Below are 58,840 nucleotides of genomic sequence, written 5' to 3'. Positions count from 1 at the left end.
CACTCTAGGATATCCTGCAATTGCAAAGGAAGCTCCAGAAGTACAAGACATTCTCTTGTGGGTTGTCACTTGAGTAGCAAATGTACAATTGCATTTTATTACTTCTGGGCAAGTATCTAAACCTTCTTCACCTTAGGCAGCTTGGACTCAAGAGTTATTGGTAGTGCAATTAATGAATCTGCCTTTAATACAACAGTTTCACTATTAAGGAATGCAAGACTAAAGGAGCAGTGATTCTGAATTTTAGTTGGTTGCTTCTTCTCTTAGGTACACATTCATATTTCCAATATCTGTAACGCTCTACTTTAAAAGGATCTGGAAACACATACAACTAATAACAGGTAAGGATCATATACGTTCAGTGGCCACTTTATCTGGCATCTGTCGCAGCTAGTAAAGTGGCCACTCAGTGTATATTCATGGTCTTCTGCTGCTGTAGCCCATCTGCTTCAAGGTTCAATGTGTTGTGAATTAAGCGATGCTCTTTCTGCACAAGACTATTGTAACATGTTATTACTTGAGTTACTGTCGCCGTCCCGTTAGCTTGAACCAGTCTGGCCATTCTCCACTGGGCTCTCGCATTAATGATAACTTTTGGCCGAAAGAACTGCCATTCTCTGGATGTTTTTCACACCGTTCTCTGTAAACTGTAGAGACTGTTGTGTGTGAAAATCCCAGTTTCTGAGATACCCAAACCACCCGTCTGGTACCAACAACCATTCCACGGACAAAGTCACTTAGAACTCATTTCTTCCCCATTCTGATGTTTGGTCTGGACAATAACTGAACAACAACCTCTTGACCATGTCTGCATGTTTTCATGCACTGAGTTGCTGCCACATGATTGGCTGATTAGATATTTGCATTAATGAGCAAGTATACAGGTGTACCTAATAAAGTGGCCATAGACCCTTTGGTAAACCAGTTTCATGGACAATTTGAGAACATTGAAGGCTTTATTGAGACACCTTGCTCAGATTTGTAAATACTTTTGCTCAACTTTTAGTCCAGATCTCCAGATTACAAGTCCAATGATGCAAGTACTTCCCCGAAGGAAGTAGAGGTTACTATGCCCAATGATACGTAGTAGCCTTTTCTTCCTCAGGAGACGAAAGAAATTTGGCATGCTCCTTTTGACCCTCACTAATTTTTAACTGACGCACCATAGAAAGCATCCTATCCAGATGCATCATGGCAACTGCTCTGCCCAAGATCACAAGGAACTACAGAGAGCGTGGACACAACTCAGCACGTCTTGGAAACAAGCTTCTGTTCCATGGACTCCGTCTACATTTCACACTACCTCAGTAAAACAGCCAATACAATCAAAGACCCATTCCACTTCAGGCATTCCCTCTTCTCCCTCCTCCAGCCAGGCAGAAGATACAAAACCCTAGAAGCCCTTATCACCAGCGAAAGCTTCTATCCCACTGCTAAAATACTATTGAACGGTGCCCAAGATAGACTCTTGACCTCACAATCTACCTCATACCTCTTATTGTCTGCCTGGATTGCATTTTCTCTGTTACTGTATCACTTCATTTTGCATTCTGTCCTTTTTGCCTTGTAGGACCTCAATACACTGTTGTAATGAATTGACCTGTATGGATTGCATGCAAAATAAAGTTTTTCACCATACCTTGCAACATCTAATAATAATTAACCAATTTACCATTTACCAATGGAGCAATTTTGCACAAGACTGTCACTCACTTACTGCGGATTGCTCCGTGGGCATTTAGGGCAGCAATGAAGGTCCTCCATCTCTGTATGTCCTTTGCCATCTTCTCTATAATGCCCCAGTGTGTTTCAGTGTCCTCATTCCTGCTTCTACAGTATGGCACCAAGTTATCTTTGGTCTCCTGCATTTCCTCCTCACTTCAGGGGTCCAATGAAGTGCTGTCTTGATGATGGCATTGGCCTCTCTTCTCATCACATGTCCAATCCATCTCCAACATTTCCTCATGATGATTGTGGCCATGTCCTCTTGATGACACTGAAGGAATAGGGCGTGGTTGGAGATCGTTCTTGTCCAGGTTGGAGTGTCATGGTATGGAATGATTGGCAAGGTCACTCTCAGTCACGTGCCAGCATGGCCTTCATAACAAGGGGAGTAGAGTATAGGAGCGAAGAGGTCCTTCTGCAGTTGTACAGGGCCCTGGTGAGACATTCTATGTTACATTGACTGTTCTATTTAGTGTAAATTATTATAAATTTCTATGATTACACATGGCACATTTAGATGGAGACATTACGTAAAGATTTTTACTCCTCATGTATGCGAAGGATGTAAGAAATAAAAGTCAATTCAATTCAGAAAAAAGCTCCCCTTCCGCTCTCACCTTGATGACTTCAGACTTCCTCAGTGCTTTAATCAGCCTGGTGTTGTCTCCTGATCTGATCTCACCTGCCCAGGACATCACCTGGTGTCTTGGGATGCGACTGGTGGAAGAGAGAACAGCAGCAGGCAGAACATCGGAGATCACAGGCCAAACTCTGCTCTACACCTGTGGTGCCAGAATGTGAGGAGACACCGGTGGGCACATCCTTGGGTGCGTTGGCATTTAGAACAGCATGTTGGCCTTCATAACAAGAGGAATTGAGTATAGGAGCAAAGAGGTCCTTCTGCAGTTGTACAGGGCCCTGGTGAGACCCCACATGGAGTATTGTGTTCAGTTTTGGTCTCCAAATTTGAGGAAGGACATTCTTGCTATTGAGGGAGTGCAGCATAGGTTCACAAGGTTAATTCCCAGGATGGCGGGACTGTCATATGTTGAAAGATTGGAGCGACTGGGCTTGTACACACTGGAATTTAGAAGGATGAGAGGGGATCTGATTGAAACATATAAGATTATTAAGGGATTGGACATGCTAGAGGCAGGAAACATGTTCCTGATGTTGGGTGAGTCCAGAACTAGAGGCCACAGTTTAAGAATAAGGGGTAAGCCGTTTAGAACGGCATTGAGGAAAAACTTTTTCACCCAGAGAGTGGTGGATATGTGGAATGCTCTGCCTCAGAAGGCAGTGGAGGCCAATTCTCTGGATGCTTTCAAGAAGGAGTTAGATAGAGCTCTTAAAGATAGCGGAGTCAAGGGATATGGGGAGAAGGCGGGAATGGGGTACTGATTGTGGATGATCAGCCATAATCATATTGAATGGCGGTGCTGGCTCGAAGGGCTGAATGGCCTACTCCTGCACCTATTGTCTATTGTCTATTCTGACCTGTACAGGAGTGTGGACAGAACACATCTCTGGAACAGTTTAGTATAAAACTGTTTCACCAATTGCTACCTTAAGTCTGCCAGACCTTGTCCATCTGCTTTCACTGATGCCCAGTATATGTAGGTTGTAATGACACTTTTCTGCAAATATTTGTTCTCAGTTGCCAGTGCTGTACATGGTTCGTAAGTTCCAAAATAGTTATCAAACAGCAATTGATACTAAGACTGAGACTGAAGCTGATTTGCGAAGTTAGGGATTCCTAGGGTACAAGTTTCTGAAGGTTGAAATGGAGATGATTGAACTCAGGATTAGAAATAGAGGAACAATGTGCATTATAGAACATGAGGAGGGCCGGGAGTGTGGAACAAGTTGCCAGTGTAAGTAGTGGATGCAGGTTCGATTTCAACATTTAAGGGAAATTTGGACAGGTACATGAATAGGAGGGGTATGGAGGGCTATGGTCTCAGTACAGGTCGATGGGTCTAGGTAGAATAATAGTTTGGCATGGACTAGATAGGCTGAAGGGCCTCTTTCTGTACTGTAGTTCTCCATGACTCTATGACTCTAATTGGAAGAGATCACAGAGATAAAGATGATTAAGACAATGGAGGCGTTTGAAAATGAACTGTTTCAAAATTGAAGTTTTGCTGTACCTGACGAATGCAGATCGCCAAGCACTGGGTGACAAATCATGCAAATATCGATAATACCAACCCAGGTAATAATTCTGTTGCTTGATGAATGAAGTAATGCTTTACTTATCTTTTGAAATTGACATGAATAATCTGAACTCTGCTTCTAGGTGCCTACGCATCTTGAAGCCAAGTTAACACGTCAGGTATTATGTGAAACTTTTTTCTTATCTCTGGACTCCATCCTCTGTACAGCAAAGACACACCCTGTCATTGGAAGGGTTGGTTTTATTGCAGATTATATAAAAGTCGCACCACAAATTTCTCATAGCTCACTGAGCTGCAGGAGGTAGACAGAGACAGAAGTGAAATGGGGAATTCTCAGGTAAGTAAATATACATTCTGGCCTGAGACAAAACCTATTGGTATGGGCGCTCTGTCTGAATTTCCCGATTCTGAGATTAGCTCAAGTGCTTGTTTCCTGTAAACCATTTAAATCAAGTTGGAAACTTCATGAAATATTCCAAAAAGATTGTTAAAGGTGTTATTGATTATCATTGATACTCGACTTGTCTTGTTTTTCATGAGTTGTATGTTTTATCTAGCTGTTAGGGGAGTGGATGAGTGTGGCAGTATCACAAAACGCTTTGCAGCCAGTGAGACTGGATAAGATTTTTAAAGGAAACTTGCCGCTACTTTGCCGTTGTTCCTTTCTGTGCCTTGTGGCACATCAGGTGGCACCCTTGGCATTCTGTCTGTTTTTTATGTGCAAGGAGCCAGCTAGATCTGAACCCAGGACCACTTGCCTCGAAGTCTGGCGCTGATGCCACTGGCTGACTTGTCTTTCCATGAACAACCTAGCACAGGCGACACGGTGGCCGAGGTAGTAGAGCTACGGCCTTGCAGGGTCAGATTCCGAGGTTCGATACCAACCACTGCTGGTGTCTGCGTGGAGTTTGCACATTCTCCCCGTCACCACCTGGGTTTTCTGTAGGTGACAAGCAAAAATGTTGAAGTGGATTTATTGGCATCTACTTGAAGAGGACAAAAGGTCCTCAATTTCCTGCCACTGTAAGTTCTCTGCTCCAGGAGCTCCAGTTTCCTCCCACAGTGCAAAGATGTACTGGTTGATAGGTTAATTGGTCATTGTAAATTGTCCCGTGATTCGGCTAGGGTTAAGTTGGGGTTGTTGGGGGGCACAGGTCAATGGGCCAGAAGAGTCTATTCCACGCTGCATCTCAATAAAAATATAAGTAAATAATCTCATGTGAAGTGTGGCCACTCTGACGATGTAGCTCCCCTTCATTACTGCACTGGATTGTCAACTCAGTAGTTTATGGAGTGAGACTTCAACTTGATCCAAAAGCAAAAGCACTGACTAGTGAATCACCATCAATGCGTAAAAATGAACAAGTTAAATATTATCTTGGAATGACTCAACAGCACTTGCATGTCCTGAGTTAATATATCTCCTCTTGTTTCCATATCCAAATTTCCATTTTTAAAACTACTTTTATTCATTCAAAGGTTGCCGGTTTTTTTTCAGTCGCAGACAGCATTCAATTGCCGGTCCCCACTTGAACCTTGAGGAGAGAGCGGTGAGCAGCTTTTACGAAGCGACGCCGTCCTTGAGGTGTGGGTGTACCCACAATGCTGCGAAGGAGTCCGTTTCAGGATTCTGAACCAGTGACGGTGAAGGAGCACTGATACATTTCCAAGTCAAGGTGGTGTGCAACTTCCAGCCAAGTGCTGTTTCCATGCTTGTATTTCAAGCTAGTAGAGGTCAGGGTTTGGAAGGTGATGGATAAGGCATCTTGTTGAGTTGCTGCAGCACATCTTGTAGATGTAGATGACACTATCAATCCCCACCATCATCTCCCTGGCGTCCCTGTTCCCCTCACATCAACGCATCTCCCCACAGCTGATAATAAGAGTAAGCCCGGCAAGGAGCATCCATACTAACACCATTTGACGTGCACCTGGCTGGACACAGTCCACGCATGGTCTTCCAGGTAGACCTGAGCTATTGTCACAACTCCAGATGGATGCCGGGTGTAGCCTCATCCAGGTTGGAGCCAGCACAAGGAGATCTTGGAGGACACCACACTCATACCAAAGCCTTGATCAGCAAGGATAGCAGGAGTATGGGTGAGGGGGAGGAGAGAGATGAAACACTAAATTATTTGTTTACTGTGTCTTTAACAACAATAATTTGTTTTTACAAAGCACTGAAGGGAGTAATCCTAGATAAGGCAGCTGAAGCAGAACTATTTTCATTGGTGATAAGCAGATTTACGGATTATTTAACAGTAATAAAATGACAAACTTTAATGAGGTAAAGTATAGAATGCTGATGGGGCTGCTTGATGGCTCATTTGGAAGGGGTGTGTTTCCAGGAAAGTTTGGGAACCTGGGATCCAATTGAATGGAGAAGCTGGTGCGAGGTTTCAGTTGTGGATATTGATACCATAACTTCAATGTCCAAAGTAAATATATTATCAATATATATGTCACCATATACAATGCTGAGATTTATTTTCTCGTGGGCATACTCAATAAATCTATGGAATAATAACCATAACAGAATCAATTGAAGACCAACCAACTAGGAGATCCAACCAGAGTGCAGAAGACAAGAAACTGTGCTAATACAAAAAGAAGAAATGATAATAATAAATAAATAAGCAATAAATATCTAGAACATATGAAGAGTCCTTGAAAGTGAGTCCATTGGTTGTGGGAACATTCAATGATGGGGCAAGTGAAGTTGAGTGAAGTTGTTCCCTTTTGTCCAAGAGACTAATGGTTGCGGAGTAGTAACTGTTCCTGAACCTGGTGGTGTGAGTCCTGAGGTTCTTGTACCTTATTCCTGATGGCAGCAGCGGAAAGAGGACATGTCCCGGGTGGTGGAGGATCCCTGATAATGGATGCTGCTTTCTTGCGACAGTGTTTCATGTAGATGTGCTCAGTGGTGGGAAGGACTGCCCCATGATGGACTCAGCTGTATCCACCACTTTTTGTCAGGTTTTCCATTCGAGGGAATTGGTATTTTCATACCAGGTTGTGATGCAGCCAGTCAGTATACTCTCCACTACACATCTACAGATTTGTCAAAATTTTAGAAGTCATGTCAAGTCTTCGCAAACTCCTAAGGAAGTGGAGGCACTGTCATGCTTTCCTTGTAACTGCACCTAGGTGCTGGGCCCAGGACACGGGTCCTCTGAAATAACAACATCTAGGCATTTAAAGTTGCCCACCCTCTCCACCTCTGATCCTCTGATGAGGATTGGCTCATGGACCTCTAGTTTCTTCCTCTTGAAGTCAATAATCAGCCCCTTGGTCTTGCTGACACAGAATAAGAGGTTGTTGTTGCTGGACTGTAGAACCCCAAAGCCACCCCTACTTCCCCCCCTCCAAGCATAAGCAGCAGTGAAGCGTTGACCCTCTCCCTCCTCCATTTAATTCAGCAAAAAGGAACAGCACCCTCCACCCACCAAGCAAGCAACAGCAAATCCCCCAAGAGAGACCGTCATCTGCAGTCCAACAAAAACTAATCGTTCAGCCGACAATTTGACTTACCACAGGCTCTCTCTCCCTCCAGGTATAGAGCCCTCCGATGTCCTGTTCTGATTTCTCCCGCAACCGGCATAGAATCAGCTCATCCCCAGGGCCGTGAAACCTCGGAATCCCAAAGGCTTGCTCATCGTCTAGGCTGCGCCCTTGAGATACCGGTTGGAGAGCCCCTGTTATCATTGTTCTCCTATTCCCTTCCAGCAGTCCATGATAGATGCATACTCAACCTTATGCCCTAGAAATGGAGGATATGCAACAAAAAATGCTCTAGTTAAGTGCCAGGAATAGACTGAGATGAAGTAATAACTTTCAACAATTGGATTCCTGACCCGAATTCCAGCAGGCCTTGTGCTGAAAGAAGATTCACCCCTACAGTATTATCAGCTGATAAAGTAACTTGTGGTATCTGAGTCAACAGAATATGATCAGTGTGTTTGACACTGCATGGTACAAAAGCATAAAGCAAGCTTTACAACCTAATTGCAGAAAAGCTCTCACAGAAGTGTTTACCAACCACAATGAACACTGTGGTGCAACAATAAAAATGAGTTGTCCAGGTTGCTTGTGATCAGTGGTTTTGAACCTATGGACCTTTATCAGAACGTAATGCCTCCTTGGAAATTTTTTTTTATGACACCCATGTAGTCTTGTTTAAACTTGGGCGTCCAGTCACGTAACAACATCTGCACTGTGTATAACCTGTGCTGTATAAAAGGATGCTATGCACGGTAGAAGATGCAAGAGATCATTTACAAGGATGTTGATGTGAGGAGGTATTCTGAATGCAAAGCTAGGCCACAAGTGGCCAACCAGGTTATAATGCCTCCTCCCGTTCCTATACTTGTTAAGGAGTAAAGAGCCTGTAGAACTTCTCTCTGGAAACGAGAGTATAAAGATATGCCACCTTATGGAGGTATGGAGGTTAAGTTACTGTACTAGTAACTAGAAGCCCTTAAGACAATGGAGCAGAATTAGGCCATTCAGCCCATCAAACCTTCTCAGCCATTTTCCCTCTCAACCCCATTCTCCAGGCTTCTTCCTGTAACCTCGCAGCTACCCTTACTAATTAGAAACCTATCAACCTCCACTTTAAATATACCCAATGACTTGGCCTCCACAGCCGCCTGTGGCATTGAATTCCACAGATTCACCACTCTCTGGCAAGAGGAATTCACCAGATAGGGAATATGTTCTATTCTGAAGCTCAGCCCTTTGGTCCTAAACTCACCAACTATTGAAAACACCCTCTCTATAGCCACTATGGGCCTTTCAATATTTAATAGGTTTCAATGAGATCCCTCCTTATTCTTCTAAACAAGAGCAAGTATAGGACCAGAGCTATCAAATACTCCTCAAATGTTAACCCTTTCATTTTCAGGATCATTCTCATAAACTTCCTCTGCATCCTCTCTAATGCCAGCACATCCTTTCTTAGATAAAGGGTCTAAATCTGACCAATGCCTGATAAAGACTCATCATTAGATTGTTGCTATTATATTCTAGTCCTGTCAAAATGAATGCTGACATTGCATTTGCCTTCCTTACTACTGCAGGGTAACCTGTCAGGAATCACTAAGTACCTTTGCACCTCCAATTTTTGAATCAGCTCCCTGTTTAGAAAATAGTCTATCCCTTTCTTTCTTCTACCAAACGGCAGTTCCATACTCTTCCCTACACTGAGTTCCATCTGCCACTTCTTCGCCTGTTCCCCTAATCTGTCCAAGTTCTTCTGCAGACACTCTACATCCTTAAAGCTGCCTGCCCCTTCGCTTATCTTTGATCAAATCCACCACGGGAGCTGTGGAAGTTTAAATTCAAATAATTAAGTAAATGTGGGATCTAAAATAAAGCTGATCTGAGCCAGTTTCAATGATAACCATGAAATTTTGTTGTAAAGACAGAGGAGGAAACCTGTCTCCTCAACAGGTTTGTCCTCCGTGTGACTGCAAACTCACCAATGTAGTTTCCCCCAGCTGCCTCCAGAAATGCATATTAAATGCACAGGCGTCCACATCTCATAAAGATATATATCTTAAAAAAACTAAGAGCTATTCATGATTAAAAGATTCTATGACAGATATAAGGGGAATACTTTATCTTGTGAAGAAACTGAAAACCTAACAAATGAGAAATAGTCACTATTAAAATGAAAATCAACCCTTTCCTCCTAAGTAGGTGGAGACAAAAGTAAAACCTGCTTCCAGAGAGAGGATTTGTGGAGATGCATTTAAAAGGATAAAATGTATGAGGGAGGTTGTAAGGCTTTTGTCTGCTTCCCTGAGTGATGGTTAAATGCTGGATATTCAGACATAATGTGTAGAGTTGGCTCAACCACTTCAGAATCAAAACCCAAATCAGATTTATTGTCACTGACATATGACATGAAATTTGTAGCTTTGCAGTAGAAGTACATTACAAAGACATAGAATTATCATAAACTATGGAAGTAAATAAATATTGTTAAATGAAAGGAATAAGAAGATATTGTTCATGGATTTAAGGACTTTCAGAAATCTGGTGGAAGAGAAGGAGTGTGGGTCTTCAGGCTCCTGTATTTCATCCCCCAGTGATTATATTGAGAACAGAGTATGATCTGGATGCTGCTGCCTTCTTGAGATGCCAACTCCTGAAAATGTCCTGCGTGGTAGGGAGCTGGCTGAATTGATAACTCTGCGGTCTCTTGTGATCCAGTGAAAGGAGCATCCTTCCACTCCACATGGTCTGATGAATGAGACACTGTGTTCCCTTTTATGCAATTTTGTACACCAATAAGGGTTACAGTACAATAAATAAAAAGGGATATAATTGAGCTTACTAATATTGTTCTCATTTATTCTTGCAATATGCTGATTGGGTGCAACGGAATTTGACTGGGAAGAAATTTGTATAGGATTGAGCTTGTGATTTAATAAGAACATCAACCTAAATGGACCTTAAGCAGGAACAAAAAGAATCACAGAGTGTTGATGATTTTTAGCTGTTTTGTCTTACCACCCACCTCGGAACATACAAAATGGAATGGAAGCAAGTCATTCTCCAACCCAAGAGACTGCTTAAAAAGTCAAAGACATCTATAGGTCCAATAGTGACTTGGAGGGATTAGGAAGATTAAACCAAGCCAGAATTTGACTGAAAGGAGATAGGAGAGAGTGTTCCAAGTTTTTTCTTTGTTGGGATAGGATTTTGAATGTTTTGTAGTCATTAGTCATCTTTGATCCTCAGCTGTTGAAATATGCATTTACATTATGATGTACAATTCTTTACATCTGTAGGGAACAACAACAAATTATACTTAACATAGCAAGCCAACCCAAGATACTTTTTGTAGAGGTCTTCTCGGGTATTAAATTAAAACCCAATCCAAATCTATCCTGACCGTGACCTTTGTTCTCCTCATTCCTCCTGCTCTCTGCAAATTAATCATATTAATTTTCAGAGCTAACAAAAGTCTTAAAAACTGATAGAACTCTACTTCTTGCTCCAGAAATGCTGCCTGACAATCCAGTAATGCCCATTTTTATTGCAGATTTTAATCAACTGCAGTTTCTTGCTTTTCAGTCATAGCTAACCCAAACCTAGCATGACTATGGGCAATCTCAGTCCAGCTTTGACCTACCACAACCAATCCAAATCCAACCAGACCATGACTAATCTGAACTCTACCTAAGAGAGGCCAAACCAAATACAACCTTAGCCTACCAAGGCCAATCAGAACCCAACCCAACTATGGCCAACTTGAAGCTAGTTAGACCATGTCCAATCTGAACCTACCCTTAGCCAACCATTGTCAATCTGAACCTGATGATCACGTCCAAGCCGAACCCCACTTCAGTCAAAAGACAAAATATTGGAGTAACTCAGTGTGTTGGGCTGCATCTATAGAGAGAAAGAGGCTGTCAATGTTTCGGGTCGAGACCTTTCATTGGGATTGAAAAAATTGAGGGTAAATAGCCATTATAAAAGATCTATCTCCTCTCTACTCCTTCAGTCTAGATCGTTCAAATTGCATTCATGTTCATATATACACAGAGTATAACTACCAATGAAAATTTGCTTTTTGCAGCAGTATCACGGCACATTCTAAGATGAAGACACACATAAGTTAACATAAATTATATGAAAGGTCTTGACCCAAAATCTCAGCAGTCCATTTCCCTCCCCAGTTGCCCTCTGAGCAGTTGAGTTCCTCCAACAACTCTTTTTTTATTTCAAATTTCAGCATCTGAAGTTTCTCATGTCTCCAAGGCCAACCAAAACTAACCATGGCAAATCCCTCCCACCTTAACCACAGTCAATCCAAAGCTGACCCAAGCTCAAGGGCATAATTTTTATCACACCCAACCCAATCACCACACTAAACATAGCAATCTGTTTTGCATGTGAAGTCATTCCAACAAAGTCAGAGATAATATGGAAAAGACTCACATTGCTGAATTTTATTGATGAAGTACTGGGCCATTTATGCCAATCCAATTTATGTCCTGTTAGATTATACTATATACCCTGCCCAACCTGAATCTCACACATATAGTTGAATCCTGCTTGGCTCGGGTTGGGCCTGGTGGTTTAGCTCTACTTTCTGGTACCACCAGTTTAACACCAAGGTGCATTAAGAAAATGAGGCCAGTGGGCCAGAAGCTTAGCAGGAGAACCCTGCGAATTTCACCTCCCAGACAGTATCAATAAATGAGTCACCACCTTACAGATTTACAGCATGGAAACAGACCCTCAGTCTGTCCTGCTGCCTGTGTGGCCAGAGGCAGCACTGCTTCTGTGGTGGAACCAAATATGAGTGGATTAGGATTCTGGCAAAGCGTTGGATAAATAAGTGTAGTTCCCTTCCCCTTTCTCATCATTACTAGGGGTGATTGATAAGTTCATGGCCTAAGGTAGAAGGAGTCAATTTTAGAAAACCTAGCACATTTATTTTTCAACATAGTCCCCACCTACATTTACACACTTAGTCCAGCGGTTGTGGAGCATACGGATCTTGGACATCCAGAAAATGTTCACAGATGAGTGATTGATAAGTTTGTGGCCTACAGTAGAAGGAGATGAGCTATAAAGCTCTCATTACATGCACATACAAGTCAACTCTTTGAAGGATTATGCAGAAAGTTTGAAGTTAATAACTCATCTCCTTCTACCTTAGGCCACAAACTTATCAATCACCCATCTGTGGACACTTTCTGGAGGTCCAAGATCCGTATGCTTCACGACCGCTGGACTAAGTGTGTAAACGTAGGAGGGGACTATGTTGAAAAAAACGATGTGCTAGGTTTTCTAAAATTGACTCTTTCTACCTTAGGCCATAAGCTTATCAATCACCCCTCGTATTGTATAAACCCTGGTGCACTTAAGGATAGCAGTAACTGATGTTTTACTTTGCAGACAAGTGGTCAATACCACGTGCACTTCAGCGAAGAGGAAGATGCCAAGAGGATCAGAAAGGCGTGCAAAGGAGCAGGTACTCTGGGGTTGCTGGGTGTTTGTGGGGAGGTGGTGTGAGAGGAAAGACTACCCGGAAATAAGTGGGCAAGCATGACTGACGTGATCGCTCGGAGACCCAGCATGACTGAAATGGGCGAACAGCCGTCCTCTGAGGAAGTATGACAATATGACATTTATAAAGATGGCATTCCCTGATATCAGGACTTCACAAAGTATTTTACAGCTCAAAAAATTTAAAGTGTTTAAAAAAAAATCTGTTTCCTTCTTTCATCTTATCAGTCTGCCTACCTTGGGCTTTAACACCACAGAGCTGCCTGTGGACATCGTGGTCCTATCCTTGACAAATTACAAACAGGGCACACTGGTGTATTACCTGAAGGAATGTCAATTGAATTTGGTACTGTGTTTTCCACTACCAGGAGGTTCATGAACCAAATTGACAGAGGAGGCAAGGGAATATATTTGTGAATTTGCAGCCATTTTGACAACCTTTTTGCCCAGAGGATGGTCAGCATATGGAATGAACTGCCAGAGAAAGTGGTTGAGGAAGGCACATTAACAATATTTAAAAGGTACCTGGACAGGCACATGGATAGGGAAAGTTTAGAGGGAATGGGCCAAACTTGGGCAAATGGGATTATTTCATATGGTAATCTTGGTCAGCATGGACCAGATAGGCTGTAGGGCCCATTTCCATTGTGTTTGATTCTATGACTCGATGACTATTAAATAGAGGCTGACAGTATGTCTCTGAGACACTCTTCCTCAGCTTGTGTCCTAAGACAACAAGCAGTGGTGTGCTTCAAACCCAATTTACCATGATAAAGTATGCTCAATAACAGCCCTTGACTGACAATAACACTTATACTCTGTAACCATCAGATGACACCAACCATATACTGTATGTATAGTTAGGTTGCCTAAGACTTTTGGCGAGTACTTTAGTAATTTTATGTATTGCATTGTACTGCTGCAGCAAAAAAAAAAAATTTCCTGATGATAAACCTGATTCTGATATGGGTCTCTATTATATACTGAGAGTGGGAAAGGTACCCATGCCAACCACGAGGACAACCTATGTGAATCCCATTAGCTCACCATTGGCCCAGCCCCTCTAGTAATTTCCTGTCCAGGTATCCATCGAAATGCAAGAGTACTTGCTCTTTTTTTTGCCTTTCTGATCCTTTTAGCAACTTCCTCCTCTCTGATACCGAGCATTTGTCCAAAATACAAAACATTAGTGACTAAGTTTTATGAGTACACCACATTTATATGTCCAGAGCCGTGCTGCCAGAATCCTAATTCGCCCATGTCTGGTCCACCTTAGTAGCAGTGCTGCCTCTGGGCATTTAGGGTACATAGGCACAATAAGGCAGACCACTCCAGAGGATGTAGTGGTCTTCAAACCATCATTTACACGCTGCTCATTGATGTTCATCATTGTCTTACTCCTCAGATCTCCTTCAAATTTTTCCCTTCTGATCTTACACCCACGTCCTCGTGTTCTAGACCCCTCTGCTCTGGGAAAAGACTTTACCCATCTGTCCTATCTATGTGCCTCATAGTTTTGTAAACCTGATGAGGTTATCCCTCAGCCTCCGACATTTCAGTGAGTAAAAGCCCTGCCTATCCAATCTCTCCTTATAATTCTAGCCCTCCATCCCAGGCAAAGCCCGGTGAATCTCTTCTGCACTCTCTCTAACACAACCATATCTTTCCTTTGCTGATCAGGACTGTACACAATACTGTAGGTGCAATCTAACCAATTTATTGGTATTGGTTTATTATCGTTACATGTACTGAGATAGAGTGGAAAACCTTTGCATGCCATCGATACAGATCATTTCAAAACTTAAATTCTTTGAAGTAGTATAAGAGAAAGACAATAACAGAACACAGAATATGCTGTTACAGATACAGAGAAAGTGCAGAGCTGCTGAATAAAAAAGTGCAAGAACAATGACAAAGTCAAGAAGGATCAAAAGTTCATCTTTAACATAAAAGAAGTCCATTCAAGAGCCTTATAACAGCAGGATAGAAGCTGTCCTTGAGCCTGGTAGTGTGTTTTCAAGCTTTTGTATCTTCTGCTAGGGAACTTCCAGTTTAAGATGGTGCTACTGAAGATGGCGACAGCTTACTAGTGGTTCAAGAAGCAAGAAATACAACTGAATGCTTTATTCATAATACTTCTTCAGTGTTCCAGCTGTTCTAGCTGCTACCATCCGGGAAACGGTACCGCAGCATAAACAGGCTCCAGGACATCTTCTTCCACCAGGCCATCAGACTGATTAATTCGTGCTTTTACAATTGTATTTCTATGTTATATTGACTGTCCTGTTGTACATATTATTTATTACAATTTACTATAAATTGCACATTGCACATTTAGACAAAGACATAATGTAAAGATTTTTACTTCTCATGTGTATGAAGGGTGTAAGTAATAAAATCAATTTAATTCAATTTTTCTGTGGAAAATTGTGGTAAGCAATCACTGCAAACAATGAAGAAACGAGAGAAGGCAAGGCTGACTCGAGGGTTGAAACGTGCAATGCAATGTCGGAGTGAGATCGAGACAGACTTGGGGTGTGCGAAGCGGAGGAATTTAGGAGGAGCCCGTCCACCCAAACTGATGATGAGGTTTGATCAACCTAAGCACAGGGCTGATTTGGAAAGATGACCTGGAAAGTGGTGGCGTGTTACAGGCTCAGAGAGTAACGGTGCAACAGGGCCTGGGTCTTAGAGCATGGAATGACCCCATGTTTGGACAATTTAGACACCAGACCAGATGGATTGAACCTCCAAGAGGACCACAACCGTGTCAAAGTGTTTGGAGGCTTGCATGCCCCAGTGACCCAGAAAACTATGTTGGCTGGAGTCAGGGCTTTCTGCTTTGGCTCTTGGTGGGGTCACCCATGCCAAACAGGTCAAAGGAAAGAGGGCAGACAAAGAGAGGTTCATCAGAAATCTAGGTTCAGGGGTTCAGCTCAGAGCTAATACCCCTGACAGGTAAAACAAAACTGTTACGGAAACAGCAGCGAAGAATCCCTCTACATCTGAGAGCAATGGAATTCCTGAGTCTCCACCTGGAAGCTGAGCAACTGGCACAATGAAGGAAGCCCTGAATACTACCAGAGATGGAGGACCCTCATTACTGCCCTAAATGCCAGCAGTGTAATGGGCAGTGGAGAGAGATGGATTGAAAAGGCAGGGTGTTGGGACCAGAGGCAAGGGTCGGGCCAGTTCTGTTCACTGCTCCACATGTTTACTCTGCTATTTGATGCACTAAGGCCGAGGCTATGGCCTGCTCAGGCTGCAAGCTCCACTGTGTGATGAACTGAGGCTGAGCCTGTGGCCTGCTCTGGCTGCTCCAGCTTCACGTCTATGGACTCACTTTCACTCTGAATGCTTGCTTTTATTGTTTACCTGATTTGTGTTTTTTCTCTCTCACTGCGTATTAGGTGTTTGTTGGTCTTTTTTTAATAGGTTCTTTTGGGTTTATTGTTTTGTGGCTGCCTATAAGGAGACGACAATTTATACATTCTTTGGTAATAACAGTGCTTTGAACTTTGAACCTTGAACTTTGATTATGTTGGCTGCTTTCCTGAGGCTGTGAAGTAGTGAGGCAATGTCCTTCTTCATCAAGTATTAATCCTTCCAAAATTTTTCACTGGGTCTTTTTCTCAGGATTGGGAATTCAAGAATCTGAGGGTATGGGTTTAAGGTGAGAGGACAGAGATTTAAAAGGAACTTGAGGGGCAACGTTTTCACCCAGTGAGTGGTCAGTATATGGAATGAGCTGCCAGAGAACGTAGTTGAGGTCGGTACATTAACAATATTTGGACAGAGACATGGATAGGAAAGGTTTAGAAGTATATGGGCTAATTGTGGACAAATGGGACTAACTTCAATGGGAATCTTGGTCAGCATGGACAGGTTGGGCTGAAGGGCCCTCTTGCAAGCTCTGTGACTGTCTCCAAAATTATTGCTGAATCTGCTTCTTTTAAGCAACACATTCTGCATCACAGCAAACTGCTGCTTTAAAAAATGTTCTCGTTCTCCCACCAAAATATTTTGCTAGCGAGTTACCGACCCTTTACCTGTGGAAATAAATTCTATTCTTATTCTTGCTGATGCTTTAAGACTTTTTAAATTCAATGAGCATTTGTTGAAGACCAACCTTCAATGCATTGTATTTTCAGTCTAATCACCTCACAACACACTCATAGTTCGTTGACCTCATGGGATCTCACCATTGTTTCAGTTCAAATGTCTATTGAAAAGCTTATGTTAGCATTTCACCCCATTGTTCATGAGAAGCAATGCTCCATACATGCCAACACTTTCAAACACAAGCTTTCTGTTCATCAACACAACATAACTAGTAAAAACCAAAGGAAAGCCACAGATCCATATAATGAGTTGCAGGTACTTCAAAAGTTAAAAGTAAACTTAACATCAAAATACCTATAGACAATAAGATGTAGGAGCAGAATTAGCCCATCGAGTCTGTTCTGCCATTTGGCCCATCGAGTCTGTTCTGCCATTTCATCATGGCTGATCCAATTTTCCTCTCAGCCCCAATCTCCTGCCTTCTCCACATATCCCTTCTTGCCCTGACCAATCAAGAATCTATCAACCTCTGCTTTAAATACACATAAAGACTTGGCCTCCACAGCTGCCTGTGTCAAAAAAAATCCACAGATTTACCAGCCTCTGGCTAAAGAAATTCCTCCTCATCTGTGTTCAAAAAGCCTCTATTCTGAGGCTGTGTCCTCTGGTCTTAGATTCTCCCACCATAGGAAACATCCATTTCACCATTCAATAGGTTTCAATGAGGTCACCCCTCATTCTTCTGTATTACAGTGAATGCAGCCCCAGAGCCATCAAATGCTCTTCATATGACAAGCCATTCAACCCTGGAATCATTTTTGTGAACCTCCTTTGAACCGTCTCCAGTTTCTGCACATCTGTTCTAAGATAAGGGGCCCAAAACTGCTCACAATACTTCAAATGAGGCCTCATTTATAAAGTCTCAACATTGCATGCTTGTTTTTATATTCTCGTCCTCTTGAAATGAATGCCAACATCGCATTTGCCTTCCTCACCACAGACTCAACCTGCAAACTAACCTTTAGGGAATCCTGCATAAGGTTATAAGTCCATTTGCACCTTTTTTTTGCATTTTTTCTCCATTTAGAAAATAGTCAACCCTTTCATTTCTTCTGCAAAGTACATGACCATACACTTCCTGACTCTGTATTCCATCTGCCGTTGCTTTATCTGTAATGGACTGGGCCGTATTCACTACTTTTTGTAGGATTTTCTGTTCAAGGGCATCGATGTTTCCATACCAGGCAGTGATGCAACCAATCAGTATAGTCTCCACCACACATCTATAGAAGTTTGACAAAGTTTTAGGTGTTACCCGAATCTTCGCAAACCTCAAAGAAAGTAAAGTGCTGCTGTGCTTTCTTCATAATTGTACTTACATGCTGGACCCAGAGCAGATCATCTGAAATGATAACACCAAGGAATTTAAAGTTGTTGACCCTCTCCACCTCTGATCCCCCAATGAGGATTGGCTCATGGACCTTTGGTTTCCTTCTTGGTCTTGAGTGAGAGTTCATTATTGTGGCACCACTCAGACAGATTTTCAGTCTCCCTCCTATTTGCTAATTCATCACCACCTTTGGGTCAGCCAATGACAGTGGTGTCATTGGCAAATTTAACTATGGCATTGGAGACGTGCTTAGCCTTACAGTCAGAAGTATAAAGCAAGTGAAGCAGGGGGCTAAGCACATAGCCTTGTGGTGCACCTGTGCTGATGGAGATCGTGGGGAGGTGTTGTTGACAATCTGAACTGACTGGGGTCTGCAAATGAGGAAATCGAGGATCCAATTGCACATGGAGGTATTGAGGCCAAGGTCTTGAAAGTTATGCATTTGTTTTGAAGGGATGATGGTATTTAATGCTGAGCTGTAGTTGATAAAGAGCATCTTGATGTATGCATCTTTGCTGTCCAGATGTTCCAGGGTTGAGCAAAGAGCCAACAAAATGGCGTCTGCTGCAGACCTGTTGTGCCAGTAAGCAAATTGGAGCAGATCCAAGTCACTTCTCAGGCAGGATTTGATATGTTTCACCACCAGCCTCTCAAAATACTTAATCACAGTGGAAGTAAGTGCCACTTGACGACAGTCATTGAGGCAGATTATCACTTTCTTCTTGTGCACTGGTATAATTGAAGCCTGCTTGAAGCACGTGGGTACCTCAAACTGATGAAGCAAGAGGTTAAAGGTATCAGTGAACACTCCAGCCAGTTGATCTGCATGGTTCTTTCATACTCAACCAGGTATCTGAGGCTCTCAGTAGGTTCACCCTCCTGAAGCATGCTCTCACATTGGTCTCAGAGACTGAAATCACAGGGTCATCGGGTAGTGTGGAAGCTCGTGAATGTTCTGACATGTTTTGATAGTCAAAGTGAGCGTAGAAGACATTGAGCTCAACTGGGAGCGAGGCCTTGTTGCCACCTATGTCGCCTGCTGATTCAAGTTTGGTTCAGAATTGTCTCTTCGCACGTGAGATGGCTTTCTGGAGATCATACCTGGACCTCTTGTATCTTAGTTGGCCAGACCTGAATGCCACTGATCTGGCTCTCAGCAGATTGTGGAACTCATGGTCCATCCAGGGCTTCTGGTTGGAGAGGACTCTGAATGATTTTGTGGGGAAACACTTGTCTACTACTGTTTTTATAAAGTCCATGACAACTGTGGTATATTGAGTCAGATCTTCCAATGAGTCCTTGAACAAGCCCCAGTCCACCAACTTGAAGCAATGCCTTAACCACTCCTCTGCTTCCCATGACCACCTCTTTGTTGTCCTCATCTCTGGAGCCTCTGCCTGAATCAGATAGGAGAAGGTCAGCCTAGTGATGAGATTTCCCAAAATGCGGTCCAGGCATGTAATAACATTCCTAATCATCGTATAGCAGTAGTTGAGTGTATTGGGATCCCTGGTGCTGCAGTTTATTTGCTGATGATAACTGGGTCAAGATTTTTTCAGACAAGCCTGATTGATTTGAACTGAATTGAATTTATTTCTTACATCCTTCACATACAGTATATGGGGAGTAAAAATCTTTACGTTACTTCTCCGTCTGAAACTGTAATGTGCAATTCATAGTGATTTTTAATCAATAGTATATACAACAGGACAGTCAGTATAACATAGAAATACAATTGTATCAGCATGAATTAATCAGTCTGATGGCCTGGTGGAAGAAGCTGTCCTGGAGCCTGTTGGTCCTGGCTGTTATGCTGCGGTACTGTTTCCCAGATGGTAGCAGCTGGAACAGTTTGTGGTTGGGGAGACTCATGTCCCCACACACCTGTCTCTTTAAATGTCTGGAATAGTGGGAAGTTCACATCTACAGGTGCGCTGGGCTGTCCGTACCACTCTCTGCAGAGTCCTGCGATTGAAAGAAGTACAGTTCCCATACCAGGCAGTGATGCAACTTGTCAGGATGCTCTCAATTGTGCACCTGTAGAAAGTCCTTTGGATTTGGAGACTCATGCCAAACTTCTTCAACTGTCTGAGTTGAAAGAGCTGCTGTTGTGTTTTTTTCACCACACAGCCAGTATGTACAGACCACGTGAGATCCTCAGTGATGTTTATGCTGAGGAACTTAAGGTTGTTCACCCTCTCAACCCCAGATCTGTTGATGTCAATAGGGGTTAGCCTGTCTCCATTCCTCCTATAGTCCACAGACAGCTCCTATGTTTTTGTGACATTGAAGGAGAGGTTGTTTTCTTGACACCATTTTGTCAGGGTGATGACTTCTTCTCTATAGGCTGTCTCGTTATTATTTGAGATAAAGCCAATCAATGTAGTATCATCAACAAATTTAATTTGCAGATTGGAGCTGTGAGTGGCGACACAGTCATGGCTACACAAAGTAAAGGAGGGGGCTTAGGACACAGCCCTGAGGGGCTCCTGTGTTGAAGGTCAGAGGGCTGGAGGTGAGGGAGCCCACTCTTACCACCCACGGGCGATCTGATAGGAAATCCAAGATCAAGCTACGCAAGTCTCTGAGCCTCTTGTTGAACCTGGAGGGAGTTATGGTGTTGAATGCTGAAATGTAGTCCAAGAACAGCATTCTCACATAAGCATCCCTCCTCTCCAGGTGTGTAAGCACGGTGTGTAGAGCTGTAGCTATTGTGTCATCTGTCGATCGGTTGTGATGGTAGGTGAATTGTAGGGTTGAGTGGTAGCATGCTGCAGAAGTAGTCCTTGACCAGCCTCTCAAAACATTTGCTTATTATTGAGGTGAGTGCGACAGGATGCCAGTTGTTCAGACGTGTTAGTTTAGTCTTTTTAGGTACAGGAACAATGGTGGATGTTTTAGAGCAGGACAGCACTCTACACTGGGAGAGGGAGAGATTAAAAATGTCTGTACACACACCTGCCAGTTGTGCCGTGCACATCCTGAGTACCTGCCCTGGGATGCCGTCCGGTCCCATAGCCTTGCGAATGTCCACTCGTTGCATATTTCACCCTCAGGGATGACCAATATATAGGTCGCTTTGGCGGCTCTCTTCGGAGGCTCAGTGTTGGCGATATCGAACCGAGCGTAAAAAAGATTTAGACTGTGCTTAGCTTTGAAGTGATGTTTGCCACAAGCTGTGTGTATTGTTGGTGGACAGTTGTGTCTGGATCTTCTCCCTGTTTTGCCGTTTCACAGCCTTGTCAAAAATTTTGCATTATATTACTCTTGTGAAGAACCCTGAGCCATTTTCTTGCATCCAGGGTGTTTCTGAAATAGGTTGTTGATGTTGTTTACTTAGCTCTCTTTCTTTCTCTTGTGTGAACATATAATCACACACTTCAGTTAGGACTAGACCACTGGGTCTCTTGAGCCAACTCTTCTGTTTAATATGATCATGGATGATTTGATTATAACCTTGTTGTCATGGTAACCTCATGGTTACCTCAAGATAACTTTTCACACTCTTTCTTGTCAACATTCCATTTATTTCTGCCTCAAAATGATCCAAAGTCTTTGCCATCACTGCCCTTGAGAAAGGAAGTTATTGAAAGAAATAAAATCGCCTTTTCGTTTTCTTAAATGGGAAAGCCCTTTTTTTTAAGTGACCACGTTTTAGATTTTCCCACAAGAGGAAATACACTTTGCACAGTGGCACTCTTAAGACACCTCAAGATCTTGCACATCTCAATCAAATTGACACCAGCCTGTCCAGCCTTTCCTCATAAGTCAACCAGCCCGTGTCAGTTATTAGCCAAGAAACCATCCTCTAAGCTGTTCCCAGAGCATTAGCATCCATTCTTAAACAAGGACCCCAATTCTGTACCCAGTCATCCAGATCCGACAGATAGTCAAGAAGTGTAACCAACATGTTGGTGTCCTGTCAGAATATCTCCTGAGAGGATTTATTTTTGTCTTCTCTCACACCTGTCAGTAGTCATTGACACAACTGTTGTTGTTAATGTTGCATTTCAGAATTTATTACTCTTAAATAAGTAAAATTTTCACCTGTAGAAGAACATAATGGGTTTTTGAAAGGATAAATAGATAGAAGCTGTTCCTCTACAAGATGTTTCAAGGATTGGCACAAACATTTAAAGTGAAGTAAAGTGTAGAGCAAAAAAATACATGTGGAAATGTTGAAAAACAACACAGATGAATGGAAGAAAGGATTTGACCTGAACTCTCTGCCTATGAAAATAATGGAAAGAAGCCAAAGTGGAACCCCTAAAAATGAAAAATGATCTTGTCAGATAAGGCTAAGAAGTGATGTGAGGGTGCTGAAAGGGAAAGGGGCATGAATTCAATGGGCTGAATGACTTCTGCCTGCAATGATTGGATGGTTCCATGTCTAAATTACCTAATCACCTATTTCCAGCTTCTTTCCTTGTTATGTTTCACAGCAAAACATCTCAATATAATGTCCCTTCAATATGCAAAGGCAATAGCAGGGATGTGTCCCCTTTTGTGTGAAGAAATCTCTTCTGTATTCCACCCAATGACAATTTTGTGCTCCCTTGCCCCTGACATGAAGTCATTTCTCCCTCCATGTATATTTTGTATACACTGGATTCTGATTAATCGGGACAAATTGAGAGCACCATATTTTGGTCCAATTAAGCAGCTGTCCCAAATAGCCAAAATTTCATGGAAATAGTTAAACAGAAAAAAAGATAAATTACTGTTTAACTGAGTAACAATTTATGTATTTAAATTAAATACAGAACAAATTAGAACACTACCAATATCTCCACAGTGCTATAAACCTGTGTATAATTTCTAATAGTTAGTGACCGAGGAATTCTTCTGCCATTCATCTTCTGATTAAGTGTAAATGAATAAAATTAGTGAAGATAACTCATGCAGATAATGGACTGACTTCATACAATGTTTTAAGTGACTGCATCTTCCATTGTAACATTCATGATGATTGTTGATACTTTCAAATTCCTAACTTGTTGAACTTGTGAAATTGTTTCATTTTCACACCTATTTGCTTCTGGCAACTCCAAGACTGAATGCTTGAAACTACTGTGAAGAAAACAGTTCTGGATTGTCTTACTACTTATTTGTCACCAACAATCAGTGATAAAAATCACTGATTTTTGAACAGAAACACGTGCATGTGATACTTTTTAAATACCGATTGCTCTCAGCATGGAGTAGTATCTAATGGCTACGCAAGTCCACACACACATGACTGACGCTAGCAAGAGACCGTTCGGCAACAGTCTCTTGCCCCGGTTGGGTGGCATAGTGCCCCAAATAAACTAAGGGAATCCTGGCTATTTTCTCTTTCTTTTCAAATCTTTTTATTATTATTATTATTCAAAATACACAGGTACATCGAAGTAACAACACTTACAATGCCTCAAAAAAATTATCTTAAAGATTGAAAATTTTTGTGAATTAAAAAAACCCCTACTATTTTCTCAATTTAGATTTTGTTCTTTACGAGTTCTCTCAAATAAATGGCTATCCTGATTAACCAGCAGCCAATTAACAGGAATCCATAGTACTTCGATTTCATACAAAATAAAAGGAAGTTACTTGGCCCATCCAATCTACATCGGTTCTCAGAGCAATCCCATCCTTCTTACTTACTCACATTTCTCTGGTAATTCATCCTCTCTCACATACTCCTCAATTCCTCCCCCATTCAGTTCTCCTCCATCCATTCCCCACCAGGGAAAACTTTCAGAGGCCAAGCAACCAACCGATCTGCATGATTTGGAATTTGGAGGGTTTCCTTGGTCTTAAGTGTCCTCGTGGTCTTCTGAGAAAGGGCAGCACCAGGGACGCAGGTTCAACCCTGGCACTCAATGTGCCTGTGTGAACTTCTTCTGGATGCTCTGGTTTCGTTCCACATGGAGAGATGTGTGCAGGTCAGGAGGGTAATTGTCCACAGTAAATTGATATTAGTGCGTAGATGAGTGGTATAATTTGGGGGTGGGGGGTTGGGGAGGTAGTAGAATATAGCTGAATGGTGTTAATGTTGGGTTGGTGTAAATGGGTGGGTGGTGGTCAGTATGGGCTCAGTGGGCTGAAGGGCCCATTTCTGTGTAGTAATTCTCCATGATTCTATGAAACTGGCACACCTAGAGGTAACCCAGGTGATCGCAGGAAGATCATGCAAACTCCACACAGGCAGCAGCCAAAGTCAGGATTGAATCTGGGCTGCTGGAGATGTTCAGCAGCAGCAACACGAACTGATGACCTTCAGTGCCACCTGACACTGGCTGCTTTAATCGCTTCGGCTACATTTCTGTGACCAAATACAATTTGCAACAGGCATTGCATTTATCTTAGCTGCACTAATTATTTTTGGGTTTCACAGGAACTGATGAAATCACAATAATTAAAGTTCTTGCAAGTCGCTCAACAGAACAGAGACAGAAAATAAAAGAGAAGTACAGAGCTCTGTACAGAAAAGTAAGTACAACTTGCAACAAAACTCAGCTGAAGTTTTACACATTGGAACAGGGGTTGAACCATTCCATGATCTGTAATCTGATTCCATCGAAACCCTTTGGTTTTATCAATCTCAATTTGAAATGAAACACAGCATTGATTGTCATGTGTGGAAGAGCTGCAGTTTCTCACATCGTCTGTATGTGGGAGTGTCTCCAATCTCCACTTCTGCAAACCCTGGCTCCAACTTATAGTTTTTGTCTCCCAATCCCAGACTCTTTGACCACTATCAAAGTGACTCTCACCGACCACTATCCATAAATATCTTGGAGTAGTCAATTAAATATTCTGTTAATCGTCAGAATCCTTGGGAATAGAGCCAAATATTTTGTAATCTTTGCACTTTATCCCGTATGTTTTGCAAAATCTTACCTCTTTCCAAATACAACTTGTCTACTTTTTGGTCCTGATCTTCTCTCTGCATTCAGCACATGATCTAACTAGGACTTTAATTGTAGCACTACTTCTACCCTTTGGAGTCTTTCCTCTAGACTTTTTTCATTTTTGTACCCATGTGTAGCGTTTTAATTTTTCATAGACATTTTCCCAACTTATCAGGAACAGGAGTAGGACACATGGCCAGGCTAACCTGCTTTGTTGTTTTATAAGATAATGGATGATAAGAACGTAATTCAACTTCATGCTCCTATCTACTTACAATAACTATTTTAGTTCTTGCTTGTTGAATATTAATATCTGCTTCCATCACCCTGTGTGAAAGAGAATTCCAAAAGTCACCGTCTTCAAATTTAACAAAAGCTTCAAAAGTTAACAAACTTCACAACATATGCCGGTGATATTAAACCTGATTCTGATTCTGGGAGAACAAAATTTTTCTTCCTCGCTACCTTACATATGCAAGCCTCTGTCTTCAAACACTGACCCCCATTCAAGGTTCACCACCAACAGAAACATTCTCACTGTCAAGACTATTCAGGATTTTATGTATTTCAATCAAGTCATCTCTCAGTCTTTCTAAACTCCAGCAGGTATAGTCTAGCCTGTCCAATCTTTCTTCATGAAACAGTCTGCCCATTGCATCTTTGTATCTCCAATAGACAATAGTTGCAGAAGTAGACCATTCAGCCCTTTGAGCCTGCACCGCCATTCTGAGATCATGGCTGATCATCTACTATCAATACCCGGTTCCTGCCTTGTCCCCATATCCCTTGATTCCCCTATCCATAAGATACCTATCTAGCTCCTTCTTGAAAGCATCCAGAGAATTGGCCTCCACTACCTTCCGAGGCAGTGCATTCCAGACCCCCCACAACTCTCTGGGAGAAGAAGTTTTTCCTTAACTCTGTCCTAAATGATCTACCCCTTATTCTCAAACCATGCCCTCTGGTACTGGACTCTCCCAGCATCTGGAAAATATTTCCTGCCTCTATCTTGTCCAATCCCTTAATAATCTTATATGTTGCAATCAGATCCCCTCTCAATCTCCTTAATTCCAGCGTGTACAAACCCAGTCTCTCTAACCTCTCTGCGTAAGACAGTCCAGACATCCCAGGAATTAACCTCGTGAATCTACGCTGCACTTCCTCTACAGCCAGGATGTCCTTCCTTAACCCTGGAGACCAAAACTGTACACAATACTCCAGGTGTGGTCTCACCAGGGCTCTGTACAAATGCAAGAGGATTTCCTTGCTCTTGTACTCAATTCCCTTTGTAATAAAGGCCAACATTCCATTAGCCTTCTTCACTGCCTGCTGCACTTGCTCATTCACCCTCAGTGACTGATGAACAAGTACTCCTAGATCTCTTTGTATTTCTCCCTTACCTAACTCTACACCGTTCAGATAATAATCTGCCTTCCTGTTCTTACTCCCAAAGTGGATAACCTCACACTTATTCACATTAAACATCATCTGCCAAGTATCTGCCCACTCACTCAGCCTATCCAAGTCACCCTGAATTCTCCTAACATCCTCATCACATGTCACACTGCCACCCAGCTTAGTATCATCAGCAAATTTGCTGATGTTATTCTCAATGCCTTCATCTAAATCGTTGACGTAAATCGTAAACAGCTGTGGTCTCAGTACCGAGCACTGTGGCACCCCACTAGTCACCACCTGCCATTCCGAGAAACACCCATTCACCGCTACCCTTTGCTTTCTATCTGCCAACCAGTTTTCTATCCATGTCAATGCCTTCCCCCCAATGCCATGAGCTTTGATTTTACCCACCAATCTCCTATGTGGGACCTTATCAAATGCCTTCTGAAAATCGAGGTACACTACATCCACTGGATCTCCCTTGTCTAACTTCCTGGTTACATCCTCAAAAAACTCCAACAGATTAGTCAAGCATGATTTACCCTTGGTAAATCCATGCTGGCTCGGCCCAATCCTATCACTGCTGTCTAGATTTGCCACTATTTCATCCTTAATAATGGACTCTAGCATCTTCCCCACCACCAATGTTAGGCTGACAGGTCGATAGTTCTCTGTTTTCTCCCTCCCTCCTTTCTCCAATGTTGCTCAATTTTCACCGTTTAGGTGGCACTCCAGAGGCCATCCCTGGGTAATGATCGAGTTTCATTTTTGCAGACATCCATAAGTCAATTCTGTATGCAAATCAGAAAATCGACAAAAATCACTTGATATGGTAACCACACCTCCACAATACTGTAGTGAATGGCATTGACTGAGAGGAAAAATGAAAGTGGAGAGAGAGGATGCAGGTTCTGCCATTCACAGGAACCTACTGTTTGTGCATCAGAGTTTTGATTGCAATAATATTATGGGGGCTTGCCCATATGTAGGGGGGAGTTATAAGTTGGATGTTTGAAACTCAGGGAGGACTGTATCCTCCCTTTATTAGGACCAAAATGGATAAGCTCATCATGCAGGGGGTTAACAAACAGTGGAGCAAGGGGGTGTACTTCCATTTCCTTTATGAGATGTCCACAGTGCACTGGTTCCCTCTACACATTATACATTGTGTTTGTTTTATGTATATCTCAGTAATCTACAGACAGATGGTCAGTACTGCTGAATATGCCACTTGATGGCATTATTGTGGTCCTGAGCTTTTCCGTTGAAGCCATTGACAAGGCAAAATGCACATTTCATGTTAAAAACTGTTCAATCATGTTCAATCTACCTCAAATGCCGGTGTTCACTTCCCTGCGTAGATGCTGTCTGGAACACAGAGTTCCTCCAGCACTTTGTCTGTTGCTCCAGATTCCAGTATCTGCAGCATAGTGTATTTAATATTCCAGTAATATTTGAGTAATATTGTAAATATATTGTTTGATTAAGCATTCTTTGTTTACATAATTCATGATGGGTTAGATGTAAGAAATACATGAAAGACATATGTCATTATGCCATCACGTCATATGTGTACACCTCACTAAAGAAAAAGAACTAAGTAAGCAAGTGATCCTGGGCTCCTGTGTTTCTCTTTCTATTAATTTCTGGAGTTACAAAACATAACAGTGGATATGAGGAGTTTTAAAAATGAACCCAAGTTGGCTATTGACCCTGTTGAAACACAGTATATCTTTTTCCTCAGAAGGGGAGAGAGACATTGAGTTTAAAATAGGCAAAACATTCATAGGTTCATAAGCAGTGAGTGCTGGGTGAAAATAATAATAAATTTAATAAAAGCAAAAATGACTGACTACACTGGAAAGATAGATACTTAAATTGCACAACAGATAACTGGATGGTGTATACTGAATGAACTGAGCAATATTTTGAAGCCAATGCTACTGAGTGCAATAGGTGGAAAAGCATGCAGTTTCCTTTGAAGTTTAACTGGTCCAACCAAACCAGCTGAAATGAGCTTTGCTGATATCATGAACATAATGCAGAAACATTTAGAACCAAAACCACTGTTGATTGCAGAATATTTCAGGTTTCATGAACTGAATTGAAGAAATTGTCTAAGCGTTGTCAGTTCAGTGATGTACTGAGAGATCATTCGTTTTGTGGAATCTTACAAGAAAGCATTCAAAAAAGAGCTCCTAGCTGAAGCACGATTAATATTTAAAAGTCAGTTGAACTCACTGTATCACTGGAAAGAGTAGCCAGACATGCAATTGAGTTGCAGTCAGGAATGATGAAGAGAGTGCAAACAATTTTACGATGTCTGAACAGAAATCTGCCTGGCCAAACAAATTGTGTTATCATTGTGGCAAGGGCTCACAGACACCAGACCAATGCAAGTTTAAAGGTGAAACTTGCAGAAAATGCAACAAAGCAGGGCACTTCACAAAGACATGTTGGACAGACAAAAATAAATGGAAAGCACAGGAAAGAGAAGAAGATAAAATGTCAAGTTGCCTTTTCAAAAAGAGCACCATTCTGCTTGCTGTTGATGAAAAATCTGATAATGATAAGAGTGACACAGGGCTAAGCAGTCTTAAGATTTACAATGTGAAAACTAACAGAGCTTACACCAGAAGCAAACAGCAAATTAATTAAAATGGAATTGGGTTCTGGCTCATCTGTTTCAGTCATTTGACAAAATGAGTTTGAATGGCATTTCAAAGATAACAAACTGAAGACTGTAGATATCCAACTAAGAACTAATAATGAGAAAAGATGATTCCTGCAGAAATGACATCCGTAACAGTGAAATACAACAACTAACCAGCTACATTGGGCTTGTATGCAGTAAAAGCAGAAGAGCAAGCAATATGAGGCCATGATTGGCTGAGACAACTACAAATCAATTGGAGAACCATCCACCATTTGCATGCCACATCACCTGCAGTAGAATCAACTGAAAGAATATTAGGAAAGGTACTGGCTGATGCCACAGCATTGCTCAAGGATGGAATTGGAAAACATAAACATATCAAGGGAAAAATAGTGTTAAATGAAAATGCCACACCCATATTTTACAAAGCCTGTCCAGTTCCTTATACCATCCATGATAAAATAGCCAATGAGCTAGATCACATGGAGGCTGAAGGAATTCTTTCCAAGGTTGAGCGGGGCCCATGGGCAACAGCAGTGGTCCCAGAACCCCAAAAGAATGGGTCTGTCAGGATCTGTGGTGATTTTAAGGTCATCATCAACCCAATAGTGAAAGTAGATCAATACACTCTGGCCAGGATAGAGGATATCTTTGCAGAACTTTCTGGAGGAAAACACTTCAGCAAAGTGGACTTTGCTGAAGCCCACCTACAAATGGAAGAGGAGTACAAAGTATTTCTCACCATTAACACTCACAAAGAGCTTTATCACTATAATAGGCTTATTTTTGGAGCAGCACCTGCACCTGCACCTGCACTCTGGCAGAAAGCTATGGACCAGGTGCTGCAAGGCTGCCCAGGCACTCAGTGCAGTGTTACCTGGATGACATCATTGTTACCCGTGAGGATGACAGGGAATATCTCCAAACCCTCAAGGCAGTGTTAAGAAGATTCGTAGATTATGGGCTCAGAGTACCACCACAAGTGTAATTTTTTTAAACCAAGCATCACTTAGTGTAGTTGCACCCTTGACGCTCAAGCATTACACAAGTGTGCTGAGAAAATTCGAGCAGTGGTGGTTGCACAAAAGCCAAAGGATGTGTCACAATAGCGGTGTGGTTTAGGATTTGTCAATCACTGTTACAGCTTCCTGCCAAACCTGGCTACTGTGCTTAACCCCTTGAACTCATTACTGCAGATCGGGAAGAAATGGCAATGGACAAAGCAGTGTGTGAGGTGGCTTTCCAAAAGGTAAAAGAGATGGTGACATCACTGTACTCACACATTATGATCCACATCAACCGATGAAGATTGCCTGTGACGCCTCGCCTCATGGTGTAGCTGCAGTCATGTCACGTGTTACGAGTGATGGAAGTGAATGCTCCACATTCCCTTATCGCTGCAGAGGAAGATCATACACAGATTGACAGAGAGGCCTTGAGTCTGCTTTGGGCTGTAAAACGTCTTGTCTGGGAGAGAGTTTACCCGCATTACTGATCATCAGCTACTCGTGTCCATTTCAGTCCATAGATATATGTTCCACTAACAGCAGCAGCATGAATGTAGAGATGGCCTCTCTTTCTTGGAGGACACAAGGTTGAATTCAAGAGGATGTCTAATCATGGAAATGCTAACAGATTGTTCCATTTATCCTTGGAAAAGAAAATACTGGAAAAATTTACAGAATATGTCCTCCTGATGTAATCTCCCTAATGCAAATCAAAAGCCTCCCTATTATGGCAGAGATGGTCCAAAAGGAAATCAGAAAATACCCCACCCTGTCTCAGGTTCACACAAAATGGCTGGAATGTGCAGCAGAAATTCCAATTCCCCCATTTTTACCAGTGCCAGGATGAACTTAGCCTTGATTGGGGTTGTGTTATATGGAGATTGAGAGTTGTATCATTCAAGCTGAAAGCTAGTGTAGGAGGAGCTACATGCCGGTCATCCACACACGGTCGAAATGGAAGTGTTGGCTCGAAGCTTTGACTGGTGTCCTGGGATAATCAGCAGATTAAGCAGCTCGCCAGGCACTGTTTGGGATGCCAACGTGTCCAAAAGATGCCAGGAGTAGCACCTCTCCATCCTGAGAATGGGCTGCATTGCCCTGGAAAATGATTCATGTGGATTTTGCTGGACCATTCCTGGGCATAAGTTTCTTGGTAGTAGTGGATGCAGCTACAAAGTGGCCAGCAGTGTTGCCATTAGCCTGTACAGCAGCCTTGCACACTGCTGATGCGCTGAGAAGCCTCTTCCCAAGGACTGGTGTTCTGAAACACTTAGTCACTGACAATGGACCACAGTTTGCTGCGGTGCTGAAAGTGAATGGAATAAGACGTACTACATCTGCACTGTGCCACTAAGCTACAATGGCTTGGCAGAAAGATTTGTCTGGAGTCTAAAGAATGCATTGTGGGCAATGTCAGCTAAACATACCAAGACGGAATCAGAAGCTTGCCAATTTCCTCCCTCAAACAAGGAGGTTTGATGTTTTACTCCTGGACAAGCAGTCCTGGTGAGTGACTACAAGAGATGAAAAAAATTAGATACTTGGAAAGATTAAGGATAGAGCTAAACCACTGTCCTAGACAGTGGAGATTATGTCTGATATCTTCAGGAGATGGCACACCAATCAGCTGAGGAGAGCAGGTCAATCATTGGAGAAGAAAGGTGTCCAGAGTTGCCAGAACCACTTCCTGCAGTCCCAGAGTCAACTCCTACAACCACCATGGAGGAGATCCCAGAACCTGAGATTGTTTCACAGCCACAAGTCTCACCTGCCAAGCAGAGTGATCCTCCTTGTCAAGAAATACATTATTCCACCAGGGTAAGAAAGTCCCCACAGCGATTAAATCTTCAGGCCTGAATGGACAGTAAGGTGACTATACAGAGATCTGTACATATTTGAGTTGAGATGCACTCTGTACTGAGTCGGAAGTATAACTAAGTAGGGAGGAATGTGGCGTATTTAATATTTCTGTAATATTGAAATATATTGTTGGATTCAGCATTCTTTATTTGTTTACGTAATTCATTATGGGTTATATGTAAGAAGCACGTGAATGGCATACAGTATGTAACTACAGCACCACATCATATGTCCACACCTCACCAAGAAAAATAAACTAAGTAAACAAATTGTCCTGTGTTTTGCTTTCAATTTATTTCTGGAGTTACAAAACATAACTTGCAGTCTCTTGTGTCCCCTGTGTTTAGTGCTTACCAGCTGACAATGATAATTTTACCTGTCACCTGCAGGCAAAGTCAGAAGTCTATGGGTCTGAACCTCACTCCAGAGACAGGAGTATGTAAAATCCTGCTGCCACTGCTGAACACGTTTTTTGTGATTAAGCTTTATAATTCTTACTTTGACTATATGGTTAGTAAAAAAAAGGGGTCCAATCTTATTAAGCAGTCTATTGCACAATGTTGGAGCTCACAAATACAGCCATTTGTCCACCATCGACCTCCTCCGATCGTTGCTGCCCTTCGGACCCTTGCTCCAAGTCCACCCAGTCTGGCGGTCTACCAACTCTCTTCATTCACGTCTTCTCTCCTCGTCTCTCCCCGGAACAAAAAGACTGTGAAAGTCTCTCTTCCAGACTCACAAGAAAGAACAACAGCATTCCTAACCCCATTATCTCTGGTCATAACCCAAACATTGCTGCTACAGAGAAACCATTACTTTATCAGTGAAACCTTACAGCATGTTACACAGCAGTGAAACCCTATACAGTATGTTACACAAGTCCTTGCAGAAAATACCAGTCTCAGTTTATGCCATTCTTGCTAAGTTCCTGGACCAATTTTAGTCACTAAGAGCAGATAACAAGTTCTTTTTTACTCACTGTGTGTAGGATCTTACCGTGAACAAGTTGGCAGCACATTTCCAAAGTTACAACAGAATCAGGGAATCATTTAATATGGAAACAAGCCAATCCACCCATCATTTCCACACATCATACATGTTAATAGATCATTGAAAATAGAAAAGTATTGAACAGGAAATGACCCTTTGGACAATGTGTTGTGCAAAGTTCATTAAAATAGTAATTGAATGCCTAACTGAACTAATCTCTTCTGCCACACAATGTCCATATCCCTCCACTCCCTGCACATCCATGTGCCTGTCTCATCGGGCCGATTCCACACTTGTGTTTTCTTTTTAGTTTCCACACATTCCCATCTGCACTCCCACCCCCCCAGATATTCAACCATCCATCCACACACTAGGGGCAATCAACCTACCTACTCGCACGCATTTGGGGAACTACAGCACCCGGGGCAACTCACATGGTCTCAGGGAGATTGTGCAAACTCCACACAGTCAGTACCCAAGGCCAGGATTGAGCCCATGATTCTGGAGCTAAGAGGCTCTGGCGCCATTGGCTGCACCCCTGTACTCTCAAATCATTTCACTGGTTTTAAATCTCCCTAAGCCTCAGTGAGGTACTGATAGGTGCTATAAAAATAATTGCTTGCTTCACTTCTTCCCCTGTGGTGGTAATTGAACAAGAGAAGATGTCACAGCTCCCAGCTTCCTATCAGATTGCTATAAAGACGATGGGTGGCAGCTTCTCATGGGTGAGAGTAGATGCGGCTAATACACCTTCCAGAGGAAACAACCAGCCATTTAGGGCCATCACCTTTACTGCCTCTGCAATTGTCAATCATTAATCCCAGTCCTTTTCTGGCCTCTGTGAATTTACCCTCCAATGTTGCTCCAATGATCCTTGAGGAACAGCACCACACCACATCTTCTCTATAGACACACTGACACCTTCCATTTCAGCTAACCACCACTTTATGCTACTGTACATTTCTGCTTCCTTTCCTAAAGTGGTCTGCTGAAATGTTTACTGCCTTCAGAATGTTGATCAAAGGATCATCACCTTGGCTGCTTCTTCCTGGGAACAATCTCCTAGGAGACCAGATTAGACCGGGGGTACATGAAGCGATCCAATGGCCTCAAACAAATGGTCGCAGGATTAACACAGATTTAATGCTTGCATTTTTCCTGCTTTTTTTCCTGTAGGATCTTGAGAAAGTGCTTCAAGGAGAACTCAGTGGATGCTTAGAAAAGACACTAATGGCCATGTTAGATCGGCCTTGCCACTTCGATGCCAAGTTGCTGAACAAAGCAATGAAAGGAGCTGGAACAGATGAAGATATCCTCATCGAGCTTCTCTGCACGAGAGCTAATTCAGTATGTTTAATCCTGAACTATATTATTTAGAGAGTTAACATATTCTGACTTTATTCACTAAAAAAAGTGTAGTGTAAAGGAGATAAAGAAAGATAAATGCTTGCTTTATATGTCACATGTACATAAAACAAATAATGAAATGAGTCATTTACGTCAAATCAAATCAGCAATGTTTGTGCTGGGCAGTCCTGCAAGAGTTACCACCTTCTGGCACCAGCATAGCAGGCTCACCAACTATGACCGTACATCTTTGAAATGTGAGAGGAAACAGGAGCACCTAGCGGGAACCCACACGGTCACGGGGAGAAGGTACAAACACCTTACAAGCAGCGCTGGGAATTGCACCCCAGTCTTACAGCTGGTGCTCTAATGGCATTTCTCCAGCCGCTAAGCTACCACAAAGAGTTGAAGAATTGAATCACGTGACACTGAAGAAGGCAGTTCAGCCCATCCAGTCTGTGCTGTCTCTTTAAATGGTTGTGCTGACATAGTAGAGGGCTCCTCAGAAGACGTTCACGAGAATGATTCCGGGAACGAAAGAGTTACCATATGAGGAGTGTTTGATGGAACTCGCTGGAATTAAGATGAAAGAGGAGGGGAATCTCAATGTGGTTCTTGGTGGACTGCAGATCATAGTCTCTCCTTGGGGTCTTTGCTATTGCTTGCTTGGTGGGTGGTGGGTAGGGACACTTCCTGCTGAGGTAAGTGGAGGAGGGGGAGGGGGCAGGCTTGATGCTTTGCTGCTGCTTGTGTGTGTGTGTGTTGGGGGGAGAGTGGACATTGGCGGTCTAACATTTTACTGTCCTTCATTCTTTGGGGCTCTCTTCTGTTTTCGTGGATGTCTGCGAAGATTAAGAATTTCAGGTTGTATACTGTACACATTCTCTGATATGAAATGGAACCATTGGACTATTGAACCTAACAAATGTTGGTGGGCCAAGATGGAGTGGATGTGGAAAGGATGTTTCCTATAGTGGGGGAGTCAGACTGGACGGCACAGCCTCAGCGTAGAGGAACACCATTTAGAATGGAGATGGGGAGGAATTTCTTTAGCCAGAGGATGGTGAATCTGTGGAATTCGTTACCACAGGTCGCTGTGGAGGCCAGGTCATTGAGTGTACTTAAGGCAGAGGTTGATAGGTTCTTGTTTAGTCAGGGCATGAAAGGTTTCAGGGCGGAGGCTGGAGAATGGAGTTAAGAGGGAAAATGGATAAGCCGTAACAAAGTGGCTGAGCACATTTGATTGGCTAAATGGCCTAATTCTGCTCCTATCTCTTATGGTCTTATGGTCTAATATTTCTGATCAGCATGTGTAGCTATTTACTCATTATAATTTGTTTTTCAGCAAATCATTGCCACAAAAGAAGCATACAAACAAAGTAAGTACTTCTTAACAATAACTAAGTCAATTAATACTCAATCAAAGAGAATGATCACTTATTACTGAATTTATAATAAGAACACAAGGCTACACAAGGTTGTGGCTAATCTACCTCAGTACCATTTCACTGTTGTATCCCTGAATCTCTTGACTTTTTTGTAATCAGTTTCTATTTGAATGAACTCAGTGACTGAGTGAAGAAAATTCTCTTCATCCCATTCCAAACCAGACTACTCTTTACTCTCAGTGCGTGACTGACCCTGGTTCTAGGCTCCTCGTTGAGGCGAAGCATACTCCCTTCATCTAGCCAGTTGAGTACTGTAAGAATTTTCAATGAAACCTCGAGAGTTTTTCAAGTTTTGTTCACTTTCCCCCTCGTGATACGCAGAGAAAGATAGAGAGGGGTATTTGCAAAATGGAGAATCAAGGGAGTTGGGGATCAAACAGGAAAGTGGAGCTGAGATCAGGGTCAGATGGTCATGGCATTACTAAATAGCAGAGTTGGCTTGCATGTCCAATGACAAACTCACTCTCCTGTTTCCTGCTCTGTGTTATTTTCAGAAAGTGGTCTTTTCATTTTCACTTTATTTTATGATTGCTGGTATATTTCTCGTCACTTTATTCCAGCTCCAGTACTCTACAGGAGTAGCTGTGTCAGAGGTGGCCAGCCGAGTATTTCAGGGCTGGCCACAGCTCCCTGTCTCTTTCAGACTGCTCTTCCACTGAACAAAGGCAGACAAATTCCAGATGCCCGAAAGCTCACGGTATAATTTCTGGAAACATCCAATTTATCCTCTTATGTCCCCGCTCTGTAAGGGTTTGCTACATCATCATTTCTTGAAATTGCCATCCCGACTCGACCTCCAGAGAGACCCCACGTTCCAGGAGGTGGTGCGCGGTGTGTGCTTTGAAGGTTCTCCCCGTGATTGTGCTGGACTCCCGCATCCCGAAGACGTGAGGGTTGGTGGGCTCCTTCGCTCCTCCAAATTACCCCTACTGTGTATGTGAGAGTAAAATCTGCGGGGAGGGGTTCGATGGGGATGTGGAGAGAATAAAAACGGGATTAATGTGTGATTGTGTCAGCGATTGATGGCCAACACAGACTTGCGGGGCCGACAGGCCTGTTCCCATGGTGTATGGCCCATGACACAGTGAATGTAATAACCCAGTAAAACTTTATTCTCCGGCCTTTCCAGACAGAAGACCTCCACCTCCTAAAAACGTCTTCCATCTCCCTAATAATGTGTCTGGGAGCCGTTTCAGATGATGGATTACAACATAGAGCTCTGGGAAACTGGTGATTCATTGTACTAAGAGGTTCCCGTACCTGGGGGGAAATTGCCTCAGTTGTCTGGTATCCCACTGCGTCACCCGCAGTGTAGAGCTTACTAACATTGCTGAAGAAGTAACACTAATTTGTCGCTGTTTTATTGCGAATGTGTAGCACAGATATCCTCACTGGGAATGGTTCGTGCTTGCAGTTCTTCAACAGGCCTGCAGGTGGAGAACAATGATCGTGGTTTGCACACTCGCCTCCAAAAACAGGCAGTCAGTCGCACAGAATCGGCAAGGGCTTAATCTTCAGAAAGCGACTTTAAAACCTATCTGTCTCTCTGACTAAACTTTTCATTGCTAATATCTTCTTAAAGTGGTTTGATGTCAACATGACATCCAGTAAGAGCCAAAAGACAATTTACTACATGAAACGTGTCATATGCAAGCTAATTGTGGACGCTTGTGCATTTTATATGTATGTGAGTGCTTGTGTGCTTTTGTGTATGTTTGTGTATTTGTGTGTAGTAAAGTATGTCTGTGTGTGTCTCATAATCATAGAATCATGCAGTGTTGAAACAGGCCATTTGGCCCAACTCGTTTTCACTGACCAGTCAGCATCTTTCCATGTTAATCCCATCTTCCAATATTTGGAACTTAGCATTCCATGTCTAGGCAATGTAAATTTTCTTCCAGACACTTCTCAAATACTGCCAGCAGCCCAGCCTCAACCATTCTCTCGGACAGTGTATTCCAGCTGCGCACTACTCTCTGCAAGAGGAAGACCCCTTCAGATCCTCTCTAAATCCCTTCCTCATTACTCTATATCCTCCAGTTTTATCTACCTCTGATACAGAACCATAGAACACTACAGCACAGTACAGGCCCTTCAGCCCTCCATGTTGTGCCGACCCATATAATCCTTAAAAAAAGTACTAAACCCACATTATCCCATAACCCTCCATTTTTCTTTCATCCATGTTGTGGTAAACTATGTATACCTGTTTGGACACGCCCCCTGATGACTGCTCCTGTGGCTCCTCCCACAGACCCCTGTATAAAGGCGATGGGGGCACTGCTCCTTCCTCAGTCTCTGAGATGTCGTGCTCCCTTTTTGCTGTTAATAAAAGCCTATCGTTCACTTCCAGTCTCCTAGAGTTATTGATGGTGCATCACATGTGCCTGTCCAAGAGGCTCTTAAATACCCCTAATGTTTTAGCCTCCACCACCATCCCTGGCAAGTCATTCCAGGCACTCATGTGAAGCCTTTACTGCAGCCTACCCTCATAACTTTATATAGCTCAATCATGCCCCTCTTAATCTCCTCCACTCAAGGGAGAACCTTAGCTTAGCCTTTCCAGCCTCTCCTCATAATTGACCTTCTCCATCCCAGGATGTGTGTATTGTATGTGTTTTTATGTGTGTGCTTTTGAGTAAGCACATGTGTATATATATATATATATTTTTTGTGTGTGTGTGCGCGCGCGCTTTAAGGTTGCTACATATTGCTTTGGTTTACTCTTCTGGCATTACACATGTCCCTATGTACAAAATCTTTCTCTCCTACACACATGTGCCTGTTTCTGTGTGAGAGAGGAATAAAAAGGGTTTGACCAAGATACATGTGTGATGCCAGGAGAGTAACCTAATGCAATATACAGCACCCTCAACACTGCAAAATATAACAAGGACACTTGCCTGGAAATGATCGAACAAAGGTCTATGCTAAGTTTCAAAAGGAGATGGGAGAACAAAAGCACATGGTCATACAAAAAGGTTTTAAGGAGGAATTGAAAGGAGGAGAAATAGACAGAGAGATGAGGGGGTGTAAGGGGGAGTTCCAGAGCTTAATGACTTGGCATCTGAAGGCACCTAGACTGTCATGTATTTAATATTTACCATAACTAATGTTTGAGTAATCTTGCGTATATATATTGGTTGATTCAACATTCCTGTTCAATTAAATAATTAATTACAGTTTATATGTATAAATATGCGAATTGCATGTGTCATCACACTACCATGTGATTACATGTGCACCTCACTTAAAGTAAACTTAAATTTAGACCCGCATTTTGGACTCCTGAGTCTTTCTTCGAATTAGTTTAATGTTTTGAAGTTACAAAACATAACAGTGACCAATCTTGGAATGATCAAAATTGAAGAAGCAAGAAGCCTGGTTTAAAAACAAAGAGATCTGTGAGAGGGTTGTGGAGCTGGAAGAGATTACAGAGAAAGGGGGTTTGAAACAGACTTGTTGCTTAGCCAGAAGACACAAAATATTGTTCAGATCTACAAGAAATTATTTCCAGTGGTTTCTGCTTTAACATGAACCTGGGCTATTACCTCTCTCCATTACTCTGTGGGAAAACAATCTTGGTCTGGTATTGTTGATACCAGGGATTGTTGGACGCAGTCCACATGTGGGTGGACAATAAAAGCAAACATGATCCTGATCACCATTTCTCCCTCTCACTCTGTATCCATTGTATCAGATTTAGACTCAATATACATGATCAGTCTTATCCCCCTGTTCTGCTGCAGTGTTCCCATGTGATCTGGAAGCTGATGTTCAAAGTGACACTAGTGGAACTCTACAGAAACTGCTGCTCTCATTGCTCGAGGTAAGAAATATTGAAACATTCAACACTCTCTAAAGATGGCAAAAATACTGACAATGATGAAGGCTACTTGTTTAAGTCAATGCTCATATTTATGGAAACTTGATAAATGGACAACTAACAAGCTGGTTCATAAAATCAAACCTTTTTCCTTAGCTAATATGAAACTAATATTCATTTTTACTATTTATCCAAAAACCTTATTTGTAAAGTATGGATTATAGAATAGAAAGAACAATTGATGCAGGAAGAAAGAATGTCATTCAGATCCCTGGGTCCACATTGACGTTTGATGAGAGGTCTCAGTTCCTCCAATTTCCCTGTTGTTTCTAAAATTTCAGCAAACAAGAGATCTGGTCAGATATGACATTAAAACCTAACCTGAACCCAACACTACCATTGCCAATCAGAGCCCACTCTGACCAGACCTAAACCGTTCTAAATCAACCTGGTCAATGACCAATCCAAAGACAAATGATCATGGCCAATCCAAGACCAGCCTAACCACAGCCAATCAAAACCAGACTCAAGTCAAATCCCAACCTACCCAGTCTCCGATCAATCCCAACATGACCCAATCATTGAACAATTCTCTAGTCTAGATTTATGGTCTACATCTTTGGTCTTATAGTCTAATTGAACCTGACTGAGGCTGACTTAAATACAACCCAAACATAGCCAATCCAAAAGCAATCCAACCTGACCACAGTCAGTTGAGAACTACCAGACTTGAAAATGGACAATTCAATCCTAATGCAGCCATGGTCAATCCAGGCCCAACCTGGAACAAGCCAGGCTAGTGCATGCTTTTTCTTCTCATTTGTTATCCAGTTTTCTTTTGGAAGATCCTTTTAATAATGCTTCCATCGCTCATTCGAGCAGAATTGTCCCAAATCACAACAATTGATTGTGTAAAACAAATGTAATTATCTTATTCTCTGGTTGGTCTGACTAATTTAGAAAACAGGGAAGGTTGGTTAGTATGCAAAGGGGAAAAGTAAGTTAAAACTTCAACAGAAGTCAGTCACAGAAGCTGCCTCTGTAACAGAGCTAGCCAGGACAAACCAGCACACCACCAAGAAGAAGCAGCCATGTGATACAAGCAGAAGTTAGGGATCAAAGTTTTGATATATTCACCAAAAGTCGGCCAGTTACTTCCTAAGCAAGGCCTAGGGGGTGGTGATGGTGGGGTGGATACTAAGGAAAGCCTGGTGGGTGTGAGAGATGGAGGCAGAGAATGAGAAGGGGAATGGTTTCAGTCAGATTTTTGTATAAGGTCCCTCTGTTGGTTGTACTGGGTTGTCTACATAATATGTAAGCCAGGGCAGTACAATATGGAGAGCAAGCTGTTGCCCACGTTGCAGACTGCCCCCTTGATGCAGCTGACTCTAAAGGGATGGAAGAGACCAATACAGTTCGGCACCAGCGGCGTCGCAGGAGTTGCCAGTCAGCATTGAAATCAATATAGGAATGTCTTAGGGATTCAAGCTCCAGATTATTCCCTGGGATTTACTACCAAAGCCTTCCCCATGAGTGGGTATAGTCGCAAGGCAGTGGAGGTTTGAGATCAGAGTTTTCCTTCTCCTAGGTGAGCTGCCGACCATGGCAGATGAGCCCCATCTGCCCAAAGTGACTGGTTTTAAGCCGCCAGTAAACCCACCTTTGCCCCTTCTCCTGTCAGTAGGAGCAGTTCTGCTGGGTGTTGTAGCTAAGCCCCATATGAAGGCCCAGAGCTGGACTTGGGTGTCAGAGGCTATTTGAGACGCACACCATTAGGAGCATTCAATAGGTAGAGGGAGCTTATCCCCACTGCCAACCTTAAAGAACCTCAAGAAAGATTTTTGTATGACGGGTATTAAAAGGAGGATTGAAAGATATGTTCAAGACTTGGAATTTGAAAAATATGTGGAGAATCCAGCAGAAAGGAGGTGAATAGGGATAGATTCTCACTTTTCAGAACAGAGGACTGTGTTGAAACAAGTGGATAAGAAATTACTCCTGATTGAAGTTTGACTGAGTGCCTACTTTTCTACAGAATTAGCAGGTATACTCTATACGGTAACAAAATGAATGTAAACTAACATTACACTAGTCTAGGAATAGGAATGTACAGTGAGAAGGAGACCATTCAGCCCAACAATGCTTTACTGGCTATCCAGACCCACACTACTTCCCCATTCTTAGTCCATGGTGGTGTTGGTTACAGCCAGTCAGGTGGACATGTTTAAATATACTGAGGGCTTCTGCCTCCACCATTTCTTCAGGAAATGAGTCCCAGACCCACCCTCAGCTCCCCTTTAAGTCCTTCACCAATCACTCCAAACCTATGCTACCAATTATTAATATCATTTGCCACACAAGTAGTTAGGGTAGGAAGGAAGGCATATGTCATGATTGCCTTCAATAGTTGGGGCATTCAGTGTAGGAGTCAAGAAGTCACAGTGCTGCTACAGTATGTAAAACCTTGTTCGGGCCAAATGCAAATTCCTTTTCTCAAAACTATTGATTTTACCTGAATGCCCCATTAGCAGATGGATGTGGCAGATTTAGAAAGGATGCAGAAGTGGTATAGCAGGATGTGACCCAGTCATGCCTGCCTCTTCATTGGTTCCAAGCCTTCCCCAGTATCGCTCACCAACCCTTCCTCCGCTACATTGATGACTGCATTGGTGCTGTGATGCATGACCAGGAACAGGGTCTGTGGGAGGAGCCACAGGAGCAGTCAGACAGGTATATCTAGTTCACCACATGCTGCTTCACATACCTATGCTGAGCTCGTCAATTTCAGCAACTTTGCCTCCAACTTCTGCCCTGCCCTTAAGTTCACTTGGTCCATTTCTGACACCCCCCTCTGCTTTCTTGATCCCCCTGTCTCCATCTCTGGAGACAAACTGTTAACCGACATATTTTATAAACCTACCAATTCCCATGATTATCCTGACTATTCCTCTTCCCACCCTGTCTCAGTTCCTTCACCTCTGCCACATCTGTTCTCAGGATCCGGCTTTCCTTTCCAGGACATCAGAGATGTCCTCCTTTTTCAAAGAATGGGATTTCCTTTCTTCCACCACTGATATTGCCCTCACCCGCATCTCCTCCATTTCCCGAAAATCAACGCTCACCCCCTCTTCCCGTGGCCTTAACAGTGACAGAGTTCTCACCACCCCATGAGCTCCACGCCTGACACATCATCCTCCGCTCCCTCCAAAGGGATCCTACCACTAAACATATCTTTACACCCCCCCAACCCTACCCACTTTCTGCAGGGGTCATTCCCTCTGTGACTCCCTTCCTCCATGCCTCTCCACTAATCTCCCCCCAGCACTTATTCCTGCAAGTGGCTTAAGTGCTGCACCTGCCCATTCACCTCCTCCCTCACCTCCAGTCCTGAAGAAGGTTCTCAGCCCGAAACATTGACTGTTTCTTCATTTCCATAGCTGCTGCCTGACCTGCTGAGTTCCTCCAGCATTTTGCGCGTGTTACCAGGATGTTGTCTGGATTAGAGGGTGTGAGCTATAAGGAGAGGTTGGACGAAATTGGATTCTTTTCTCTGAAATTTCAGAGGCTGAGGGAGACCTCCGAGAAAAATCATAAAATTATGAGAGGTATAGAGAGGGTGGAATTTGTCTCTGAAGGTCAAACACTAAAGGGTAGAGCTTTAAGTTAAGGTGGAAAGTTTAAAGAAGTGTGAGGCAAGTTTATTTTACACAAGAGTTGCAGTTGTGTGGAACGGCTACTGGGGGTAGTGGAGGAAGCAAGTGCAATGGTCACATTTAAGAGACCTGTAGATGGACACGTGAATACACAGGGAGGGAATGAAGGCATATGCATCACGTACAGGCAAAAGGGATTTAGTTTAATTCAGCATCATGTTCAGCATAGACATTATGGGCCAAAGGGCCTGTCCTATGCTGTGTACTCTATGCCCCATGTTATAAACTTACATTATATTACTCTAGGAGTAGGAATGTGTAGCAATGAAGCCAGTTCACCCCATTGTGCCACTTCCCAGTAATTGCTCTAGGCTAGCCTCATGTGGGTTAGAGTTCATCAGATGTATATGTTTAAATGTGACTTGTGTTTCAACCTCCATCGTTCGTTCAGGAACTGAGTTCCAGACCCTTCCCCACCTGCATATGGTGGGGTGAAAAAATTCCGCCCCCAACTCCCCTTTAAGTCTTTCCAGCGATCACTTTGTTAAGATATTAATAGCTCTGCTACAAGAAATAGATCGTAGAACCATACAGCAAAGAAACAGGCCCATTGGCTCACCAGATCCATACTGACCAACAAACAACCAAATATAGTGGTCCCTTTTACTAACATTTGGTGCTTCCCATTTATACTGTCCAGGCCTTTCATAATCTCCTCCACTTCAATTAAAATTCTCTGTAGCCTCCTCTGCACCAAAAGGAGATCTTGGTCTATTCAAGTTCTCCACAGAGCTAAGATTCAGCAGAATGGGAATCATCACTGTAAATCTCCCCTTCACCTCTGGGACCATGCCAGAATCAAGTGATTCTTGAAAGATCATGACCAATGCATCCGTTATCTCTTCAGCAACCTCTCATAGGACTCTGGGATGTTGTCCATCTGGTCCAGGTGACTTATGCACCTTAAGGCCTTTGAGTTTTCCTTTGTAATACAATGGCACTCACTCCTGCTCTCTGACACTCACAGACCTCTGACACACTACTAGTATCTTCCACAGTGAAGACAGATGCAAAGTACCATTAAGTTCATCTGCCATTTCTTTGCCCCCTATTTCTACCTCACCAGCATCATTTTCCAGTGGTCCAATATCAACTCTCACCTCCCTTTTACTTTTGTCCTCAGATGATATAGAATAGACATGGAAGTCTTTTCAATCCAATCTAACCAGAGGGACAAGCTGCTCACTGGGGAATAATAAATTTTAATAAGAATAAATTAGCAATGTCTTAGCCAACCTTATTGATAACTTTGCAAACGCAGGCCAACCGAGACGAGGGGTTTGAAGTCAATGAAGACCTGGCTGAACAAGATGCCAAAAAACTGTTTGAGGTAAATAAAGCTTCTGTTTGACATAACTAAACCTCCGAGCCGTGTAAGAACAAGAAGTTGCACTTCGCAATCATTTTTGAAACCAAAAATTTCTGTTTGCAGGCTGGTGAAAAACGTTGGGGTACAGACGAGCTGGCATTTAGTACTATTTTAACCAAGAGAAGCTGTATGCAGCTAAGAGCGATCTTCAAAGCCTATGAAACAGTGAGTAACAATCACAACTTGTGTCATTTGGAAGCAAACATGAAAACTAGGAAATAGAAATGTGAATAGCTTACCTAGTCCCTCTAGCCTTCCCCACTGTTCAATGTGATCATGGCCAATCTCTGCCGTCCTCAACACCTCTACTGCAATAATTTCTTTGGTTATCTGTCCTGGATGTTGAAAGTGGATGTAGTCAAAGACGGTGAGATTTTAGCTCAAAGCCGATCGATTCAGGAGCTAAGATAAGAAAGTGTTGAACACTTCTCAGTAAAAGATTCTTGAACCTTTAACCTAATAACAAGAGGATATGAGGTCAAGGCAGGACATGCACATAACTTTCTTGGTCATTACTATGGCTGCATAAAGAGGCAGAGTGAACCACAGTTGCCAACTGAGCCTCAGGAGTTGGATCCTGGTTCTTCATCATTCTCTACCCTAATGGCTAAGAGATAATTACAAATATTAAACACTTTTTAAACATATTACATTTATTAAAAACACCTGGTGTGTAAATCAATTATATGCGTTAATATTACTTAAAATGAAGAGGGAAAAGGACACTGATTTCCAGTCACTGTTTTATTGGTCAACAATCCCATCTAATGGGACTGGACTGGATTCACCAGCTGCGGCTGGAGTGAAGCAGAAGGGTCAGCTGCCAAGCATGTCTGGCCTCTCAACTCAGTACATTACCAAATTCCCTAGACTGCTGGCCGGTGGAGTGTAACATCTGCTGTGTATTTCATAGAAACATAAGAAACAGACCATGAGATTTGGGAGCAGGATTAAGCCATTTGGCCCAGCATTGGGTCAGTTCCGGCATTTCATCATGGCTGATCCATTTCAATCTCAGCTCCAATCTTCTGCCATTCCCCCATGCCCTGACTCATCAAGAATCTATCAACCTCTGTCTTAAATATACCCAATGCCTTGGCTTCCGCCTGTGGCAACAAATTCCACAGAATTTGGAAATAGTATTCAGAAAAAGGAGCAAGAGTTGACCATCCATTCCGTTGGAACCTGTTCCATCCTTCACCGAGATCACGACTGATTTTCTGTCTCAGCATCATCCCTGAATCACCAAAAACCTATCAACCTGTGTTTTAAATGAACACAATCACTAAATCGCCACCACCTTCTTAGATAGATAGATAGATAGATAGATAGATAGATAGATAGATAGATAGATAGATAGATAGATAGATAGATACTTTATTCATCCCCATGGGGAAATTCAACTTTTTTTCCAATGTCCCATACACTTGTTGTAGCAAAACTAATTACATACAATACTTAACTCAGTAAAAATATGATATGCATCTAAATCACTATCTCAAAAAGCATTAATAATAGCTTTTAAAAAGTTCTTAAGTCCTGGCGGTTGAATTGTAAAGCCTAATGGCATTGGGGAGTATTGACCTCTTCATCCTGTCTGAGGAGCATTGCATCGATAGTAACCTGTCGCTGAAACTGCTTCTCTGTTAGAGAATTCCAAAGATTCAGCACCCTCTGGGGTGAAGTCATTATTTCTCATCTCAGTCCTGAACAGCGAACCTTCTATTCTCAAACAATGCCCCTTGGTCCTAGACTCTTCAGCCAGGGAATACATCCTCCTGCATTGTCTACCCTTGAAGTACTTTGTAAGTTTTGACGAGATCTCCCCGATGCATTAACTGGTTGGCTGTCCCACAAGGAAGCCGGGCTGCTGCTGATTTCCCTCTTATTTACACAGCTCCATGGCGCAAGCATTGAGGAGGTGATCAAAAGAGAAACATCTGGTGACGTGACGAAGGCTTATCTGACAATCGGTAAATAGCGGAGTAATAATTAGTAATAAATCAGACTTTTATTTTGAGGCCTCAAGTGTGGGATTAGTTTTAGTGCCTTTTAAAATATTTCAATAATATGGCATACGCTAGTGTCACATCCTCGGGTATGAGTGTCTAGTATTGCACAAGTTACATTGGCATGGGGGAGCATATAAGGCCATTCAACCCTTCAATTCTATACACCATGCTTTTGGAACAGGCTACTCTGTATCACAACCTCTTCTAGCTGCCTTGGTTATCTCGATCTAAAAACTTCTTCTAAATATAAATCCATCAACTTGAAAATGAAAACGACAAAGGACATCAACCCTATTTAAATGTTAACCCTATTTCTCTCTTGACAGATTACGTGATCTGCTGAGCGTTTCTGACATGTCCCGTTGCCTTTTTTTAAATCACGCTTTCTTTGTTCTGCTAAATTGGTCCTCTGGGCAGCTAAAAGTATTGCTATATTGATGGGAAAATTCAAAGGGAGAGAAAGCAAAAAAGCTGCAGATGTTGGAAATGTTAAATAAATACCAGAAAATGCTGGGAAAAGTTGGTGAGTCAGGCAGTGTCAATGGGAAAAAAAACAGTCAACATTTGAAGCCATTCCATCAGAATGTAAGTTCAAAGGTCACTTGATGTGATTATGCTTTCCTTACAATTTCAGAATAATTTATTCTTTGCCCTTACAACAACAGACAAATGGTGGGGAATGTACCATGTGGTACCAGAATTATCTGGTTATAACTAATCAATTCTCCGTGGCAATGAGAATGACAAGTTACATTGCAAACTTTGCATATGTCCTCTTCAAGTTCACTTTCAGTGATGTTTAACCTGGGCAGAATTAACACTCCCACAATATGTTACAAAGAATTTAGAGTAAAATACAGACCATTAGTTACGTGAACAAGGGGGAAGAATTCAGTGACAGGGCGAGAAAAGGCGGGTGGGAAGGGACATCAGTTAACACTGCTCCTTTAAAACTCCAGACACCAGGAATCAATCCTCACCTTGGGTGCTATCTGTGTGGAGTCTGCAGGTTCTCCTCTGCTCTCTGGTTCCCTGCCCTATTGAAAAGCAACAAACAATCTGCATTACAACCTCAGCAGGTTTGTGGGTAGAAAAGAATTATTGACTATGTCTCTGTGACTTTTCAGGTTGAAACCATGCGTCAGGACTGAGAGTCAAAAGGGGTAATGGCCTATATAAGGAAGAGAGGGAAAGGGATGTTACAGAGGCCAGTAGATGACTGGTGGACCAAGACTTCAGCACTGGTAGCCTTTGTCTTCCTGATTATCACCTACCCACCTCAGTCTCCACCTTCGCCCTCCAAACCTCTCACCTGCCTTTATTTTTCCTGCTTCCATCTATTACCCACCTGCCTCCCGATTCCACCAACCCCTCCCCCCGCACCTCACTCCAACTACCTATCATCGATCATATCTCCTTAGTCCACCAATCACTTACTGGCCCTTATATTACCATTCCCCCTTTCATTTTTATTTCATCTCATTCCCTTTCCAGGATTTCAATCAAAATATCAGCAATAACCTTCCTCCCATAAATGCTGCTCAACCTGCTGAGTTCCTCCAGAATGTTTGCTGCTCATTATTTTCAGTCTCCTATATCTGCATTGGAAAGGAATGTAGATTCCAGTTTACTTATCATTCAATCATACATGAATACAGCCAAATGAAACAGCATTCCTCTGGAGCCAAGGTGCAAAACGCATCACCAACAGCACACAGTACATAGAACTTAGAGCACCGATGGTTCTGACAGCAGAAAAACACACGGTCACAAAATAAAATAATATAGCCCAAGTCCCAGAGTGGCACGGCCTGTAGATAGCTGGTGTGTGGGATGCTGTCCCTCTCTAGCTTGTTCTTCCACTGAGCAAACACTAAGGGCAGCGCTGATGGAAGGGCCAGCCCCAACCCACTTTGGAATCCAGCATGCCCACTCCCACACCATCGCATGGGCGGCTGCATCAGGCGACCCCATGGCATGAGGACCTAGTCCACGCCGAAACCAAGGCAATGCAGCCCCATCACCCTCGGCCTCACCAGTGAACCGGGCTTGCAGTATTCTACATTACCAATGCCCAACGGGGCCTTGCAATCGCAGGAAAAACATCCAAGACAATCACTCGCACCGTGCACCCCCTTGGCATGACAATGCTACGCAACAAGTCCAGGCAACAACGCAACAATGGCACACAATAAGTCCAGCTCCATTGCTAGCGAGCAGCTCGCTGATGGTGTAGACCTGCAGAATTTGATGTTCTTAGTATTCAGCAGTGTCTTGCCATCATAAAAAAAAGGCATAAAGGACAAACGATTACACCTTTAGTTAGACCTGGAAATGCTGCTGCATCTGAGTGCGCTGCCATCCGACCGTAAATCTTACTGGTAGCTTAATTAGCTACTGTACATTGTCCCTGGTTGTAAATACATTACCTATTAAAATAATCCCCCTTGGAAATTTTCATGTTTTATTATTTTACAACATTGAACCACAGTGGACTTAATTTGGCTTTTTTGGCACGAATCAACAGAAAAGACTCTTTCATGTCAAAATGAAAACAGATGTTTACAAAGTGATCTAAATGAATTACAAATATAAAACACAAAATAATTGATTGCTTAAGTATTCACCTCCTTTAATATGACACACCAAATCATCGTTGGAGCAACCAATTGCTTTTAGAAGTCACATAATTAGTTAAATGGAGATCACCTGTGTGCAGTCACGGTGTTTCATTGATTCCAGTAAAAATACACCTGTGTCTGGAAGGTCGCACTGCTGGAGAGTCAGTATCCTGGCAAAAACTACACCATGAAGACAAAAGAACACTCCAAATAACTCTGTGAAAAGGTTATTGAAAAGCACAGGTCAGGTGATGAATATAAGAAAATTTCTAAGTCACTGAATATCCCTTGGAGTACAGTTCAGTCAATCATCAAGAAATGGGAAGAATATGGTGCAGCTGTAAATCTGCCTAGAGCAGGTTGTCCTCAAAAATTGAGTGACTGTGCAAGAAGGCGTCTAGTGAGGGAGGCCACCAAGAGACCTATGACAGCTCTGGAGGAGATACAAGCTTCAGTGGCTGAGATGGGAGAGACTGTGCATACAACAACTGTTGCCCGGGTGCTTCACCAGTCGCAGCTTTACAGGAGAGTGGTAAAGAGAAGGCCACTGACGAAAAAATCTCACATGATATTTCAGCTCATGTTTGCCAGAAGATGTGGGAAACTCTGAAGTCAGCTGGAAGGAGGTTCTATGGTCTGATGAAACCAAAGTTGAGCTTTTTGGCCATCAGACTAAGCCCTATGTTTGTTGTAAGCAAACACTGCTCGCACATCATCAAAAACACATCATCCCCACTGTGAAGCAGGTGGTGGCTGCATCGTGCTGTGAGGATGCTTCACTGCAGCAGGCCCTGGAAGGCTTGTGAAGGTAGAGGGTAAAATAAATGCAGCAACATACCATAAGATAAAGGAGCAGAATTAGTCCATTTGTCCCATCAAGTCTGCTCCACTATTTCATCATGGCTGATCCAATTATCCTCTCAGCCCATTGTCCTGCTTTCTTCCTGTATCCCTTCATGCCCTGACCAAGCACGAATCTATCAAACTCTGCTTTAAATATACATAAAGACTTGGCCTCCACACCTGCCTGTGACAATGAATTCCACAGATTCACCACCCTCTGGTTAAAAAAATTCCTCCTCATCTCCATTCTAAAAGGATGCCCCTCTATTCTGAGGCTGTGTCCTCTGGTCTTAGACTCACCCACCATAGAAAACATCCTGGGAAAATGCAGGGAAATCCTGGAGGAAAGCCTGATGCAGTCTGCAAGAGAATTGCAACTTGGGAGAATATTCATTTTTGAGTAAGACAATGACCCCAAGTATAAAGCCAAAGCTACACAGGAAAGGCTTAAAAACAACAGTGTTCATGTCCTGGAGTGGCCAAGTCAGAGTCCAAACCTCAATCCAATTGAGAATTTGTGGCTTTTCACTCACAATCCCCACACAATCTGACAGAGCTTGAGCAGTTTTGTAAAGAAGAATGGGGGAAAATTGCAGTGTCCAGATATGTAAAGCTGGTAGAGACCTATCCACACAGACTCAAGGCTGTAATTGCTGCCAAAGGTGCATCTACGAAATACTGGCTTGAAGGGGGTGAGTAATTATGCGATCAATTATCTTGGGTTTAATAATTGAAATAAATTTAGACCAAATTGTAGAAATTTGATTTCACTTTGACACAAAAGAGTCTTTTTTGTTGATCATGTCAAAAGGCCAAATTAAATCAATTGTGATTCAATGTTGTAAAACAATAAAGCATGAAAACTTCCAAGGGAGGTGAGTACTTTTTTATAGGCAGTGTATGTGGCTGGGAAGGGGAGAGCTGATAGTAATACAAGATGGGATTATTGTAGATTGGTACATGATGGCTAGCATGGACGTGCTATGCTGAAGAGCTGGTTCCATGTTGTATGACGCTATATTGCTATAAGGCACTATGAAGCTTTGACATGTCAGCATCAGACGCATTGCACCACTTGCACACTTGTATTCACAGCACATATTTGTACAACGTGGTCGTTGACATAAATGATGCATTTCACTGTATGTTTTGATGTACGTGTGACAAATAAATGCGATCTTTCATCTTTAAGCTCAGTGGATAGACCTGCTGAGCTAACAGGATGTTCTTAAGCTCTTCGTTTCACATAAATTTTCATAATAATCGCAAATGCCAATAGACGAAGTGTCTAACGGAAGAGTGAACTGGTACATTCATAAGGTGCAGGGAAGGGTAATAATTCTAACACTTGGGGATTGGTAAAAGAGTAGTAAGGGTCAGGATGCAATAGATTGCTCCGATCTTCAGATGTAAATGTGCTAGAAAACTGACAGAATTCCCTTGGTGAAAGCTGCTCTTCTGCTGCCTGCACCATCTCTTGAAGAATCTTTGGGATTTATTGCAGGAAACTGGCTGGACTCCTCCTGGAACTGCAGACAGATATGCTTTAGTAGAAAATTTACTGGATCATTCACTAGTGGAACAACGACCAGTTGAAGGCGCTGAAAGGCATCGGTGGATCAGTAGGTAGCATTCCACCTTCTGAGCCCCAAGGTCATGAATTCACTCCTGGGGTTCCACACTTCTTCACAGTCCTTCACGTAGTCTGTGAGTTCTCTCTCTTTTGGTGCCTCCCTTTCAGCCATTAAGCTGGAAAGGGTCAAGAAAGCCTTATGAGGATGCTACTGGGAATGGATGGTTTGAGTAAAAGGAGAGATTAGGTAATCTGTGGCTTTTTACCCATGAGTGTGGAAGGAAGGTGACCTTAAGAAGGCTGATAAGCGACATTGTTAAGGTGGATAGTCGTATTCTTTTCAGGGTTCAGGAGGACATATGTTTAAGATGAGAGGAGAAAGATTTAAAAGGACTCTGAGAGGCAACTTCTTCAGACAGAATGAGCTGTCAGAGGAAGTGGTTGAGGCAGCTATAATAACAACATTTCAAAGACATTTGGATAAGTACTGTTCATGGATAAGAAAAGTTTAGAGGAATATGGACCAAACACTGGCAAATGGGATTAGCCCTGGCAGTTTGGTCAGCATTCACATGTTGGACTGTTTCTATTCCATATAACTCCAAGACACTATGCATCTCTCTCTCCCTCTCCCTCTCCCTCTCCCCCTCTCTCCCCCTCTCTCCCCCTCTCTCCCCCTCTCTCCCCCTCTCTCCCCTTCTCTCCCCTTCTCTCCCCCTCCTCCCCCTCTCCCTCTCTCTCTCTCTCACCCCCCCCCCCAGGCATTCTCAAGACTCCATTTTCCTTCTGGGCTCTCCAAACACTCTCTCAGTCTCTCCTAGGCCTGGATGCCTGTCCACCCAGTCTCAGATCCCTGATTCACCTGCTCTGCAGCAGCCCCTGTTCACCAAGACAATTCTTCAGTGTTGTCTATCCATAGAAACATTTCACCCCCTTGCATATCAAGAACGTGTCTACCTCAATCTTAAAAATACTCTGTTCTGTCAACGCAACGACTTTTCCCTCCTTGTGGCATAGTGTGAAGACAACAAGCTCTTAGATGTCAGCAAAAAGAAGGAGCTGGTTATTGACATCAGGAAGAGGGGATAAGCACACACCCCTGTTTGTGTTAATAGTGCTGAGGTGCAGATGGCTGAGGGCTTCAAGTTCCTCGGTGTAAATATCACCAACAATGCCATGTAGATTCTACACCTGAAGCACACCAGCACCTCTATTTCCTCAGAAGGCTAAGGAAAATTTCATGCCCCTGATGGCTCACACCAACTTTCACAGATGCACCTTTGAAAGCATCCTATTCGGGTGCATCACAGTTTGGTGTGGCAACTGCTTTGCCCAAGATCACAAGAAATTGCACAGAGTTGTGAACACAGCCCAACATAGTCTATCATACAAATCAGCCTCCCCTCCATTGACCCTGCCTCCACTTCCATCTGCCTCGTGAAGGCAGCAACATCATGCTGGAGCATCCCACCCACCTATCCTGGTCACTCCCTCCCCTCCTCTGTCTTGCCAGACAATAGGTATAAAAGTTTGGGAGCGCATACAAATGGACTCAAGAACACCTTCTAACCCACTATTCTTAGACTCCTGAACAGACTTCTCATAGGCTAAAAGATGAATTTGTAATCTCCTGATCAACCTTACACTTTGTCAACCTGCACTGCACTCTTTCTGTAACAGCAACTCTACTGTATATTTCACTGTGTAAGATAGTAAAAATAAAACAATGTATATTCTGCATTCTGTCTCATTGCTACTGCCTTGCCTAGATGGCATGCAAAGCAAAAGCTTTTCACTATATCTTGGTAATATGACAATAATAAGCCAATACCACTCATCAGCTTCTCTAATTGGTTCTGCTATTTAGAAGAATTTGTCATTGGTATGTTGCATATTTACAGCTCTTGTTCATTTGATTTCCTACATGTGCATTCTTTTGCCAGGAACCTTCTAAGATAAACTGCTATCTATCATTTCCACTGGGCGCACATACAGCCCAAACATGCTCAGAGACACCTTCTATCCTCATGTTATTAGACTCCTGAATGGACATTTCCAATTCTAAAAGATGAAGTCTTAATCTCCTGATCTACCTGGCTGTAGCCATTGCATTTTATTTGTCTCCCTGCACTATATTTTCTCTGTAACTGTAACATTATATTCTGCTTTCTGTTTTCCTTTAACAACCTGGATGTACTTATGGATGAAATGACCTGTCTGGATGACACACTGACAAAAGTTCTCCACTGTATCTTGGTTCATGTGACAATAATAAACTAATACCAATAGTGTTGAGTATAATAATTCCTAAAACTCTCAACCTCTGGAGAGAAATAAATTTATCTCTGCTCTTGGCTTCCTTAGATAACTCTTTTAGTTTTAAACAGCAACTCCCTAATACTAGATTCTCCTATGTGAGGAAATACCCTCTCCACGTCACCCTTGATACCAGGGTCCCTCGTCTTGTAAATTGTGCAATCCAGTGTACCCAGTCCTGAAGAAAGGGCTCGGCCTAAAACATCAACAGTTTATTCATTTCCATAGATGCTGCCTGACCTGCTGAGTTCCTCCAGCATTTTGTGCGTGTTATCTTGTAGCTTAAGTTGTTTCCCAGAAATGAAATGCCAAATTACTTCTGCAATTAAATGTTTAATTAGTATTAAATTTTTGAATTATTCTTTTTCTACAGTTTTTTTTTCTATCCTCTCTTCTAACTTTTCAAATCCATCCTGTGACTTGCGTAGAGCCCATTCATCCACACCCAGCTTATTTTAATTTCCTTATGCAGTTCAGTGTACCAAGGACTGCCAAGCCTACTTTGCAGAAGTGTTACATGAAGCAATGAAAAACGTGGGGACAAACGAAGACACGCTGATTCGCATCCTGGTCTCACGCTCAGAGGTAACATGGAATTCAAACTTGGCTTTTTGGGTCTGGTTTCCAATTAGGTTGGATGGAGGGGAATGATTGACAAGATTCTGGAAGTAAAGTGCACATGGATGGAGTCAATTTTAACCTCAGACAACACCCAGCAAGTCAGGTAGCATCTCTGAGAAACGGTCAGGTATGAGACACTTCATTGGAACAGAGAAAAAGAGGAATCACGTTTTAAAGCAAATGAAGGACTTTGATGGCACAGTAGTGCAGTGTCAAGCCACTGTTTCATAGCTCCAGCACTTCGGTAGGACCAAACAGAGTAGGTCTTACACAGTGGATGGTAGGGCACTGAGGTGTGCAGTGGAACAAGGGGATCTGGGAATACAGGTCCATAATTCATTGAAAGTGACATCACAGGTGGATAGGGTTGAAAAGCTTTTTGCACTTTGGCCTTCATAAACCAAAATAATGAGTACAGGAAACGGGATGTTATGTTGAGGTTGTATATGACATTGGTGAGGCATAATCTGGAGTATCATATGCAGTTTTGGTCACTTACCTACAGCAAAGATGTTTACAAGTTTGAAAGCATGCAGGAAAAATTGACAAGGAGTTATAAGGAAAGATTGGATAAGCTAGGACTTTATTCCTTGGCACATTGAAGATTGAAAGGAGATTTGATAGAGGTATATAAAATTATGAGGGGTATACTTAGGATAAATGCAAGTGGCTTTTTCCACTGAGGGTGGGTGGGTCTGCTACTGGAGGTCATGGATTAAGGGTAAAAGGTGAAAAGTTTCAGGGAACATGAGGGGAAACTTCACTCAGGGTCATGAGAGTGTGGAATGAGCTGCCATTGCAAGTGGTGCATGCAAGCTTGATTGCAACATTTAAGAGAAGTTTGGAAAGGTTCATGGATGGTTGGGGGGTGGGGAGGGCAGGTTAAATGTTTCAGCGTGGATTAGATGAGCTGAAGGGCCTATTTCTGAGCTGTACTTTTCTATGACTCAATGATCGAGGTTCAGTCCTGGTCTTGAGTGCTGTCTGTGTGCATGTTCACCCTGTGACTGTGAGTGGGGTTTCCTCCAGGTGCTCGCATATCCCAAAGACAGTAGATGGGTGCATAACAGTACTTAATGGTCAGCATGGACATGATGGGCTGAAGGGCCTGTTTCCCCTTTGTATGACTCTATTATTCTCTGACATACTGTGATGATTAGTATGACAGCTAATGCCCTCCTCACTCCTCCAAAACTTCCCATAACCTCTCATGCAATTTCCACTCAGCTGGTTGAAAACAGCTCAAGCAACACTGAAGAAACTCCACACCATCCAGAAGAAATCAACTCACTAGACAAAGACCACCAGCTCCACCCTAAACACTCCATTCATTATTGTGGCTGCGTTGTGTGCCATCTACATGGCACATTGCAGTTTCTTTGCGAGCCTGAACTTTGATCTCTACCAATGGACACAGAACGCCATCACCTGCAGGTTCTCCCCCACCCCCTCCAAAACACACACCATCACTACATTGTCACTGGGTCTACATCATGGAGATCCCTCCCCAACAGCACCGTGGAATCTCCTTCAGCAGAAGGACTGAAGCGATTTAAGGAAGTGGCAAGTTGGACAGGTACTAAATGTTAACCTTACCCATGACAACCGCAACCTATGAATGAAATACACACATCAGCCCCAGCTGCCCTCCTCAAACCGCAGTGATGCCCATCTATATAAAAGTGATTGGTTTAGCTGATTCCCATACTGTAAGAAAGGTGACCTGTATTTCTCTATTCAACAGATTGATCTTCCGAACATTAAGGAGAAGTATCAGGAGATGTACAAGAAGCCTTTGGCAGATGACATCAAATCGGAGACTTCCGGATCTTTCCAGAAAGTTCTGCTGGCCTTAGTAAAAGAAGAAAATGGGATAGTTGGAATATAAGTAGCTATATTGTCCTGAGCTTGTCACGATTCAATGGACACGCCCATAGTTTATTTCTCATCATGCTGTTGTGACATAATCCTTTGAAATAATAGTATTTTGGCATGATCTCTTTTGGAAAAGGCAGATTCTCATTGGTTAATACTTGAAGGAGTAAAACTATCTGAACAAGAGGGAAATGCGGGAGAGTGGGATTAGTTTTTACAAAAGATCACAGCATCAGTGGGTCAAACCTCTTTTGTGCTGGATCATTTCCCAAGGAAAGATGTCTGACATCATGTCATAGTTTTCGGTAGGGTTTGGTTGAATGGGGTTGCTGAGGGTCTGTGAGTGGAATGCATTGTCTGACTGTGAGTGGGAGCTGCATTCAGTCATGGCTTTCAACAACTCAAGGGTAGAAAGAGGATTGCAGGGTAAGAGTAGAAGTGTTGAACTTTCAGCATGGTCTCAGGAGGAGCAAGAGGCCTTATACTGGTCTATGCTACATTTGACAGTTCATTTTGCCTGTGGCATTGACCAGAATGTCAGGGAGCTGCACTATCCATTTCCTACTGTCCATTGAGAGTACGATTGCTTGGCAACCATAGTCCAAAAAGAGTCAAAAGTGCTCAGTGTGGGAAATGGGAAACAAGGTACCATCCTGGCAAAAGAGGAAGAGTGCTTTGACATCTCTCCAAGTTAAGTTGATTTTGGAAGTGCAGACCAGACTTTTTTCTGGTAGAACTAAATGCAGAACAAGTGTTGCATTTTTCCCACCTTGCGCTCAGAAATTCCGGGGCTAGAAGATCCAGCAAACCTGGACTTGTTTTAAGATGTATTCAGTTTATTGCTTCCCGATACGTGTCAGAATCAACCCACTGTGAAGTCTCACTTTCTTTTACATTACAGTACAGTTTTAATTTCATTGCAATGCGTTATAATTAAAAGGAAATCCACATGAATAATTTGCAGTGTCAGTGGTTTGTCTGTTGAGTCATCAGCTCTGTTTAACATCTTTGCAAGTTGGAAGTTTATTGATATAACATAGGAATAATGTATTTATTTTTCCCAGAATTACATCAAGCTATGACACTGACCCTTTACTCATCCAGCTTGTGCGTGTGAAATCTCCCAATGTCACGGCAATCAACTGTTCAATTTTGTTCCTATGTTCTGTGCATAAGGCTCCTCTTCACATCGATGCCCAATCCTGTGATTACGTGTTATAAACATCTGCAGGACTTGTTTAATACATGTGGGAAATATTTATTCCAAGTCCCATCTTTGCACAAGCACGTGGATCTGATGAAGAAATATTTTGTCACAATAATTGCAGAGATGTGGTGAGGGATAGGGGGTGCAGGAGGGAGGCCAGATGGGAACATTTTCAGCATTCTACCTCACCACCGTTTTGAGAGTGAAACTCTTTTGAAGTAAATAGGTTTACTATTATCATATGTACCGAAGTACAATGAACAACTTGTCTTGCATACCATCCGTACAGATAAGTTCATTGCAACAGTGCATTGAGGTCATACAAGGCAAAACAAAGAAGGTAGAGAATCCCTTTGTTTCTTGGGAATGTGTTAACACAGGGGCAGGGGAAAAGCATTCAGCTTCTTGAAGCCCACTTGCCTTCCAATTTGATTGTAGCTAATATAATGGCCCTACACGTGTCTAAGCAAACATTATACCAAATGTATTAAAAAAAGAACAGGACAGCGCAGTGGTGAAGTTAACAAGAGTCAGCTCTAGCTTCTTGGGTGTCTGTAACAGGCTTTTATTTTTTTGCATGTGTCTATTAACCACTGAATTCCTTTTAGCTGGAACTAACCTGGCCGCAGAGAACACCAGTCCTTACACAGAGTGGATACAGTGTACAATGGAGTCATAAAGTAAAGCGGCATGAAATCAGCCCTTCTGCCCAACACATTGATACTGACCAAGGTGCCTATCTAGGCTAATACCACCTGCCAGTATTTAATCTATATCCCTCTAAATCTTTCCTATCCATGTTCTTATCAAAATGTCTTTTGAATGTCTTCATTGTACCCAGCTCAACTTCTTCCTCCGGTAACTCATTCCCTCAATGTACCACC

The 58,840-nt window shown here is 42.6% G+C and overlaps 1 protein-coding gene across 1 annotated transcript; it reads left to right on the top strand.

Moving 5' to 3' along the window:
* Window positions 1–4,128: 4,128 nt before the first annotated feature.
* On the top strand, window positions 4,129–57,706 carry LOC140730265 (annexin A13-like). Its single transcript, XM_073050452.1, has 11 exons — window positions 4,129–4,239; window positions 12,819–12,894; window positions 24,758–24,852; window positions 34,362–34,532; window positions 35,878–35,911; window positions 39,730–39,809; window positions 44,781–44,849; window positions 44,952–45,053; window positions 46,786–46,861; window positions 54,726–54,838; window positions 56,619–57,706. Exons 1-11 carry the CDS (start codon window positions 4,225–4,227, stop codon window positions 56,760–56,762), a joined length of 975 nt encoding a protein of 324 aa, XP_072906553.1. The 5' UTR covers window positions 4,129–4,224; the 3' UTR covers window positions 56,763–57,706.
* The last annotated feature ends 1,134 nt before the right edge of the window (window positions 57,707–58,840 follow it).

The sequence above is a fragment of the Hemitrygon akajei genome, chromosome 1, assembly GCF_048418815.1.
Source record: "Hemitrygon akajei chromosome 1, sHemAka1.3, whole genome shotgun sequence".
Taxonomy (NCBI): domain Eukaryota; kingdom Metazoa; phylum Chordata; class Chondrichthyes; order Myliobatiformes; family Dasyatidae; genus Hemitrygon; species Hemitrygon akajei.
This window is presented reverse-complemented; position numbering and strand designations above follow the sequence as displayed.

Excerpts from the sequence above, each read along its gene's own strand:
- LOC140730265 (XM_073050452.1), top strand. Across the intron at positions 45,054-46,785 it reads TCTTCAAAGCCTATGAAACA|CTCCATGGCGCAAGCATTGA; the intron begins GTGAGTAACAAT and ends TTATTTACACAG. Across the intron at positions 46,862-54,725 it reads GAAGGCTTATCTGACAATCG|TTCAGTGTACCAAGGACTGC; the intron begins GTAAATAGCGGA and ends TTCCTTATGCAG.